General features: G+C 32.0%; 6 protein-coding genes and 1 non-coding gene across 10 annotated transcripts in view; 3 read left to right on the forward strand and 4 right to left on the reverse strand.

Moving 5' to 3' along the window:
* The window catches only part of LOC107019988 (U-box domain-containing protein 35), a 4,088-nt gene extending 1,366 nt beyond the window's left edge, over window positions 1-2,722 (reverse strand). The window contains exons 1-7 of the mRNA XM_027916900.1: window positions 2,688-2,722; window positions 2,236-2,468; window positions 1,891-2,134; window positions 1,596-1,786; window positions 970-1,412; window positions 685-786; window positions 112-540 (exon numbers count right to left, since the gene is read on the reverse strand). Coding sequence (XP_027772701.1) covers window positions 112-540; window positions 685-786; window positions 970-1,412; window positions 1,596-1,786; window positions 1,891-2,134; window positions 2,236-2,468; window positions 2,688-2,722 — 1,677 coding nt within the window. The remainder of the gene's footprint in view (window positions 1-111; window positions 541-684; window positions 787-969; window positions 1,413-1,595; window positions 1,787-1,890; window positions 2,135-2,235; window positions 2,469-2,687) is intronic.
* A 14,476-nt stretch (window positions 2,723-17,198) lies between these two features.
* Window positions 17,199-21,931, forward strand: LOC107018530 (DNA-directed RNA polymerase III subunit RPC4). 2 transcript variants are annotated; one of them, XM_027917326.1, is made up of 9 exons: window positions 17,199-17,400; window positions 17,519-17,580; window positions 17,662-17,728; window positions 18,960-18,999; window positions 19,237-19,478; window positions 19,574-19,637; window positions 20,466-20,557; window positions 20,660-21,028; window positions 21,574-21,931. In XM_027917326.1, the coding sequence occupies exons 1-9, from the start codon at window positions 17,359-17,361 to the stop codon at window positions 21,715-21,717; spliced, it is 1,122 nt and encodes a 373-aa protein (XP_027773127.1). In that variant the 5' UTR covers window positions 17,199-17,358; the 3' UTR covers window positions 21,718-21,931. The 2 variants fall into 2 exon arrangements, with proteins under 2 accessions (XP_027773127.1, XP_015074519.1); XM_015219033.2 differs by having other exon boundaries at window positions 17,200-17,400; window positions 19,243-19,478; window positions 21,574-21,925.
* A 2,526-nt stretch (window positions 21,932-24,457) lies between these two features.
* Window positions 24,458-38,825, forward strand: LOC107018785 (protein RFT1 homolog). Of its 3 annotated transcripts, XM_015219356.2 has the most exons (16): window positions 24,735-24,814; window positions 24,915-24,999; window positions 25,095-25,213; window positions 26,230-26,324; window positions 27,284-27,444; window positions 27,894-28,045; window positions 28,271-28,389; window positions 30,941-31,101; window positions 31,209-31,283; window positions 32,613-32,684; window positions 33,898-34,035; window positions 36,498-36,653; window positions 37,353-37,405; window positions 37,505-37,683; window positions 38,431-38,510; window positions 38,601-38,825. In XM_015219356.2, the coding sequence occupies exons 3-15, from the start codon at window positions 25,148-25,150 to the stop codon at window positions 38,489-38,491; spliced, it is 1,488 nt and encodes a 495-aa protein (XP_015074842.1). In that variant the 5' UTR covers window positions 24,735-24,814; window positions 24,915-24,999; window positions 25,095-25,147; the 3' UTR covers window positions 38,492-38,510; window positions 38,601-38,825. The 3 variants fall into 3 exon arrangements, with proteins under 3 accessions (XP_015074841.1, XP_015074842.1, XP_015074843.1); XM_015219355.2 differs by lacking the exons at window positions 24,915-24,999; window positions 25,095-25,213 and adding an exon at window positions 24,458-24,648; XM_015219357.2 differs by lacking the exons at window positions 24,915-24,999; window positions 25,095-25,213; window positions 26,230-26,324.
* An 8,868-nt stretch (window positions 38,826-47,693) lies between these two features.
* On the reverse strand, window positions 47,694-49,206 carry LOC107020054 (pectinesterase PPME1-like). The gene is made up of 2 exons (XM_015220390.2): window positions 48,965-49,206; window positions 47,694-48,086 (listed from the first exon to the last, which is right to left on the reverse strand). The coding sequence occupies exons 1-2, from the start codon at window positions 49,171-49,173 to the stop codon at window positions 47,927-47,929; spliced, it is 369 nt and encodes a 122-aa protein (XP_015075876.1). The 5' UTR covers window positions 49,174-49,206; the 3' UTR covers window positions 47,694-47,926.
* Window positions 49,207-53,550: 4,344 nt separating this feature from the next.
* LOC107018827 (leucine-rich repeat receptor-like protein kinase TDR) lies at window positions 53,551-59,387 on the forward strand. Its single transcript, XM_015219409.2, has 3 exons — window positions 53,551-55,853; window positions 56,667-57,158; window positions 58,853-59,387. Exons 1-3 carry the CDS (start codon window positions 53,690-53,692, stop codon window positions 59,251-59,253), a joined length of 3,057 nt encoding a protein of 1,018 aa, XP_015074895.1. The 5' UTR covers window positions 53,551-53,689; the 3' UTR covers window positions 59,254-59,387.
* A 100-nt stretch (window positions 59,388-59,487) lies between these two features.
* Window positions 59,488-63,247, reverse strand: LOC107018828 (QWRF motif-containing protein 7). The gene is made up of 5 exons (XM_015219410.2): window positions 62,545-63,247; window positions 61,488-61,724; window positions 61,261-61,350; window positions 60,676-60,783; window positions 59,488-59,622 (listed from the first exon to the last, which is right to left on the reverse strand). The coding sequence occupies exons 1-5, from the start codon at window positions 63,190-63,192 to the stop codon at window positions 59,539-59,541; spliced, it is 1,167 nt and encodes a 388-aa protein (XP_015074896.1). The 5' UTR covers window positions 63,193-63,247; the 3' UTR covers window positions 59,488-59,538.
* Window positions 63,248-65,473: 2,226 nt separating this feature from the next.
* LOC114077391 lies at window positions 65,474-65,667 on the reverse strand. Its single transcript, XR_003578700.1, has one exon. It is a non-coding gene; the product is annotated as a U2 spliceosomal RNA (small nuclear RNA).
* Between the last annotated feature and the right edge of the window lie 6,056 nt (window positions 65,668-71,723).

Below are 71,723 nucleotides of genomic sequence, written 5' to 3' on the forward strand. Positions count from 1 at the left end.
GCAGTGGAATCACAACTAAAGTTGGCTGAAGCTAATGCGCCATGTACATTACTCAAAGCTTATTTTAGTTATTCGTGTTAACTTCTTTCTCTGTTCGGAGATTTTGCGTACCTCTTGTTGAAATTGCTTAGTTATATGAGCCTCAGCTGAATGAAGAACTTTCACTGCTGTAGGTGTATGATGCAAATAGCACTTGTAGACCATTCCATATGATCCCATTCCTATCTTAAGATCCTCGGAGAATGATGAGCTAGCCGTCACAATCTCTTCCCACGTGAATTCCTGGTAGTGATGCAAAGGTAGTGCCAATGATTTCTCTAGCTTTTCTTTCGTTCTAGCTTCCCGGTTGGCAATGCTCTCTGCTGCTCTTCTTTGCTCAGCTTCTCTTTCAACGCATTCCATTGCATAGTCAGCTTCCTTCTTTGCTGCTTCACATTTCAACTTCTCTTGCTCTGCCAATTCTTTCGCTTCCTCCTCTTTAAGGTTTATCTGCTTAAGTTTATTTGCTTCCTCTACTCGAAGCTTCTGAAAGTCATTCAACTGAGAAAAAGCACAGTATAAGCAAATTATCCCATATATACATGAAACAGGCAAAAATGCTTATTGATTTCATCCTTCTAATAAAAAGAGTAATAGTATTTGGGAGTACTACTTGTCACAAATTCAGTTTTAAATGAAAATTACCTTCCGAGAAGCATCTATCGCCTCAGTTTGGGCTATTGCATACATCCCTTGAATATGTCTGAGCTCAATTCTCAGTTTTTCTAGGTCATAATTGATGTTAACCTGCACATATACAAAGTCTTCAGTAGCAATTCATGAAACTATGGCAACAGGAGGTTTGCTGTAGCCTGTAAGATTTCTACTAACTTATAGAACTATGCGTAAAACTGTGGAACCAAGAAGCTTCTCATATAAGCAAAGTGAGCATATGGCACTGCATGTTAAATAAAAGAAAAATATGATCACCTGACTTCCAGATGAAGAATCTGTTGGAACATCTGAGGTAGAATACTGACTTGTTGACCATAATTGGTTGTCGACTTTCGCTTTTTTGAAACTTGAAGCACGATTGTAGAGATCAGTGATTCCCGAGCTACTGAAATAGCAACTTTTTTCATCATCAGCTTCTCCAATAGCAACAGATAGAGCTCTAGGAAGGATGACTTCATCCAAAATTGCTCTTTTATGAAAAGGAGTATTGCTTTTAATTGAAAGAGCTTGAAATGCTTCTCCAATATCGACAGATGAACTTCTAGATTGAATGTTTTCGCTGAAGTTTGTTCTTTTATGGAGAAGTGTCTGGAGAGCCTGGTGCACTGGAGATTTAGATTGATAACGTTGCAGTTGATGAGAAGGAGAGTACATATGAGAGTATGAAGCAGGTGAAGTTGAGCTGTGATCCGTCCTCTCTGAGAATTAAAGAACAAGATATTACAATTGTGGCAATGAAACAAGGAGGATATCCGGTCCTGCATATACTATTTTCAATTGCTTCTTGTTTCATCATGTGATCGCCTTGTTTTACTCTAGTTCATTGTATCCTTCGTTAACGTCTAGGAAAATGAAGAAATATGTGAATAAGAAGTTTATACCTCCTTGTGAGCTAAAGCTGTGGCTTGTAGAATTGTTAGATGAACTACTTGTATCACTATTATCATCTATAAGGAATCTGTTGTTTTCTGTACTCGAGGCCCGCACTGATGACAGTTTTCCCTTTGACACAGCATAAACTGTGCAAAAGGTTGGAGCTGTTTCTGATATACTTGCAGATAAGTTTCTTCCCCTGTGAATCATTCAATAAGTTATCACATCATCGCGTCACATAATAGTATGCTAATCGCAATATAGAAATGTCAATCAAGACATATAGATTTCGATTATTGGTACCTTGAAAATAGGCCAGGGGTTGAGGTTCCGATAACAAGCTTGTTGATAGAACATTTAGATACTACCCCTGCAATTGCATTTATAACATCATTTGATTCAAGTTGAACAACTCCTACTTGTACCTGTCTCCGACTACACATTGTCTTGTACGGAAGAAGTTTTTCACTTGCTTGCAATTCAACTTCCTTCCTAAAAGCATCCGCTACGTCTTCTCTTACTTGTGCAATAGGAATCAAGTTCCCCACTAGAAAGAAAAAAAAGTAACAACTTACGAGTTTAGACTAATTAATAAGGCATGTTGCAGAACTACTTTCAACATAAGATGTACTAGAGTCAAAAACTTACTAGGAGTTGGAACAGCGGTGATCTCAGGGCGGACATGTAGCAACATGAAGCGCGTTTCTCCCTCTGGAATAAATTTCTCCAACGCCCATTTCACCACATATCTGCTATTCTTGTTCCCGGTTATGGCTATTGCAACAACTGAAGAAATCGGAGACTGTACTGTTCCTTGCCCTTCCATTTTCGATATATCACTCTCCTCCAGACTCTGCCACTCCTCTTCAGTAATGTAAGTTCTGCAACAATCACAAAATGTAAGATCAACTCGTGCATTAACGGAGGAGAGTTTTCTGGTTCAAATGAACACATTGCATTCAACTCGAACTATGTATAATCCATATTCCAAAAAGTAAACTGAAAATGTGCATTTTTACATATACATATGAGAAAATCATACTCATTCCGAGCTGATTGACTCTAGATCATGGATTCACATCTATATACATCATACATACTTTAAAATGCCCAAGAACACGGGACGAGTTTTCATGTTTCAATTAAAACTATGTATTCCTATTAAAATAAAACAGTATCGACTCTAGATCATGGATTCACATCTACACACACATCATTCATTCTTGAAAATGCCCAACAACACGGGACGAGTTTTTATGTTTCAACTCATACTATGCAATCCTATTAAAACAAACACTCATTCTGTATTGACCGACTCTAGATCATGGATTCATAATTTCATATCTACACACACATCATATATTCTTGAAAATGCCCAAGAACATGGGCGAGTTTTTATGTTTCAACTCGAACCATGCATTCCTATTTTTTAAAAAAAGCTCATTTTGTACTGATCGACTCTAGATCATGGATTCACGTCTATATGATACATCATATATACATTCTTGAAAATGCCAAAGGTACTAACTCTTTCCAACTTTGTGCTCTCTTGATGTATTTTGGACTTCTTTTGTAGTTAAAAAGAGGCATTAGTTATATATTTTGGATTAGATGAAATCAAATTCCTAAATAAAGAACTAAACATGCTATAGAAGTATCACAAAAACCTTTTATTTGATCACAACATTGACTATCTCTTATCATTTGTTGCAAAATGGAAATTAATTTTTAATTGAAGATTAGCAAACATGCATTAGCACTAACCAAAATTAGAGAATATTAAATTTCTAAAATTACGAAATCTTGGTATATGCTTTATGTGATCATTGCATACGCAAGATAAATTTCATGTATTTGATTTCTGACTTTATAATTTTCAATTGCTTGTTTAATTGAGTCTTAATCAAGAAGCTGATTGGTCTAACACTTATCTTCAATGCACCTTAATTATAAAATTAGTACTAATATTATTTAAGCTTTTGACTAAGCAGAATACAAATAGTTGCAGACACGTCCTATGGGGTAAAGTCTTCTAACTATACTAAAGAATTGTTACTTTATATTTGGCTTAATACATCATCGATTCCTTAGACTTGTCAGAACATTTCATGTAAATATTCGAACTAACTGGTAGTTTCAAGTCAACTATGTCATTTTCTTTAATTATAAGCATTCGCCTCAATAAGATATAAAACTCAAAGGCATTTTTTATGTGAGGTTGATGCTTATAATTAAGGAAAATTTACGCGGATAAGCAAATATATACTAGTTAATTAGCTAATATAGTATTATTTTGAATTAATTATGGCTCGCAGCTTACTTTTAACTGTAATTACGTCACCTATACATATATACACAGAAATAAAATATTCATATGTATATATACAATTATATGACAGATATACAAATACAATTAGTCTATCTCCACTCTCTGTGCTTTCACTCGCTCGCCTCTCTCCTCCTCTCCCAATCCACTCCCATCTCTCCTTCTCTCCCAATTTCGCTCGCTAGTTATACAAATTCATATGTATACTATATACAATTATTATACATGTACAGTTCGGCTCTATCCATTATTTGCGCTCTCTCGCTGGCCTCTCTCCTCCCTCTCCCAATATCCCTCTCCAAATATACTAATACATATGTATACCAGATACATATATACAATTATTTGACAAATATACATATATAGTTCGACATATATACATATACAATTCGCCTTTTTCCATTCTCTGTCCTCTCTTACCTCTCTCCCAATCTCGCTCACTTCTCTCCTTCCTCTAACTTGTAACTACAAATTGTAATTAGTTAACTATAGTTATGGAGTATAATTAAGTTCTTTTGAGTGATTATATGTGAAAATTCCTCAATTTAAAGAAATGACATATTTTATGTGGTTAATTATATGAATGAAAATACGCATAAAAAAATTAAAAATTTAAAAAATTAAAAGTGTCTAATTAACAAATATTTTATTAAGAAGAGTTCAATTAGGACATGACTTAATTCTAAATGTAATTGTAATTTTAATTGGAACATGACTTTATATTTCACCTTGTTTTGTGTGAATTGTAATTGATTGTGACTTGTGAGACATGTAATAATCAATTTAATATTGACAAACATTATAAAAAAATAATTTGATGACACAATCTTTTTTTTTAATAAATACATATTCTAGGAATATCCAGTATCTCCTAGGAATATGGAAGTTGACTCAATACCAGCTCCCAAGTTTTTTTTTCCTCTTGGGATTAAATTATATAGCAAATTTCATACAAAAATGAAAAATAAATATTACATGATTGGCAACTTTACTCGAATCTAGAATTTAAATATGCCACATAAATGTTGAAAAAAGTAATTGAATAATTTTTTGTATATTATTATAGTGTGGGGTCAATTTCATATTTTGACTAATGTTATTAGTATATGTTAATTACTATATACTCATACATTAAAGTAATTTTTAATTTCGATTACTCAAAATGTTTGAGAAATAATACCATACATTTAATTATGTGTAAAACTACATTAATTAAAGTAATATACATCAACTAATATTTAGAAACTAAGGATGTGTTTGATATGAAGGAACATATTTTTATATTTAAATTTTTTTTTCAAAAAAAAATAAACAATTTTCCTATTTATTTTCTTGTATTTTGATAAAATAAATAAGTAGAATATATTATTCTAAAAATATTTATAAATTTAGGCAAACATTACAAGGGTGGGGTGAGTATAGGGGTGGGTGGTAGGAATAAGGGCTATGTGGGTTTTAGAGGCCAGGGAGGAGACAATTAGTCGGAATATCATTTATTGAACTTATTTTACCTATTTTTACTAAGAAATTAATTTAATATTTTAGTTTTACTAGATTTATTTTCCTTTTAAAAAGTAAAAAAAATTATTTAACCAATTTTTTTTTAAAAAAAAATGTACCAAACACAGTATCCTGAATAAAAATGTCAATCTTGAAATAAAATGGTAGACAGTCAATCAATTCATATTCCTCAATTCTTTATATTAAAATTGAGTACCTTGATATATGAAATCTATTATTATTTAGAGAAATCAATATAGTTTTGAATTATTTTTAGGTTGATCGTCAAACTTATCACAACTTTCTTTTTCAGGTAGATTTGGGGTGGCTATACTTTGTATAAATTTCATAGTCAAATTTAAATCTTCAGTACAAATTTCATCTTGTAATATGAATCATAGGAAAAAGTGAGTGATATTTATTTGAAGCGCGCGTGTGGAAGCGTGTGCGTAATGTATTATGATGGTTTTAAGTATATTCAATCATAAACTACATAAACGTTTTTTAATCATACTTTAATATCATATTATAGACTCCCTGCTCAATATTATTTAGGGAAAAAATTGTATATAATAGCAAACTAATAACCTAAAATAAATGGAGTAGCTAGGGTTTGATTTAATTGTGCTTCATAGCAAACGTTTGGAAAAAATTGCCAGGCGCCTCTCTCCCAAATATCTCGCTCGCCACTCTCCTCCAATCTCTCGCTCGCTTCCTCACTTTTTATACAAACACAAGTGTATAAAATTTGTTTCTAATTGTATAAAGCAGAGAAAATTGTATAAATACATATATTTTTGTTCCCCTCTCTCCCCTCTTAAGATCTCGCTCGCCGCTCTCGCAAATCTCGCTAGCAACCCTCGTCTTTCTCACTTATACAAACAGAAGCGAAATGTATAAATTGCGTTTCTGTTTGTATAAAGCGTGAGAAAATTGTATATACACATGCAAGTACATATATTTTCGTCCTATACACTTATAATTATACAATAAAAATACTCCCCTGCTCAGTTTCTTTTGCCTTTCTCTCTTTCTCATTTTATACAATTTTCAAATTGTATCTAATTTCTCTCTTTCTCGTTTTATACAATTCGATTCAATTGTATATTCCTTGTCAAGTCTCTTTTGTCTTTCTCTCTTTCTCATTTTATACAAATTCAAATTGTATATAATCGTTCTATACACTTACAATAATACAATTCGCTTTATACACTTGTTTTTAACAGTTCTCTGCCCAAGTGTCTTTCTCTTTCTTGTTTTATACACTTCGTTTTATACAATTTGCTTTAACTGTATATGTATAGCAAATTATACAGTTTTCATGTTTGCGATGGAGCGCAATTATGCAAACTTTGCTATAGCATACAAATATAAATTTTTTATTTGCTATATATGAAAGTTGCCCTATTATTTATCTTTTTATCATTCTTTTCTTTTTGTTGTTGAAAATTTATTAATCACAAAGATGCTCAAAGAAAGAGAATGAACCAGTAATCCATCACGAGTCATGACTAAAGGTTGTGATAGATGGATATAATCTATCTATCATTAATTATATATAGTTTTTAAATTCGATTTCTGAAAATAAAAAAATAAAAAGTTGTAATAAAGAGTGGTTCCTCTTTAATGGGCTTGACGTGAATATTTCTCATAAAATTTAATAAATTGATATAGTATATGACTATATTATGTAGTGCAATGGTAGTTTTGTTAATCACATAACCTAGCGATCTCTCTTCATATATTTTGGTTGTAGATGACTAGTATCTAATGTACTATTCAAGGCTTAATTGTATGTAAGATTTTGATTGATGTATTATGATAATATAAATTTACATGAGATGTTTTAGTGATACGTGAAAATATTAAGAAAAATTAAATGTATTAAAACAATCAAAAATATGTATCAAAAGAATGATGACACAATTATACATAAGTTACTTATAAATATACATATATATGTACAAGCATTTTTCAAATACAAAAAGTACCATCATTGGAACAAAATCACATACATCAAATATGCACTGATTTAATTAACAATATACTTATTTGATTATGGATCCATATTTAGAAAAAAGAAGAAAATGAAAACTATACTATTACCCACCACCACCGGACCTCCAACCGGTAACTTCGAAAGGGTGTCAAAATTTACCACTTCTTTTCTACACCTTCCTCGAAATGAATATTAAAGTCTTTTTCTATTACGTCTAATCAAAACTTCGTAGATTTAAGAAAAACTGAACAATCACTATCAATTGAAAAAAAATGATCAACAATCACTATCAATCGACCACTTTCAAAGGGTCGCATAATTTCACAATTTTTTCCTCTTACTCTTCTCTAAGTGAATTTATGAATCATTTCTTTCAATATAATACATATTGAAGGAATATTGATTGTATTCAAGTGTTAAGGGAATACATGGGAGATATATATAGGAGATATAGAAAGGAGTACTAATCCTAATAGGACTAGTATGAAGGAGTACTAATCCTAATAGGACTAGGATTAGTACACAGTAAATACTAATATTATTTAATACTATTTATTTAATACTATCTGTTATTATCCCCCCTCAAGCTGAGCTGAGCGGAAGCGAACGGAAGCTTGGAACTGAGGTAATCGTGCTGTCGGCTCGGGAGAGGCTTGGTGAGAATATCAGCCGGTTGTTCTTCAGTGGGTACATACTGCACAGTCATGGTGCCGGCCTGAACTTCATCGCGAACAAAGAGACAATCGGTATCAACATGCTTCATTCTGGTGTGTAGGACGGAATTCTTGGCCACACAGATGGTTGATTTGTTGTCACAATAGAGAGCAGGAACAGTGTGAGTGGCGCGGAGTTCGCGAAGAATATATGTGACCCACATGGTCTCAGCAGCAAGAAGAGCAAGGGCGCGGTATTCAGCTTCAGTCGAGGACCGAGAGACCTTGGGTTGTTTTTTTGTACACCAGGAGATCAGGTTCGGCCCCAAAAAAACGAGAAACCCCGATGTAGATTTTCTGTCATTTTTATCATTCGCCCAATCTGAATCTGAGAAACCCCGAAGCTCCAAGTCCCCGGGTCGAATGAGTAAACCACGACCAAGAGTGCCAAAAATGTACCTGAGAATGCGTTTTAGACAATGGTAATCATGTTCACTTGGTTGATGCATGCGCTGAGCAACTCGGTTGACAGCAAACTGGATGTCAGGACGGGTAATGGCCAGATACTGTAGAGCCCCAATGAGGCTGCGGAAGTGGGTGATATCGGCAAAGGGGGTGTCGGCTCCATTCGTAGACGAAGAGACTGCCATCGGTGTTGGTTGACTGGTGCATTTTTCCAGTCCAGCTTTCTGCAACAGATCTCGAGCATATTTTGACTGATGAAGAAACAAGCCGCTGCCTGTCCGAGAAACCTCCATTCCCAGAAAATAATGTAACGGGCCAAGGTCCTTCATTTTGAAGGTAGTATGCATAGCTCGAGTGACATCCTGAATGAGAGCTGCAGTAGAGCCTGTAATAATGATATCATCTACATAGACAAGAAGAATGACTGTACCGTGTGCTGAATGTCGAGTAAACAGACTCGTGTCGTGTACGCAACACGTGAAGCCGAGTCCCTGGAGGAACGTTTTCAGACGTGTGTACCAAGCACGGGGGGCTTGCTTGAGCCCATACAGAGACTTCTGGAGTTTGCAAACATGTTGAGGGAAGCGGGGATCAACATAGCCCGGTGGTTGCGTCATGTAGATAGTTTCATCAAGCATGCCATGAAGAAAAGCATTGGAAACATCCAACTGATTGATGAGCCAATTGTTGCGCACGGCGAGTGACAGTACCAGGCGAATGGTTTCCTGCCGAATAACAGGACTGAATGTCTCGGAGTAATCAAGCCCATACTCCTGATTGTAGCCTTTAGCAACCAAACGAGCCTTGTACCTGGAAATACTGCCATCCGCATTGTGTTTAATTTTGTACACCCATTTACAGCCCACTGGGTGCCGCCCATGGGGCTTAGGTACAAGAACCCAAGTTTTCTGATCAGTCAAAGCCTTAAACTCGTCATCCATAGCATGACGCCAATAAGCATTTTTTGAGGCAACAGAGTAGGTTGTTGGTTCACTATCGGGAAGGGGTGTATTTGGTAGTATGGTAGCCTGAAAGGTTTTGGGTTTAAAGATACCGGATTTGCCACGGGTTAACATGGGATGAGTATTGGGGGGTGGCACGGGCGGTGGTGATTCGGGGGTGGCCGGGAAGGACCCAAAACGGATTGGGCTGGAGATGTTGTGGGTATGGGGTGGTTCGGGTTGGTTGTGAGTGTGGGTGGTGGTTGCGGGTGTATTGTGGGTGACGGTCGAAGGGGTGATGAGGGGTGGTTGGGTAGTGGGTGGAGGTGTGGGGGAAGGTGGTGAGGGACCCTGTGAGTATGTTGGAAAAAGGGGAAGGACGCCAATGAATGATGTATTTGTGGAGGAGGAAATAGACTCGTAGGGAAACTCATTTTCGACAAATTTGACATGACGAGATATGTAGACTTTATGAGTTTGTGGGTCAAGACAGCGATAACCCTTGGAGGTAGGATGATAGCCCAAAAAAATACAAGGACGGGATCGGGGTTGTAATTTGTGAGTAATATGAGGGCGTAGCCAAGGGTAGGCAAGACACCCAAAGACGCGGAGGTTGGTATAATTGGGAAGTTCTTGGTAAAGGAGTTGATAGGGTGATTTGTTGGAGAGAGTGTGACTGGGCATTCTGTTAATGAGGTAGTTTGCGGTGGCTAGAGCTTCTACCCAAAAGGAGACAGGGAGATGAGATTGATGTAGAAGAGTAACCACCGTTTCAATGAGATGGCGATGCTTACGCTCAGCCACCCCATTCTGTTCGGGAGTGTATGGACAGGAGGTTTGATGTATAATTCCCAGGGATTGCAGAAACTGGCCAAAGATGTTATTGACATATTCCTTTCCATTGTCACTTCGAAAAAGTTTAACATGAGAATTGAATTGTGTTTTGACCATTTTTTCAAAAGTGACAAAGGTGGTGTATGCCTGTGATTTGTGTTTTAGTGGGTACAACCAAGTGTATTTTGTAAAATCATCCACAAAACAAATATAATAGCGAAAACCAGCAAATGAAGGAACAGCAGTAGGACCCCATAGGTCAGAATGAATAAGTTGAAAAGGTGCAGTTGTACGCTTCTCAGATAAAGTAAAAGGTAATTTATGAGATTTAGCAATTGAACAGGAGTCACAATTGTTTACATGAATGGAAGAAAAACCTAATTGAGACATTAAAGAATTTATTATTTGAGTAGACGGGTGACCCAGACGACTGTGCCACAACAGACTGTGGCCATCAGCCGAAAGAGCCACCGGAGCCACAGGAACGCTTTCTGAAACTGGGTGGGCAGACGAACTTGTGCCAGGAAGAACGTACAGACCATGCTCACAGGGGCCCTGAAAAATCACCCTCTTGGTAGTATTGTCTAGGATCTGAAAATCATTAGAGGTGAACAAGAGTGAGCAATTATTGTCTTTTGTGAATTGGTGAACTGAAAGGAGATTGGATTTAATAGAAGTGACGTGGGTAAGGTTACCTAGGTGAAAGATAGCGGTGGGGGTTTTAATGGTACCCGTGCCAGTGTGAGAAATATTAAGGGACTCACCGTTGCCAACAGTAATACCATTGGAGCCATGATATGGATTTGGAGCGTTAAGCTTGGATAGATCAGAAGTAACGTGCATGTTGGCCCCAGTATCCAACAGCCATTCAGAGGAAGGGCCGGCTTGAGATGCATAATTGGCACGGTTATCACTATTTCGGCTCTCCTCATACCGAAACCAGCAACGAGCAGCGGTGTGTCCTGTTTTCTGACAGATTTGACAAGTTGGACGATCCCGCTCGTAAGTGCCCTGCCCGCCGCTGGAAGATGACTGCCCGCCGCTGCCGAAGGAGTGCAGGCTGTTGTTGCTGCCGTGCTGCTGACCGTCGTACGGCGGACGACTGCCCTGCCGACCGCCGCGCCCGCGGCCTCCGCTGTTTCTGCCGTAGCCGCCGCGGCTCCCCTGCCGGCCGCCACCACGCCCCCCGCGATAGTTCTGGCTTGCGGTGAGGGCGGTGGCCGGCTCCATAACAGCGGCTTCTCGGAGAAGAAGTTTGCTCTCCAGATCCACGTTGATTTCTTCACTTTTTAGCCACGAGGAGAGAGTAGCCAGGTCAACGGGCGTTGGACTGATGCGAACCGCCTGTTTAATGGAGGAGTAAGCTGATGGGAGCCCCCGAACGACGCACATGACGAGATCTTTTTCGGGAATGATTTCGTTCACGGTGTCGAGGGCTGTGATGATGGTGGAGACCTCGTCTAAATACTCCGCCATAGTTTTCGTGCCTTTGGTAATTGTGTGGAGACGATCACGCAATTGAAAAATATGAGAGTGGGAAATTGATGCATAGCGTGTTGCGAGGGCCGTCCACAGGGCTGAAGCAGTTGTGTAGGATCGGACGTGTTTCTGAACCGTGGGAGAGATGACCGCAATCAAACATGATCGGATCTGGCCATCCACGGCTTTCCAGGCGGCATGGGCCGGATTGGTTTTTTCTGATTTGTCCGTGGCGGTGATGACTGCCGGCGGCGGTTCTGTGCTTCCATCGACGTATTTGAGAAGGTAATTGGCCTCAAGGGCTGTAAGAACGGTGATTTTCCATGTAGGGTAATTTATGTCTGATAATTTTTCGGGAATCAGGGCATGAAGATGCCTGAGAAGGAGTTTAACGCCAGAAGGAAGTGAATCGAGAGGATCCACCTCGGTTGTCATGGCTGCCGCCGCCCAAGAGAAGAGAGGGAACAATCGGTGCCCTAAAGAGAGAGAAAAAAAACTAGAGAAAAGAAGATCTAGGTTTTCTGGCTCTTGATACCATGAAGGAATATTGATTGTATTCAAGTGTTAAGGGAATACATGGGAGATATATATAGGAGATATAGGAAGGAGTACTAATCCTAATAGGACTAGAATTAAGGAGTACTAATCCTAATAGGACTAGGATTAGTACACAGTAAATACTAATATTATTTTATACTATTTATTTAATACTATCTGTTATTACATATGTACCGAATTGGTATCATTAATATTTCTTGTTCAGAACTTACTTTAGTCAACGATACCACCACAATATAATTATACTCTTAGGGCTCGTTTTGTCCAAGGGATAAGAATAAATAGTTTTGGGATAAAATGATAGTCCTCGGACAAAATTTAGGTGTCTTGTTTGGTTGACATGTTTGGAATAACTTATTTCACTATTTATAGCATAGTGATGAAAAAAGTTATCCCATATACATGGTGGAATAAGTTATCCCAATATAACTAATCCCATGATATTAATCTGAAATAACTATTTTCCAACGAAATGACCCGTTATAGTATTATGATATTTGCAGAGAGATGAGGAATTGAGTCCATTCTTCATGTGTTGGAGCAGCTAATTAGGTGCCATACGTATATTAATAATTTCAAACATTCGTCTTTTATCATAGCTGCCTAGCATATGATATGTATGTGGGCTTTCTTGTGTATATGTTGCACATATATTTTAATTAATACCTTCTATGGTAAAAGCTTTTTTCTTAACCTAATTTTTTTTCCAGGAATTTATGTTTCAATCCAATACATTGATTTTAGATTGCATGTGTATTAGTAGGTAGTCGAGTGTATTCGTTTTCTTTCTCTATGTTTTATTATTGTTCTTGTCTTTCATTATTTTTAGATTTATTTTACTCCGTGTTTCTTTAGCTTGGGTTATCTTATTATCTTGTTGTTTTTACTTGTCTCTATAACCTCATTTTAGTTGTTCTTTCGAGTCGAGGGTATATCTATCAAAAACAATTTCTCTACTTTCTCAAGATAGAGATAAAGTTTGTACACCCTACACTCTCTAGACCCCCTGATTTTTTGTTGTTATTGTTGTAGATATGTGTGTATGCCGTATGTTTGTTTGTTTGTATAGCCTCTTCTTCCTTAACAATAAAAAATAATATTCACTATTATTTCTATTTGATATATGAACATTTTCTTAGTCTATAAAGTACGAAGCTGATGGATAGATTTACCTGGTATGGTGGTATCTGTTATTGGTGACAGGTATCTACAGATTATGATCATAAAAAAAATGAATCAAATTCTAAATAAATAAAATAGTGAAAAGGGTGACATAAATAATTTTATGATGTGGTAAGCCGTTGTTCCGAAAAGCAATTTAATCCTCAAAAACACAAATTCGTGTAGCAGATTGCTCTTCAAAGTTACACAATCACTTTTAAACACCATGGCTAAAAATTTAGAGTTTGCACAAAATTATTGCCGAAAAAACAAAAGGAGAAGAACAACTTCCGAAGAAAAAAAGATGAATTCTCTAACTTGAATGTTAAGTTACTATAATATTCCTATTTAAATTGCCTATCTATTTCTATTTGAATAGCATATGTTCTCTTGAAAGTTGTGTTTTTATGATGAGTTTTGATTTTTATAAATTACTTTAACTTTTAAGATAAGTTGTGACTTTTTTAAAGAATTGTGATTTTTCTGATAAGCTGTGAGGTTTGCAAAGGATTTTCATATTTTTTTATAATATTTATATTCTTAAGTGTGGAATACAAATACAACGCACGATGTTTGAGAACTAGTATATATATTGATTATGTTAAGTAGGAAAAGTTAAAATTGTAAATGTAACGGTTGTAACATTAATTGTATCAATTAACTTTTGGCGTAGAAAATAAATTTGAACATAAATAATAAAATATGCATTTGGACGTACAAAATGCCCCCAAAAAGTTTTCAAGGTCAAATTTAGATTAGGTCTCATGTATATCTAGCGAGTTAGGGTTGGGATTGGGATATATTTTTTTAAAAAAAATTGATATGTGGTTTTGTCAACATCATTTATTATCTGCCTTATAAAATAAATTTTAATGTACAGAAAAATAGTTCTAAAAGATAAAGTATATTGGTTATTTTTTTCACATGTTCATATGACATTTAAATATTAATTAAATACTTTATTATTTATAATATTTATACTCTTAAGTGTAGAATACATGTGCAATGCACGGTGTTCGAGAACTAGTATATATATATTGATAAGGTTGAGTAAGAAAAGTCAAATTTATAAATGTAACAATTATAACGTTAATTGTATCAATTGACTTTTAGAAAAATAAATTTGGACATAAATAATAAGTATGCATTTGGACGTATTTGGATATGCTCAAAATACCTCAAAAAAAGTTTTCAAGGTCAAATTTATATTAAGTCTCATGTGTATCTCGTGAGTTCTGGTTTGGAAATATATATATAAGAAAATTGACATGTCGTTTTGTCAATATCGTCTATTATGTGCCTTACAAAATAAAAATTAATGTACAAAAAAGCAGTTCTAAAAGATAAAATATACTAGTTATTTTCTTCAAATATTCATATGACATTTAAAAAGTTAATTCAATACATTATTTTTTATAATTTATATTCTTAAGTGTGGAATACACGTGTAATGCACGGTGTTCGATAACTAGTATATATTTTGATAATGTTGAGTAGAAAAGTCAAAATTATAAATATAACAGTCGTAACATTAATTGTATCGATTAATTTTTAGCGTAGAAAATAAATTTGGACATAAATAATAAGTATGCATTTGGACGTATTTGGATATGCTCAAAATACCCCGTAAAAAGTTTTCAAGGTCAAATTTAGATTAAGTCTCACGTGTATCTTGTGAGTTGTGGTTTGGATATATATATATATATATATAAATAAGAAAATTGACATGTCGTTTTGTCAATATCGTCTATTATGTGCCTTACAAAATAAAAAATAATGTACATAAAAGTAGTTTTAAAAGATTAAATATACTAGTTGTTTTCTTCAGATGTTCATATGACATCTAAAAAGTTAATTCAATATATTATTATTTATAATTTATACTCTTAAGTGTGGAATACACGTGTAACTCACAGTGTTTGATAACTAGTATATATTTTGATAATGTTGAGTAGAAAAGTCAAAAATATAAGTATAACAATCGTAACATTAATTGTATCAATTAATTTTTAGCGTAGAAAATAAAGTTGAACATAAATAATAAGTATGCATTTGGACGTATTTAGGTATGCTCAAAATACCCCACAAAAAGTTTTTAAGGTCAAATTTACATTAGGTCTCATGTGTGTCTCACGAGTTGAGGTTGGGATATATATACGTGTGTATATATATATCATATACTATGTGCCTTGTAAAATAAAAATTAATGTACGGAAAAATAGTTCTAAAAGATAAAGTATACTACTTGTTTTCTTTACACGTTCATATGACATCTAAAAAATTAATTAAATATTTTATTATTTATAATATTTATACTCTTAAGTGTGCAATACGCGTGCAGTGCACGACATTAATATATATATTGATAATGTTAAGTAGAAAAAGTCAAAATTATAAATGTAACAGTTGTAACATTAATTATATCGATTAAAATTTAGTGTAGAAAATAAATTTGGACATAAATACTAAGTATGCATTTGGACGTATTTAGGTATGCCCAAAATACCCCCCTCCCCCCTCCAAAAAAATTTCAAGATCAAATTTAGATTAGGCCTCATGTGTATCTCGCGAGTTGGGGTTGGGATATATATATATATATATATATATATATATATATATATACTTTATTATTTATAATATTTATACTCTTGAGCGTGGAATACACGTGTAATGCGCAATGTTTGAGAACTAATATATATATTGATAATGTTGAGTAGGAAAAGTCAAAATTATAAATGTAACGATTGTAACATTAATTATATCAATTAACTTTTATAGTAAAAAATAAATTTAGACAAAAATAATAAATATAACTCTCTTTTACTAGATCTATACAATCCTAATAGAATCAATTCAATATATATAAAGAGTTATCTTCCTATTCAATGATAGACTTTATTTCTTTCTTTTTTACATAAGACACAAGAGTGAGAGAGCATAAGAGACTTGGTGATCGTGCTTAAACCTCCTTTCTTATCAATGGTATAAGCACTATTCTATTGTTTCTTGTTCTTTGGGTATCACGTGCGTTTTTTGTTGTAATACTATTCATTCCTTTGTAAGATGTGTAGTGCTCTCATTTTCACATTGTTGTTATTGTTCTTATTTCGATATGACTGTTTTCAAACTATTTGTTTATACTTTATTTTAAGCTGAAGTTGTATCGTTAACAACATTCTATCTTTATAAGGTGGGAGTAAGATTCGTATACACTCTACATTCTTCATATCCAACTAGTAGGATTACAAGCCCTACCCTTAGAGTGAGCCCTACCTAATGCAAATTCAGATTGATCAAATTCCGTTGTGATACCTAACATCAAATTGGAAGAACCCCCATAAAAAAATGATAAATTAACTTAGTTTAGCAAAATTTAGAGAAATGCATACATATATTTTATATTCCACCTTAGGGCTTAAAGCTGCATTTAGCACCTGTGTTTGTATCGCCATTCTGCTTTTGACAACATCTAGGGCTCGAATCTCATATAAGATCCGTATGCACTCTACACTCTTCATATCCAACTTGTAGGATTACAAGCGCTATCCTTAGAATGAGCCCTACCTAATACCAATTTAGATTAATCAAACTCCGATACGATTCCGGACATCGGAGAACCCCCATAGAAAAAATGATAAATTTAACTTAATTTAGAGAAGTGCAACTATATATTTTATATTCCACCTTTGGGCTTAAAGCTGCATTTAGCTAGTGTGGTCGTATCGCCATTCTGCCTGGACAACGTTTGGGGTTCGAATCTCATTTTCTGCTTTTTTTTCTTCTTCTTCTTCTTCACGATCATCTTCTGCAATTCTGCTTTAGATCCGTTAACTCTCGTCCGTATTTTGCCCAACCATGGATCCAGATTTACCTCTTTCTTCTTCAAGCACTAGAAAGGTTTTTTTGTTTATTTTTTTTTAAATTTTTTTTTACAAGTTTCCAAATTTTGTTCCATTATCCTCCAGATCTCTCACTTCTGTTACTAAATTATTCATTTCTAACTCTTATTTTACAGGTGAAATTTGCTCCCAAAGGACCTCCCCGTCGAAAGAAGCAAAATCCTGCACAACCTAAAAAGTATCTCTTTTTTTTTTTTTTGGCATTTACAGTGTATTTTTTTAGTATTGATTTCGTTAGTTTTTTTTTTTTTTTTTGCAGTGAAGCAGATGGAAATGAGGATAGGGATGATAATGAAGCTGCTGAAGCTGTTCTGCGCAAAGTCAATGTAAGTTCATCCTCCATTTTTCACTTTGTAGTTGTTATTGCTTGTTCCTATGTGTTTATATAGTTTTAGCACAATAATCAAGAGATATTAATATAATTTTTTTTAAGAAAAGAGATTTTGTTAACTTTTTGTTTATTTAATTAGCTTCAATTTGTAGTGTATGTCAAAGCCATGTGCTTCATTATGGATTTCAAATATTTTCCTTTTATATATATATATATGAAAATATTTTTTCTGAGAAAACAAGTTATTAAGAGTGGAAAATGACTTTCCTGGTAAAAGAGGGGAAAAAAAGTTTCTCCACATTAGTTGTGAGTTGTGACCTTCCACCCCTCCAACATACCTCGTCTTCGCCCCTATCCCACCTCTCATCATATTTATCTAGATTATATATAAATACTTTTTGGATTAATATCACGAAACATAAGAAAATAAGTAAGAAATCACACCTATTTATTTTTCAAGAGAACGTTTTTCCTTCATAGCAAATGCACCCTGTGTCTCAATCTTAAGACTAATTGGAGTTGGCTATATCAATCCTCATATATCTATTTCGCTCTATAGGGAACACAAACTCTTCCTACCTAAGATTTTGCATAGCTAGTCTTAAGCCCAAATAAGGAGAAAATGTTGTTGTAGGATGATGGTAGTTATAAAGTAGTGTTCTTTTGGGGAAATCCAATGAGATATTATATAGTTGTGTCCAAAATATTAGAGAATTTAAAAGTGGGGTAGAAATTATTTCGGCAGGGTGGTCCTGTGAACATGGAAAGGGGAAGAAGAAGAAGAGGGAAAGGCTATAATGGGGATTCTTATCAAAATGAATGAAGTTTAGAGTAAAACTGCAATCAATAAGTTGACATCATCCCAGAAAAAAATGATATACTGTGAAATACAACTAAGAAATGGGTGATTAAAGTGGAGTTTTACGCGTGTTATATGGCGTCTATTATTTGATTGAGGATATAAGTGAATCAATTTCTTAGTAATTGTGCTCATCCCATCCATAAGGGTCTTTATGGATGACAAAAGATGATTAACTGAAGAACGATGCATACTGAAACATTGTATCATTTAAGTAGTATTTCTGTTACAAGTTTACAACTTTAATCTCCTTATAGTTAGTTGACAAATGACGATAATTATATTTTTACTACAACCATTGACACCCTTTAATGACAATCCTGGGTCCGCTACTGTTGACAATAATTATTCTCTTTTGTCTGATCAGGAGCGCTTGACTAGACAGAAACCTAAAACAGAGAAAAAAGGTAAGCTTTCTCTTCTCCTGGAATCGCTAATGATGCTTCAGTTTAGTGTCACTCTTCAAGTTTTTATATGAGATGCATTGTGATCAATATGCCAAGCGTGCAAGTCTGGCTAGACATATACACCTTGCCAGTTTATTCATCATACTATTAGTTATTGGCAGTTTTCTTGTTCCTTATTGTTTATGGTCATGGATTTTATTTTTTTTAAATGAAAGTGCATTGACATTAAAATGAAAGCTGCAGTTGAGGTTGCATTTGCTCATGGAGTAGCATCACCAACTTCCACAAAGACTTCTGGGAAGTCTAGTGAACTCACTGTCAATCAGGATAGTACTCTGAAAGACAATGAATCTTGTGATAACATGGACATTGATTCTTTACCTACTTTACCTTCAAGCACTGGACCAGATCTTGCTGAAATGTCAGTCAATAATTCAGATTCTTTACTTAAAAGGAAGAAAGAGTATAAAGAACCTTGGGTAATGGTTTTTCCTGCTATCACATCTCTTTAGGCACCACAATGCCCAAACCGACATCCATTAATTGACCCGTTTGCTTCTTGATGCTTTGGCAGGATTACCATCATAGCAACTATCCTGTAACCCTTCCTCTGAGAAGACCATATGCTGGAGATCCAGGTATTTCTGAATAAACAGGAATATTTTAAAGCAAAAACAATCTGACTCCCTTTTCCCCTAACTGACTAGTTTGCTTTCCTGTGTGTTTCCCTAAAAGTATGTCAATCATCCAAGTTAGAGCTTGTCCCTATAATTTCCATTTCATATTACCATAAGAAACTAACTTTTTGTCATTTTACCATAAAGTGTGAATTTATCAAATTGTATATCCACTCCTAGATTTTTTTATAACCGAGAAATTCTCGAGGGCTAATGTCTCACAGTTAAGAACTCGATGAATACTGAGGCTGCCCCTCTACCTTTCTCCACTTAAAAACTAAGCTTTTATCTGCGGCAGGATTCAAACCCGTGATGTGTGCCTTGGAGACATATCATGCATTGTGTTCTTACCACTACACTAAAGCTTTGGGCCTATTCACTTTTAGACCTTTCTCCACTTTGAATACAAGAAACTTCAGTTTTTGCCAATATCAGTGCCTGGTGTAGTACACTTCTCTGTGACGTTGTCAGAAGTGTTTCTCTTTTTAATACTGTGCTAATGTCTTTCTCTATGATCTCCGACCATTTGCTGCAATTCGAAGAGCGCAGCTTAGTCCCTCTTGTCAATTGTCAGTTGCTTTGGGGCATGCGACTTGTTTGAGTCGTTGATTTATGATGAATGATGATAAAGAAAGAAAGTTATTGTGGTTTAAGATGCAGCAACTATTGCCTATTAGTATGAATGATTTAGTCTTAAAGAAGATGATAGAACTGTCGTGTTCGTTTCTCATTTTTCATGCCATGATTTCGCATTATCATTTATTTGTTCCTGTTTTTTCTGGCCTGTAGAAATTTTAAATGAAGCTGAATTTGGAGAGGCTGCAAAAAATGCTGAGTATGATGAAAATAATATAAATCCTGCTTCAGAGCTTGGCTTACTGGTTGGTATCTGCTCTATGCAGTAATTCTGAATAAAAAACATATTCGTAGAAAAACAAAAAAGTTCTTCCCTTAGATTACTAATATGGATATTTGGGTAACAGGAAAAGAAGGACGATGTGCAGCTTCTTTTTCTTCAGCTTCCTGCTAATTTACCGCTAAGCAAGTTGCAAGCTAGCACAGGAGGTAGAGATACTGCTGTCAGCTTGACATTGCCAGGGGATAAAAGTGATAAAGCTGCAACATTATCATCACCTATGCTTAAGGGAAAAGAAGTTGCTGGCAGTGCTCCCAGATTTCTTGCCAGTGCAAAAGGGAAAGAGATAGCTGACAGCTCTACAATCTCCAGACGACATAATAATACTACAAACAAAGCGTGCAGTTTGCAAGAGTTGCCCGCGGGAAGCATGGGGAAAATGCTGGTTTACAAGAGTGGAGCAATTAAATTGAAGCTTGGAGACATTCTATACGATGTGAGTCACATCTTCTCCTTGCTTTCTAGACAAACTAAAATTTTCAGTTTGATAATAAACTCTTCTTCTTAGTTTAAAGATATTACACTTCCGTAAGATGGTTTAACTATTAGGACTCCAGAGTGTTTACTGTGAACTGTCCATGAATGATCCTAACTTTAGCATTTTATCATGCAAAGAATCAATTTATTTAGCAGAACAAGCATCACATCTTTTTCCCTTTTCTTTCTTCCTTATTTCCACTGAGACATATGGTTCAAACAATTCTTAAGCTTCTCCTAGTGGTACAAATACAATTTTAGCCTTTTCTCGATAATGTTTGGTACTTCGGTTAATGAATCCTTTTCATCTACCTCGCGTTTGAAGTATGACCTAGCAAAGTGATCTGTGAAACGGAAGTGGAAAATAAACCTGCAGTTTTTCGCAAATACATTCATCATAATGTTCAATCAGTTTTTAAGTCTCGAGCATATACTTATCCATATGCAGTAGTTTGCAATGTGTCTGTCAACATGAAACTCTTAACATCAAGAAATTACTTGCAGGTTTCTCCTGGTGTAGAATGCTCTTTTTCTCAAGATGTTGTTGCAATCAACACTGCTGAGAAGCAGTGTTGTCAGCTGGGAGAACTCGGAAAACGGGCTGTTGTCACTCCTGATGTTGATTTCCTCCTGAACAATCTGATGTAGTTGAGCTTAAGGTCACCTTAATTTGTCAAGTTAGAGCAGGGTTTCTGTTGTTAGGGAAACATTTACTTCAATTTCTAGATTTAGAAGATCTTCTGATTTCCTGTATGGAGGATTGTCTTTAATATCTTGTGCATATCTAAGAACCTTGTGTTGCTCAAATAGATTTCCTTCAACTCTCAGTTGCTAAATGAAAAATGTGTGAGAGATTTGCTTGTCAACTGTCCAAAACTATCAATAACCTAAAAACCCTTCAAAGTACCATTGCTAGGAGAATATTTTCTCTAGGAAAACAAGTTTATTAAAAACGAGGAATATAAGTTGCCTAGTGAAAGTAAAGATAACAAGTTTTATAAATGGTCTTTCAAGCTCATTGTCTCCTTTCCGCCTCCAACATTAACCCCTTGATCATCTCCAAACTTCCACTTCCCACTCATCTTGTCCCCATAGTGTTTTTCATGATACAACGACAACATATCCTGTAAAATCCACTAAGTCGGGTCTAGGGAGGGTAGAGTGTATGTAGACCTTACTACTAACTCATGGAGATAGAGAGTCTGTTTTCGAAAGACCTGACTCAAGTTTTCATGCCATGATATGTTGCTAAATATATACTTATTTTCAGTGTGTTTCTTCTTACCGGTTGTAAGAGAAGGACCATTTCACATTAGCATCAAGGAAAATGACTCGACACTTGCGAGGATTATGTTATTAGGAGCGGTAAAATTTAACTATGAAATTATAACAAGCGGAGTTTGATTGAATTAATAACTCATTCATTCATTAATCTTATTTTAAGTCATTCAAATTTAATTCAACTCGTCCATTTAACACTCTTGTACATGGTGTATTTGATATATATCATCACTATATTGTTGTTGGAGATTTACTTGTTTTAAGCTTTCCTTGTAGTTTTGGCTTTGATTCAATGATGAGAGATATACAGCAGGGCCTCAAAATATGATTTGCAAACAATTTTAGAAGTCAAATATTTTAGTTGTAAATGAAAAAACTTACTTAAAAATCCCCTATTATTAAATTATCTATTGGAATCTCTAATAATAATTATTTTTTACTTTAAAAATTTAAGACAGAAGTTAATTATTTTTCCTTTGTTCTCAAAGACCATAAACACCTTAATAAAATAAATATTTAATGAAGAGAGATTATACTTAAGATATAAAGGAGTATAAAATAAAATAATTAAAACATTCTCTTAAAAAATATTTTCTTAAAGAATGTGTCAAAGAAAAAAAATGATTATATATATATATATATATATGTATGTATGTATTATAAAGGAGTATAAAATAAAATAATCCAAACATCCTCTTAAAAAATATTTTCTTAAAGAATGTGTCAAAAAAAACAACAACGATTATATATATATATATGAATGTGAAAAGGTGATGTGACACTTCCCAATAACCTCTAGTCGTATTTATCTTTTATTTTGATCATTTTTTGAGCTTTTATCTCATTTTTAATTACAAATTAAATATATATTCATGATTTTATAAGAATAATATTTTGATATATAAGTATATCCTATTTTTCATTTTTTAACATAAAACTAATAAAGTTTTTAATATTTTAAATTATATATTTAAGCTAAGCCAAATGATAAAAGTAGATTGCGCATTATATATAATATATAACATGCTTTCAATGAAATTCTCTATATATCTAAAATTGGCAAAAGTATTCATTACCCCCTGTACTTGAAGCTTTTTATTCAGTGTACACCTAAACTTTATTTTGTTTCAATTACCCCCCTGAACTTGCTTATTCATCGAACACGTACACCTTTATGTCCACTCACTACGATCGTGTCCACACGCGCACGACACCTAGATAAATATTTTTGCCACCTAGTTAAATATTTTGCCACCTAGATAAATATTGTCACCTAGATAATACCAACCTTCACAATTCACAAATCAAACTCTCTCTTAGCAGGTGAAAATCCATGTAGGTATTCACCAAAAACTAAATCTTTCAATGAAATTCTCGATATTCTTGGTCGTATGAGACGTTTGATGAACTCAACCAAGTGCTTGACGAAATGTCTAAGAGAGGAAATTTGGTTAATGAAAAAACTTATGGTATTTGATTAAGAGATATGCTGCAGCTCATAGAGTTGAAGATGCAAAAGAGTTTTTCTATAAGAGGAAAAATTTTGATTTGGAACTTGATGGATTGTGTTTCAAAAAGAGGATTCCCGAAGCCCTTGAGAAAAATCTGAAATTTGAAAAGGGAGAAGAGATAAGAATAAAATGAAAAACATAAAAGATTATTTGGATCATTGTTCCAATGTATCTCAGCCTTTCTGCTGGAACCAGCAACTGGGCAGAAGCAAAGGCCATGCTTTTTGGCCTTAAATGGTGCATTGAATAGCTAGAGAATAGAGAGAGAAAAATTCTTAAAATAAGCCAAATATTAAAGAAAAAATAAATTTTTTACGTATATTACCGTTGTAACTTTATGATGTGGCAAAAAATCGCTGTCTCACGCGCTTTGTAGAGTTTAATTTCAGTTTCTATGCCAGGTGGACAGAAAAGATGTACGTGTTCGATGAATAAGCAAGTTCAGGGGGTAATTGAAACAAAATAAAATTTAGGTGTACATTGAATAAAAAGCTTCAAGTACATGGGGTAATGAATACTTTTGCCTCTAAAATTTGAACCCGGGCTTTAGATTTAAGCAATCCCACCACAACTCCTCCGAATAAACCCGGTTCAAAGTCCACATTATTTAATGTAAGAGCGGGCCGTAAACAACCCAATAAACCCAATTTTATTCATGCTCTTCTTCACTTGTTCGATCAATCGACGCCATAGATAGAGAAGAGAAATATAGTTAAAGCAATGTCGAAATCAAGTGAAGAAGGTGACCGTCCGGCGAATCTATCTCACACATTTAAGTACTTGCTCGGTCAGTGCTTTTCTCTGTTTTTCTTTGTTTAATTTTATACTTTTTCTTCATATAGTTTTTTGTTGAGTAATGTGTTATGCTTGTAGCTACTCAATTTTTATCAAGGGGAATACCGTTCATATTCAACTCTTGGATCGTTCGACATCTAACTGAAGAAGATTATGCGGTAATCTTCTATTTTAATCGTTGTTCTATATTACTAAGTGATTTTTTCTCATTTGTCCCACTCTTAGTGAACAAAGTTAGTTGATAATTGTTGTTGGTAGGTGGTTATAGGTTTGCGAAAGCTTTCCCGGACACTACAGTTATCCTAAAAAAATTACTTCTCAATAGTTATCGTCTTTCTATATGGTACGTGATCCAATCAGAAGTTGTTTCAAAGATTTAAATGACAATTTAGTGAGCATTGGAGTGAAGTGAACACAAGAAAATTTGAATTAATGTAGAGGATTCAGCTCCCGAGGTGTAGCATTAGCAACAACAACAACAACGATAAACCATGTGTAATTGCACAGGCCTACCTTGTGAAGGCAGAGAGGCTTTTTCGAATAGATACTCAGCTCAAGTAAGATATATCAAACTCAAGTATGAAAAGGAAATATAGTAATGAAGAAATTATGCTAAAGATATGAGATAGCATGAATTTGGTGAACCGTGATCCTTGCTAGTTAATTTTGTTCTCATCTACTTAAGCTTTAGTTGACATAGTTACCCGATAACTGTGCTGGTGTGACGTAGAAAGTATACGGTGGAATAGTCGGGCTTCTCAACGCTAATCTTAGCAAATGAATGAATATAAAGGATTCATGTAATTGACCCCAAGTTTGTGATTGAGGCTATGTTGTTCTATTGTTTTATGTATATGCATATAGTATTTTAAGAGCATATTTATCAATAAGTTGGTTTGCAGTTGTTTCGTCTCACTTGTTGCACTCTCCTTGAGGTGAGGATACAACATTTGGAAATATTACTATAGTTAATGATTATCAAAAAAATAATGGAAACTGTTTATGATTTCGTGGTGTTTCATATTAAATTCGAATAGAATTTTGTGGGCTCTAACAGACAGGTGATCAAAGCTGAACAAAACAAAGTATGAATTGGTCATATATTAGAGTTGGTATTTCAGCTATATTCTAAAATAGTATTTAAAGTATGTAATAGTCTGTTAGAGAGATTCCACATTGAGCTTATTTAGGTATTACCTCTACTACTTTGCTGTTAATTTGAATTATAAAAATATAGCAACCTCTACATATCCATGGACAGAAAGAAAATAGGGATCTGTCAACTAAATTAGCTGGATTGAAGAGTGAGAAGAGCTCTCTCACCTTTTCTTCTGGAAGTTTTTGTTGTTTCTTTTCCCTTTGTCTAGTTTAAACTTTTGTGGCTGACTGATTGTAAACTAGACGTCACGACATCTACATGTACCAAATTGATTAGCCATTATTTCTTTAATTTTTGTGTTGATTTGAGTTCGAAGTTGTCTTATCAACTCAGCTGCTTTATTACACTCCCCAACCTGATCTCTTGGTTTTATGTAAAGGAAAATGTCTAACATCTTGTTGGTAAATCATGCAGTTGTATGCTGTACAATTTCACTTGTTCATTACTTGTGTGCTTTTTCTTAGTCGAGAGGGCTTCAGAAGAGCATGCATGAGGGCAGACATTTATAGGTACTATTAGATATTTACTATGATGCTACATTTAGTTTTGTTGTTCGCATCTCATTTCACAACTTCTTTTAGCTTCAATAGATAAAAAATATCAATCAGTGGAAACATGTCGCAACTTTGTCTCATTATTGAGATTAAAGAGTTCACTATTTATCTCATGCAGTAAGGATATATTTTTCTTCAAGTGGTCATGGTCATAGTTAATAAGACAGTTTTTTATACTTTTGTTGTGGCTGTTTTATGTGATTCACATCATACCTAATGATGCTTGTTATTTTTAACTTCTTTTAGAAAGATATATTTATTTGTACTTATTAAAAATAACTAGGCAGGTGTATCATCAAGGATTTTCATTTAATTTACAAAAAGCTCAGAAGGTTTGTAAAATCATCCACTTTTGCATTTTCTCATTTTCCTAAATTCTCCATAAAATCCACTGCTTTTCTCAGCATCGACATAAAAATGTAAAAAGTCCTGTGTGGAGAAAGACTAATATTTTTTTGTGACAACACGGATAAGTATGTGAAAATATTTTTAGACGTCTTTGACACAGACGAGAGCAGATAGGTTGGCTAAGGTTTTGAGTTCTCAGAAAAAATATGCGAGGAAGGGAAAGAGGATACTATATTTTGGGAAACCAAATATCAGTTTTTTGATCGTTTATATGACTCTCCTAATATCACCTCCAAATAGTTCACAGATTCTGAAATTGAGCAAGTAGAGAGTTTATTTCCCTGGTTTGACATGACCAGGGAAATGAAACCAAACCAGGGAAATAAAAAAAAGAATCCCCCCAAAATAACCAGGTTTATTTCCCTAGTTTGACATTGTGATGAGTACAGAAAGGTTATTTTTCCTTCGATTTCTTCCATTTTATATCTGCTTTTGTGAATTTCATTGCAAATATCTTTTTTGATATGAGTTTAATGTTTAAGGTTGTTACTGTGTTTAAATTGCAGTGGTGGATCATCAGGGAGAGGAAATGCAGCAAAACTCTTGAAAGTAGCATGGATGACTCTCCCTTTGGGAATAATTATCACATTTGCAGGATGTATTTTTGTTTTATGGTGGCAAGAACTAAGTTACTTTAGTCAATTTGCACAGGCTATATGGATAAATGGTGAGCTTAAACTTTGATATAATCTTTTAAAGCATTGTGTTTTGCGCTAATTCTACAAGCTGCTTATCAATGTGAGCCCGGAAAACTCAGCTTTCCATGATTACTTATCTCCAAAAAAGAATGACTCTGTTTACTAATTGCATTTTTTTTTTGGGCTTTTAAACCATCACTGTTGAGAGTTCGAATCTAGACCCTTCTAAAATTGTTATTAATTGGACGTGTGCATTTTTTTCTATCAGTTCATTGGCTTTATGTCTTTGGTTTCAATGTGATTTTAATGTCATCCTGACCTGCTTAGAACCGTTTCTTCTGCCTGCATCTGGTTGGAGGTTCGAGACTTGATAGTAGCATGTATCAGACCGATGACCTTCCCCAGAAGTTGATTTTGTGATTTTTGGTTTCTGTTGTTTGACATTTTTATTTTATTTGGAATTTTATTCCCTGAGCAGGTTTTGCATGTATATTGGAGCTACTGGCTGAACCCTTTTACATCTTATCTCAGAATTTGCTTCTCCTCAAGTTGCGTCTGGTAGTTGAAAGTGTAGCTACCCTTTCACGTTGTATAACTACTTACATCCTCATTGTAAATCTACCTGGCATGGTAATCAACATCTGCATTATTTACTCTTTTAGTTGTTTGTTTTGATGTTATCTTTATTTACTAAGTTTAAATAAGTTTACCATTAGCTGCTTTTAATCATGTTCAGTTGTAACATGAATTACTGTCTTAAATTGTTTATGCAAAAGATGGACTATGTTGTTGCTCAATGGCATAGACACCTAGTGTACCTGTTCAGGATTGAAGATTAAAATTTCTTACTTTCAGGAGAAAGCAATCGCATTTGCCTTGTCACAAGTCGCGTTTGGAGCTTGTGTGTTCTTTGGCTATTGGGGCTACTTTCTTCTTTTCCACGTGTATAGCTGTTCTGATCTCTTCCCTTTTAGGTAAGAGTTCTAATATTTCATCATCCTCTATTGCTATCATATATGTTATACATTTCATATTTTCTTGATAAATGATGATTTTTTTCCACACAAAAGTAAGGCACAAGGGTGGTGCTTATAGAAAAATTACAGACAGAGTACAGAATCACCTAGAGAGAGGGAGAGAGAGAGAGGAAGATGTGAGCAGGCAGACATAATGCGTCTATATTGGTCCTAAAGAAAACAATGAAGTTTTTTTTCATGAGAATGAAGCTTTTCCTTCTTTTCTTCTTTCCTCCTTTTCGGAAGTAGGGGTTGTTGGGAATGTCGCTGCAATAAATATGAAGGAATAATTGGAAGCCTGCCATGACCCTATTCCTGATCTAGTTGTAACTGGCACTTGGTGCTTTAACTTGAACTAGCAAACCTTCTAATCTTTTCTTTCTATTCCATCAAGCAGTTCAACACGTAAAACCAAAAGAAAATGTCTTTTTTAAAGTTTAGAGAAACATATTCTGAAAACACGTAGCATAATCCATCTACAAAATCAAATATCTGGAAGAAAACAAGATTACATCTGAACTCTAAATCGTTAACTCAACTACATCTATGAAGTCTCTAAAGAATATGGGTGGATTGCTCAGAACATAGCTCACCAGCTAATCTTAAGTAAAATAAATAAAAGTAAAAGTTGAAGTCAAATGCAATGAACTCCAAAGTCTGGAATGGACCTTACCAAGAATCTGTTGGAATGGGAGGAGCAACTAACTTGTAGCCTGCCCGTCTAAATAACTTGTGCCTATATTGACATAAATCAATGTAGGTTTCCAAGAAAACAAAGGAACATCTGTACACCACAATGGTGCTCGGTGAGTAAAAAAATCTTCCACTATTGCTGGAACAAGACTTGAAATAAGTATGAATGCATGACATGGTATAATTCTAAAAAAAAAGCTTCTCATGAAGAATTGAGATGAACAACTCATATTTTGTTCTTTTGTACTTATTTTCTTTTCATGAAAATCTCTCTTTCTTGCTTTCTGGGGAGTATCATGGATTCTGATATATTTCTTGTTCTGTACAAATCACGGACGATCCTAACTTGATCGTCTAGGCTCTATCCTTGTGGTGACACACAATTCAAAATTCTAACATGCTCACATTGTTATGCTTTACTAGGTGCTATGCTTTGTAGTGTCTGGATCAGATATACACTATTCACCTACTAAGGCACGAGTAGTTCAGAGGTATCATAACCCACCAAAGGCTACTAATCTCTCTCAGAGATCTAGGGACTCTCAAAACTTGTTTTGAACAGTTCTATAATGATGTAATTCAAGTCGACAATATTTGTTCTTAATTCTTATCAAACGAGTTCTATCAAATCATATGAAAGAAAAGCTTCATCATTTCATAATATCTGAGAAGGTATGCAAGTCATGAAATACAATGATGGAACCGTTACTTGGACTAATAAACAGGATAATCATCTAAACACTTTTCTGCAATTCTAATGGATTATGTGAGCCCGCTCCTCCAATCTAAGTCCACATTAGCGTTCTATACAATTTAACAACAATAGGTGACATATTTTTGTCAGACAACTATAGTGAAAGCATTGTCTCAACTCTCAACCCTCCTCACTTCCTTCCATTTTAGGTCAACCATTTACTCCACCCTGAATGGCTCAGTTCACCAAACCAGTTATACACAATCAAAAGAATCAAAACATTTCATGTTTCCAGAATTTAGAAACCCTTGGCTGGATTTTCCAAGTTTTTGGTGTTCATAGTCATTAAAGGTTTTCGTGGTAGTTCCTGCAAACAAATTTTATAAATAGTATTTTTCTAAGAATTAACGTAGAAGTTGGGTTGCAAAGTTCTCAATTGAATCTTAACTTGTTCCTGAATGTTTGTTGGGTATCTTGTTCAAGATGAAGCCCTGTTCGAATCATTGTTTGAGAGTAGTTATTTAATTTTAAGCGATTTAGAAATTTACCTTTGGTAGTAGGAGAAACTTTTGATGACTTGGGGTCGAGAGAAAATGTCTTGTATTTATAAGAATGGAACCAATTTCTTCCCGTTCTTTTTAATACTTAAACCTGCGCCAGCCTGCATCGTGACTCGCAAGCCACACTTCTGCGCTGCAGTGCAAATCTGTACTGAAATTGATAGTGTCTCTGTTTAGCATGTGCTGCAACGGCAAATCGTGCTGCATTTTCTGAAGTATGTTGTTCATTAAATCACACATAACTTTATCTGTATAACTTCAAGTGATGAACAGTTTGAAGCATTGAGACTAAAATTCAAGGACTACTACTTCGCCTTATGAACCATGTTCCTACACCTTTGTGTGGGTTCACGTACCTCTGATTCACTTCAATAACTTCATTCACGTTCCAAATTGGTCCCAAATTAATCTAGAAACTTGTGGGGCTTTACAAAGCCTGCTTTTGGTTTGGAGTTATCAGTTGTCTTTACAAAATTTCTCTGCCCTTTCCTTTTATGTTGACAGTTCTATTGGAATGTTTGTTCTCTACCATTATTTTAGTTGACAGTTAATATCCTTTTAGTGTAGGAAGTGGAGGCATTGATGAACAACTTTCAAAAATGTGTATGTTGTTTACCTTTCAATCTTTCCGCAAGTTGATTCTTCAAGAAGGAGAAAAAATGGTTCTTGTATGGTTGGACACACCATATAATCAAGCAGTATATGGGCTTGTAGATAAACTAGGTATTTTAGTTCGTTATTCTGGCTTCTACTTACCGTGTTTCTTAAGATAGCAGCATATTTTGCTTAAATGTGTCATAATTTAACCAGGTACAAAATTGATTTTTCAGGCAGCTTAGTGGTCAGGCTGGTGTTTCTCCCATTTGAAGAAAGTTCATATGCTACATTTGCAAGGTCTGCATCAGGTTTATCTCGCCTTCCTTTTAGGACTCTGGTTGATCGTAATCATCTTATTTTCTCAATTTCTTTGTTCACCTAAATAGCTGTTACCTTGGTGAGTAATGCTAATTTGGTTTCAAAAGAAGGGAGGGGCAAGGAGCGGGAAGTTCATCAGTTTACTTCCTTAGTAGGATTATTCCTCATAAATTATGACACAATTACAAGGGAAGTAATAGAGATATAATTCCTCCTTCAATCTAGATTTGAGAGGTTAAATAACCCACTTTTACTAACCAAAAGGAAAATGACAAATAATCACCTCCTACCTATCACTTTTTGCCTAGCAGAACCTGTTCTTAACAGGATTGTTGATTGGCTTCTAAGGAAGTTCAAGACGAGACGCGGATAGAATAGTGGTTCCTCAAGTGATGCCATGCCCATTAAAAATACTTCTACTCTGCTAAACCACAATTATACTGGTATTGGCTAGTTTTCAGCATGTCTTACATTCCGATTTTAAACAGCAGCTAATAAATAGAAAATGAGCTTATCTTTTTCTTTAACTTTAACCACCTAAATGAACTATTACTTTGATTATTTTCTGATGCTACTTGGTCTATTTGTTTCTTTGACAGGATTTTGCCTGATCTATTACTTCTTTGAACCCAATGATCTTTTAACATCAATTGTATTCTGCACTTGTCAGACTAACTCTTCCAGTATCTTGATCTATAGGTTGTCAATCTTAATCTCTTAAGTACTACCTAAGTACTGTTTTTGGATATAATACGCAGTTACTTTTCTCAAAAAAGTCTTAATCTATTCAAACAACTGGTATTAGAGAGGACGTGCCTTTGATAGCAAAAGGCAAAATGTCATCTTTTCCCCTTAGTTTTCCCTAAAAAGCTTCTTAAAATTGATGATAGAAAGAACACTGTATTTTCCTGGAGTTCTGATTTAGTGCACCAAGACCCAATGAGTAGTTTCATCCATGACTTACAGCTTGATATCCAAACTTGCAACTGTTGGAGTCTCACATCGGTGGAGAAGGGGGTTCTTGGTCTCCTTATTTAGTCTTGGACAATCCTCCCCTCATGAGCTAGCCTTGGGTTAAGTCATGATCTAGCTTTGGGGTTAAATTAGGTCCAAGGTCCATTTCTTAACATGGTATCAGAGTCAGGCCCATCACAAAATATTTTTTCCAATGTTAGGCATCTCATTTCTGATATTGCATTTTTGGTGTTGGTGACTGCTGCAAAGCTATTAAAAAATAAATAAACTTTATGCCAATTCAGTTCTGTTCATCCAATTTGAAGTGGCAATTTGATAACTAAACTGTTTTACTGTTTTGACAGGTGAACAGACACAGAAGCAAAAGAAACTGGGAAAAAGTTTGACCGAGGCGTTGAAACTTGTTTTACTAATAGGTGACTCTGACATTCTTTCATAACAGATCTTGCTTCAATATTACTTCAAAAGAAATACATCCTTAAAATTTTCTTTCTATGGAGCTAGACTAGTGGTTACCTATTTCTACTAATATCCTACTGGGTCATAAAATTAAGAACTTGTTACTGAATGAGTAAAATAAGAAATGACTGTTCATCTTCTAGTAGTTGAGCCAAGTCCTACTCTTTTCGGACATGTTGTCTTAGCAAACATTGGTTCTCAGATCCAGTTTTATCAATGATGTCGTTTTTTTTGGAACTTATTCTACTGTTAAACATTCCGGGTGCTGATCATTTACCTTCTGACAACTTATACATTATGTTATATATTTTCTTACAGGAATTAACCTTGTTTTTCGAATGAGAGAACTATGTGAAATCACTATTGCGTCCTCTCTGTCTTATTAATTACTGTTCTTTACACAATCCTGTATGATATGGGCAGAAAACTATGGATCATTTCTCCGTTTTGCATAATATGGGCGATCTGGAAAGAGAATATGAGGTGTTCGAAGGACAAGTTATATAGAGTAAAGCATATTACTTGACCACCTTATTTATGCAAACAGAGAGATTTAAATTAATTGACATTTTTTTATGAATTAATTAAATGTGTGCCTTAATTAACGAAGTAACCTTTTGCGCGAGTGGAATGGACTACTAAATCCTGAACCTAATAAAGACCTGAATTAAAATTAGGAGAACTTGTATTTTCGGCACATGTCTACTGTGGTGAGTGGTGACAAATTCACAATCTACCTTTGAAAAAAGTACTTGAAAGCCTTAAAAGATAGAGGCCTATGTACATTGTACTCAGCATTTGGGATTTTATGATCCTTTTATGGGGGGATAAAGAAGGGATGTTATGACTTATCTAAAACTTTAAAAAGGTCTAGCAAACTTTTTTTCTGGATGCCATTGAAATGAGAAGTTTCAATATATGTTCTTTAAACTTGTTTTTCCTTGGGCATTTTGCTTGGGTGTGTCAGCATCATTGCCCTATGCTTCACTTTATTTTCTTCATAAATATGCTTCAAATAATAAACTGACACACAATATAATTCACTCTCTGCTTGTATTCATTACATAGAAAAATGTTGGTGAATTTTTATTTTGTTTTAGCTAGTAGGTGCTTAAAACAAATGAGACTGCAAATAGCTTACTATCATTCTCAAAATTGCTTATCTTGTAGGTTTGGTAGTCATGGCCTTTGGCCCTAGCTATTCGTACTCTCTCATTAGGTTGCTGTATGGTCGCAAGTGGAGTGACGGAGAAGCCTCAACAGCTCTACGATACTATTGCCTCTATGTAATCCTGTTGGCCATGAATGGTAAGATCATGTTTGGTTTTCATAATAATAACCAAATATAATCTCTTAAAAAAGCAATTATTGAATAGTTAGTTTAAAAATAATGGCTTCCATGAAAATCTTATGCTGTTATCACTTAACAATGTTTTCTCATTTAATGACTAAACCCAATTTAGATTAATGAAACAAATATAATTGGAATACTAATTAAATCAGATTAAAAGGTTCCAAATAAACCAAGTCCCTCCTTTTTTAAAGTGATCCATGAAAAATTCTACTTAAGAACTTAGACAAAAAAGGAAAGAATGATTGTTTGAGTAGCCATTTTTTAGTAGCCAATTTTACTGTATGGTTTATTTGTATTATCATGAGATAATCTCACTAGGTCCTGATGGGGCTACTGACCATGATCTAGACTCAAAGGTTCTTTCTTAATTTTATAATTGTGACTTAAAAAGAAAAGCCTTTGATCATGAAATATTGTGGGCTTTGGACTTCTTCTCGATTATGTAGATTTTAGAATCGTGCATCAGCCCGTGCATTGGAGCTGTTTAATAATAATTAATAACCTTGGACCACTTATACTGTCAAATGTGATACTTGGCACCTAATCAACCTGAAACTCTCAGTAAATAAGGCCAGAAAATGTCAAAGCATTGCATAAAAATTAGTTTATTTTTTAATAACTGGATTATCTTATGAAGCAAGAAGCACACATATGATGATAATGCAGGTCCAATGAAAGTTCAAACCTAGTAAATAATGATGTCGAAACAGAGCTGTTTGTATATGGGAAACAAGGTTGTGAAGATTGGAATTCCCAACTTTGTTTTCTATTTTGATGCATTTGAGTTTGTAAGTTAATTGTACCGCAGCAGCCTCCATATCAGAAATTACTTAGAGTTCTGTTCATGTTAGAAATTTCTGTGAGTGATGCAGTTTTTCTCCTTTCAGATAAGTTTCGGAAAAGCATGATGTTAACTGAAAGTTATAAGATAAAAACATGCTCTTAACTGGAATCTGGTGAAGTTCATTCATGAGTCATTTTTGTTGTTCATTATTGTTGAACTGCTGCAACCTTGATGCATGCATTAATTGGTGACTTTAATTGTAGCTTTTGGTAGATGGAACCAATAGCAAGTTTCTTCTGTCTTATTAAATTATGTGAATCTTTTCAGGTAGAAGGCTAGACTGTTAGAGAGTCTACAGCTTTAGTTATTTGATTAATTATGACGTGCTAGCCTGATAATTTTTACAGGACCAAGCATGTGAATATACAGAAGGATATCTTAATTTATTTAGTTATGTCTTAACATGCTTAAAGCCCATTAGATGGACGCCTCTTTTGTATGGTGTATGGAGAATTTGAGAACTTGCTTATTATACGTTTGTTCAGCCTGAATAACTACTTGGTGATTTTCCCTCTGCATGATACTTTAAGTTCGTTTGTATTTTTCGATCCTATATAAATGGTTAGCTTCATGTAGCAATGCCTTACCCAGCCAATCATCTTGTCGGAGATGAATTTGGTATATTTTAGGAATAGGCCATCTTTTGGGCTTTTGTCCCTAAGCATTAGAGGTCATGTACCAATGAGGACAGGGTATGCTTAAGGCCTGAAACGAGGCTCAAAACATATTGAGCGCTTCGCCTCGCTTATTATGCGCTTTAATGTCGTCATAAAGGCTCTAAGGCATACTTTTCCTTGCCAATGAGCCTTTCCTTTTGGGGTTGCACTAAACAATTTGAAATATCAGTTTATCATAATTTTTTCAATTTCGTTGTCCATATATTTGTTGTTCGTGCTTATAATTATTTAACTTGGAGTAAACATATGTTTGTATTTTTTCATTTGCGCCTTTTCTCATTAAAACCCATGTTTTATTTGCGCTTAAAAAGCCCCAATAGACTTTAGAGCTTTTTTGCATTTTTCACTTTTGATAACACTGGCAGTGTTCCTGCATCTTTCAGCTAAAAACAGCATATACCTGTGTGAGAGGAACAAAAGATCCCGATATCTGTGATCTTTTCCGTACTTGTTCTTAAGTTCTTACCAATCCAGAAAAACTCCAGAAGTCGCTGCAGTGCATTGCAGCTTGTACTATGCTAATACGACAGTGTTACCAATTGCCTTTTTGAATTATTGTTGGAGGTTTTAGCTTTTTTTTCCTTACTAATTTTGTTTTATTTATTCGATCATTTACGGATCAGTTTATTCCTTTTACATTTTTCTGATAAGGCTGCTTAAAATAACTTTTAAAAGCTTGTTTATTCTATTTCAAGTAGCTGAAATCTACAATCAATTGTGTTCTCTTCTGCTGTAACCTGCATAATTGATTGGAATGATGTGACCTAAAGATTTTTCCACTTATTTGCTCTGTGTTCGTCTTCAGCTTGTGAAGATGATATGTTGAATTTACCCTGGCGAGTAGTCTACAGATCTATTGTGAATCCTGTTGACTTTTTCTTCGTCTTTGGTGCAGGAACATCAGAAGCATTTTTGCATGCAGTCGCAAATGAGATTCAACTCAAGCGCTCAAATGATTCCTTGCTTGTGTTCTCATTGATTTATTTGGTGTTGAATGTTTCTCTTATACATTCAGCTGGTGCTATTGGGTTGATTTTAGCTAATTCTTTGAGTATCCTTTCATGACATATTAAAGTTCCATATTTTTCTTTTCTAAAACTTTGAAGTGTTTGCTTTTGTTATAAAAAAATTGATTATCATTGTTCTCACTGCATATCTTGGTTCAGAAATAAGGCAAGGTCTTGCAGTTTGGTGCTCTCTTGAATAATCATGCTGCAACCATACTTAGGGTTGCATATTTTATTTTCAGCATCTTTCACGTTACAAGGTCGTAATGAATCATTTTATGAAAGAAATATTTTCAGGAACACTTCTAATATGTAGAAGTAGGGTTAAAAGAAGCATGCTTTTCACTGTGGTAATGTCAGGAAGCTTTATATGCATGAGAAGGTAGGGTTTACCTGATGATTGCTATTGTGTTTTGGAGTTAGTAACAAAGGTGCAGCAGTAGTAGTATTGCAAACTTTCTTAATAGTATCATTCTGGCTGACTGCTTAAACCGAAATAGCTATCTGCCAAGTTTGTCAAGGTAACAAGCACGTGTAGGCTCCCTTTTCACAAGTACAGGAACTTGCTAATAGTGAAATAGTTTATATGTGATTTCTGCTTACTCTCCTATTGCAGTTGCATCTGTTTACAGAACTGGAAGCCCATGAGTGGCTAGCTAATTGGTCGGAAGTGTGAAACCGGTTGTCGGTTGTCCTTAAGGACATCTAAAATTTGTAGCCACTAGTTCCTTGACTTTTAAAAGATATGGCTCTTAGGATCACTTACTCAGCAGTATTCATCAGGAACTATTTCCAGGTATTTTTCCGGATGCTTGTGATTTTTGGATGTGTAAGGATTTCAGAAGTTGGTATTTCCTTTGATACTGACGATGATATATTCTTTGGATTTTTTCAGGATTCATCCTCATTTTCCTTTCGCAGATGTCTGCCTTCCGGTTGGACCTTTCTACTTTTTTCTGGAATAGTCACTCTAGTTTCAGAAAAGATATTTCTGGATCCGGATGACTTCTGGAGAACATTTAGCATTCACTTCTTAGTGGGCATAACCAGTTTCATGCTAGCAGCCTTTATCATGTAAGTAGAGGATTTGAATCTCTGTTTACCCATGAAGTATTTGAAACTTGTCTAGTTTATTTGTATAGCACTCTCGACTCCCTCCCAGGTGACCTTTCAGCCTTTCATTTCTGGACTTCCTCTCTCTCTCTCGCGCTCTCTTATACACTCATGAAAACGTGCGCACTCACATGCATATATATTTTTCTTTTCAGAAGGGATTGTTGGGATCTTATGAATATCGTTAAGTTGTCCTACATTGGTTTGACAAATGAGTTGTTTGTCTCCTTATATAGTTTGGGATAATCCTAACTTCATGAGTTAGGATTTAGGTCCATTTCTTAACATGGTATCAGAACCAAAACCGTTCCTATTATTATGTTGTTGGCCCCCATATTATGTTTGACCACGCACCAGTTGGCAGGTCTGACCATGCGTCGGGAGGGTGTGTGTGTATTAAATCGTCTTGTGGTTGTGGGATGGATTGTTTTTTATCTCGTATGGTCTTGGACAGTTCTCATCTTTTAAACTAGTTTTTGTTTTTGAGTTAAAGCCAAAGGTTCGTTTCTTTGCAAAAATTACTGTTAGATGACTTTGGCGGAGCTAACATTTTGTGGTTTAATGCACTGTGGAAAGTGTGGTAAAGTGTAAACTAGTTTTAAAGACGACATCAAAACTTAACTTTCATAATTTGAAAGTTATTAACTAAATTGTATTCTGATAGTATTTATATGTATATTCGTGAGTCTTATCTATCTTAATCTTCAGCTATCGTCGCGAGAGGACCTTTATCAATAATATCATTCGTTTCCGGGAGCATGCTGACTGAAGAAGAAAGTCCCACTCCAGTGAGAATTTATTTCCCAAATCTTTAATAATCAAAAATTCTGTTATGTTTTAAGTTTGACGTTCACCTAAACAGATGTATCTCGATGCAGGTCAAAGCAACAACTTATCAGGGGTGCTCGATGCTTTAAAAATGAGGTATACGCCTTAGGCCCGAGAAAAACTTACTTGCACCAGGTGTTTACACCAAGTCAATACATGCATGTCATATGTTTAAATCGAAGGGCTATTTGTTTCAGTAATAATAAAATTATTGTAGGCATTATTTAACAAGATGAAACATATTATATTTTTAAATTATTTGTCTTTTTTTTTTAGCTTGTTTCCAAACATTAAAGAATGTTTCTCTTTTATGGATATATTTATAAATTTAACTTTCATAATATGTTTAAGGTTACAAGATAGTCTCTAATTTATTTTTGACTTTAGATCACTAATTAGTTTGGGACGTGAATTATTCAATCAATTTACAAGACAAGCGTAGTGATCAGTTGGACCTTTGATTAATTAGCCTGAGTCGTCACTCCTTTCATCTTTATGCCTTTCTTTCAAACTTCTGATTAAATTGGAGAACTGATGCGCAGAGGCAGTAAGATTAATATCATTACTATGCTGTGCATATGTAGCATTTATTGCCATTTCTTTCCTTTGGTTTCTTTTTTCTACTTTTTACGAGGTAAAAATTATGTTGGTTAGTGAAATGAGTCGAGAACAATAAGGGTTTCAAGTTCAAATTTCTACGGCGATAAAAATACTTGGTGAGTGTTTTTCATTTATCCTAGTTTTTCTGGATATAGTTACTTGGTATCTCGTAGAATTAGTCTAGGTGCACGCAAGCTGGCCCGACAATACGGTTAAAAAAAAATTGTTTAGAAGCTTTACTATTAAATGACCTTGAACCCTCTTTTCAGCATGCTGGATACTTTATATACATTTAAGTGCATCTTGATTGATAGAGAAACTCATGTATTTATCCTATCAATTCTCTTATCCGGTCCTTGGATTCCTCCAGCTGGAATAAAACTTATAAAAACATTTTTCTTATTTTGGTTCCACTTTTAGGATAAATCTGAATCCTGCCTTTTGCAAATCCATAAGTGATCTTCATATAGCAATCATGAATAGCCAAATAGGTAAGAGATTTTTTCATGTGTCCTCAAAAAGAAGCATAGTGATGGATCGCACCAGAGAATGTGGCTTAGTGGTTAATGAAGTAGTATATATACTAGGTGATTTCTTCTCATCGTCCAAGTCTTGGTAAATAGAGGTATCCGATATTTGTGTTGGTGGGAGGTAGCAGATAGCTTGTGAAATTAATCGAACTGTGTGTAAGCTGGCGAACATACCACTATTATCAAAAAGAGAGAATACACAAAGTGATGGATGACTAGGCCAAGGAAAACGAAGTGATCATAGAAGACTTTTAGGGGTGTATGGGTTGTCTTCCAGTTTCCATACAAGTGACCAGTAATATTAGAGCTTGGTAATTATAGGCATTGAGAGTTTGGGTAAAAAGGTTGCCAAATTGGGGATATGAAGCCTATGATGATTAAGAGGGTGATCGAATTGGCTTAAAAGTTGATCAAACTAACTTTTAAGTTTTTAACTTCTGAAAGTGTTTGTCAAATATTAAAATAAGTAAAGAAAATGACTTCAAATAAGTTGGGAAGTGTCCATTAATATTAAAAGTAACTTAAAATAAGTTTAAAATGACTTAAAATAAGTTTAAAATAAAAATAGGTCTCCCTTGCTTATTATTTTTTGACTTACAAAGTCATTTAAATTTGACGGGCTTGTAGTGTACTAGACATTATAATAAATAGAATTCATATTTTATATTTTTTTTGGGAGAGTGGGTGGGTGGTGGGGGGTAAGACAAAGTTAAAACATTCTTATGTATCATGATTGTCTTTTTTGATTTTTGCTTGAAAGGTTTGACTCTTTAATGGAATTAGTACCTTTGCCCTTTGCTTCAAATTGTAGAAATTAGATGGACAGATATCTAGGGACTAGGGTATGATTGTATCTTATAATTTGTAAATTCTGATTAGAGAAATGTCTAGAAATGACTTTTTTAACCTAAAAACCCTGTTACTAGTAGTATTGATAGTGTAGAAAAAATAATCCAATTTGGGATATCCTTATATTTGATTTAAAATAGAGAAGATGAAAGGTGTAGAGAAGCAAAAGTGGAAAAGGAGTAAAGTTTCTTTTTTGAGTACTATCTAACAATAAGTGCATTTAGCCAAAATTTGATCATCTGCTAAGTGCAAGTTTTAGAATATGTCTTTTGGTAAAACTTATTCGTGTCTGGTGTTGATACCAAATCATACTAATTTATCAATAAATAAAGGTGAAAATGCACATTAATCAACCGTAGTTTAGTGACGAGAGGGTACGTGAAAATATGTGTCATGTATTCATTGATTCAGGGTAAATATCACACTCGGTAAGATTTTACCTTCTTTTTGATCTTCACCAATAAGGTTGAGTTTTAATCTATTGTTTCACTCTATTTTAACCTAGGTTAAAATAAGTTTCTTTAATTATCTATTTTCACCTATTGTATTCATGTTGTTATAAGTAGATGTAAAAGAAAAGTTGTTACAAATAGTAATCTTACATGAGCGATTTAAGAAAGATAGAGTCTATGTAGACCTCGACCTAGAGAGGTAGAGAAGCTATTACAAATAATAGGAAGACAAAATGGACCTCTTAAGTCTCTTGGACAAGGTACTGTATATCTTGTAAAGAAGAAAATAATAAGAGCATAGTGATAGTAATCCTACAGCTTTTTTTTTAAATTTCCGACTAAATCCGAATTTATATCGAGATGTTTCACATTGGGTAAATCGCTTCCTAAGACAGTTTTAGTAATTCCTAAATCTTAACAACATTTTCAATGTAGTTTCTATTCCTTTTTAACTAATTATACACGAATGGTGAATAGGGGTGGCAAAATTTGTTAATGAAATATGTTCTATCAAACTTGATAAACCATTTATTGATTCAGTTTATTTTGACATGTCTAATTTAGCGTATTCAAAAGATTAACCCATTCATTTACCAACTCAACCTATTTTATCCCCATCCAAACTCTAATTTAGTATATCGAAAAGTTGAATGGATATGTTATATATAGTCATAATTAAAATAAAGTTTCTTAGGTACTTAAAAAACAATTAATGAAGTTAAAACTTAGTAAGAATCGACTAGTTTGGTTACGATCTAAACCTATTTTGACTCAATTTATCTTAACTCAACCGACCCTTTGGACGAATTAATGACTCAATCATTTATTAGCTCAATCTATTTTGATTCGTTCAAATTCAACCCAATTTGTTTAATAGACACTCTTATGTACATCCTTTAGAAGGCATAAATCATTTTGTTGTTTTTTTATTCTTTGGAATTGATTGTAGGTGGGACATAATACTAGTATATCTTCACTTTAAATCAACCTCATTTATGAATTGCAATGATATAATATATGGGGCCTTCTTTGAAATAAAATTCTTTTGTTGACAATTTTGTAGTTCTTACATCACTTCAAATATTTCAAATGTTTCCAAAGGAGTGATTATGGGAATAGTTAAAATATCACATGTATGCCTTAGTTACCATCTAATCACCAAAAAGCTAAGCTTATTTTCAAATGGTTCATTATGAAACAAAGATTTGATTGCTCTTGCAAATTAGTAACCTATTTAGAGCCTGTTTGGCTCAGCTTAAAAGCTGGTCAAACTGAATTAAAAGCTAATTTTTGACTTATTTAACTGTTTGGCAATACTCAAAATAACTTATTTTAAGTTAAAAAAAACTTATTTTAAGCCAAAAGTTAAAAGCTGGGGTAGGGGTGCTTTTTTTTTTTAGCTTATAAGCTGTTTTAAGTTGACCACATTTTTATCTTTTTGCTCTTAATATTTTTATACAATCTCCAAATTACCCATATAACCCTAACATTTCTTTCTTCCATTTTTCCCTTTTCACGTTTGACATAACAACTTCAGCACTTTTATCCAAACGCTCAACTGCTTATTTTAAAAATAAGTTTCAGCACTTTTAAAAGTACTTTTTTAAAGCTGCTTTTATTAAGTCCATCCAAACGGGCCCTTAGTCAAGCCCTAAAAAATCAACTTTTTTATAAGAAGTGTTTTTTTCATAAGTACACTTTTGTGACAACTAGTTTTTGTTTTTTACCACCATTAATAATTTGCAAGTGTTTTTAAGTGTATTTTTTTTTTTCGAAAGTGCTTATTAAAAAGTATTTTTAGGAAAAAATTAATTTATTTTTAACTTTTAAAAAATTGTTCTTAGAAAAATACTTATTTTCTCTTAGAAAGCTTAATTAAACACCTCACATTTTTTAAAATTTTGCATTTTTAACCTTTCAAAAGCTCGATTGTGCATTAATTGCTCTAGCAAATTAAGTCATGTTTGCAACCACCCTTGATTTCTAAACCTAAAAAAATTAGGTGGATAACCAATTTTAAGTATATGAAAAATATGGTATTAGCCATAAAAAGGCTTTTAATATATGTATTGACATGATAAAAGATACAATTGTCTTTAGCACTTCTTTTATGAAAATTTTGTTCGATATTATTTTTATACATCCTATCAAACAACAGCATAACGAATAAACAGACTATACTTTGGAAAAGCCTTTATTTTTTCTTCAGGCAAGGGTAGGGTAAAGGAATGTTTTGTTGACCAGAGATGGGGCTTTGACATGCCATTTCAATCTCCTCCAAAGCCTAATGATTTTGTCCTCCACTAAGGCAAAGAAAAGAAAAGGTCATTGATGTGGTAAATGATATTACCAAATTTTAGTTATGAAAAAATTATAATTATTAAGTGTTTTTTTTATATAATCACTTGAAATATTTGAATGTTAAGACTTAGAAGAGTCTGTTTGACATGGCTATTGAGAGGTTAAGAGTGTATTATTACTTTTTTGAAAAATTAAGTGCTTGGCAAATTCTTAAAAATATTTTTAAATGGAAGCAGAAGTAGTTTTTATAGTTGTTAAAAAGAGATAAAAATTTATGCTTCTTAAAAGAAGTATAAGCATAAGAAGAAATTTTTTTTTTGAAGACTAAAATATTTCTTCTGTATATATATTTATCAGTATATCGTTTACTGATTAATTAGTATATCTCATAAGTTTGATTAAGTTTCATTTAAGAATTTTATGTTATATATTATTTTACGTATTATTTTACAGAACTAAAATAAAGGTAATAACAATATTTTTGCACGATTTAAAAATAAAAAGAAAATTTATGTAGAGTCGTTTTAAAAACAATATTATTTTTTATATGTACGTGACTTAACTTGTGAAATGGTTTTAAGATTTATCTTGCTTGGTATTTCTAATTATATCTAAATCATTGTGTTAATATTTAATTAATTTATTTATCTATGTATAATATTGACTGAAAGTTTAACCATGTACTTTTTAATTTAATTAAAATAAATTTTTAATTAAATCTTTTGTAATAGTTATTCAAAATATTTTCTCTCTATAATGTAATTTTAAGATTTAAAGTACATTGATACTCGCCATTTTTCGTAATTGAATTTTTTAGAAGAACTTTTTAGAATAAATTACTCAAACACAATTTATTTATCAAAAATACTTTTCAAATTAATTACCTAAATCATTTTAAAAATATATATTTTTCTGAAAAGCTATTTTTAAAAAATCTTTCTAAAAAAAACTTTTAGCAGCAATATTGAATAGACTCTAAGATTTGAAATAAAATTTTAATACATTTCTTTCGCGAATAATATCCGCCACCATCAACTATCACCATTAATTATCGTTATTAATTACTACCGTTAGCCACCATCGTTATCATCATCGAACACAATCTATAATCGTCACCTACAAACATCACACCATTGTCATATGATCATTATCATAAATCTCCTGATAATTGTTTTATATCTTTTATTAATATAATATAATATAATATAATATTAATTTAAATTTTATTTTTCATTAAATTTTAAATCACACAAGTTTCATACATTTAGATTTCAAAAAAATATTCACTCTTAATTATTTAGCAATCAAATCTTAATCTAATATCTTATAATTGAGATGTGTTTTATATACAAACGCCTAAATTTAATGTACATCTTAATACTCTAATATATATTATCAAACTCAGACATCTTAAATTTTAACAAAAATAAATAAAATCATTACAGGGTAATCTAGATCATTTATATAATAAAAAAAATTAAAATATTTGGCCAAAAAAAAAAGGTAATCAATGAAAATTATTATTATTTGTCTTTAAACAATAATAGAGACATATAATGAGCAAGCGTGTCCTTTTTTCACCATCCAATAATATTTCCAGTCTGGAACCCAAAAGACAGGAAAAAACTCAAATGAACCGGTAAAATCGAGAGGTTTATTAGAGTTTATTTTGATTGTAAATTAAATTGTATAATTTCTAGATATATATATATATAATTGATGTTAAACTCTTTCTGTTTTTTCTGTATGCTTACTTCTTCGTATTTAAAATTATATAATGAAAATTTTGACTCTGCTATTATTTATGATTTTTTTTGGCTAGTTCAATGTAGCGCGAAAGTTGTGATATATATATATATATATATAAATTCGAAAAAAGAAAAATATATTATGATATTTTAAAATATTTAGTTTTAGACTTTTTATTTTATCTTATCTTCGAGATGAGATATAGATTTCAAAATTATAATTTTGAAATATTATAAATTTAGTCTAGGAATCAAACGAACATATTAGGAGGATTTATTGTTTAGTCATATTCAATTGTCCTTTTTCTACTTCTCTTTTTTATTCTTTTATGGCTACAATTTGATATTTATAAAACTTTTTTATAAATTTGAAATTGATTCATTATCATGAAAAGAAACAAACGACACCCTTATATGCTAATGATCCCGACGGCTCATGGGGTTCAGCTTCCATGGAAATTGACTCATTTAGGAGTTTGAGCTTATTTCTTTTTCTTTATAGAATTTTCATTTGATTTTCGATATTCGTAAATATTAAATTTAAATTTATCGTAATGAAAGATTTTTTTGTGTGCTTCTAATAAAAGTATCTCCTTCATTTTTATTTATATATCGTTCTTATTAACAATAAATATTTCTTAACTAATATTTGTCATTTTACAAAATCAGTGCATAAATAAAATTATTTTTTTATCCTCGAAAGTAATTAGACTTGAAAGTATACATTTGATCAACACAAGAAAATTAAGTAACTAGTAAGATTTTCTTTTTATCATGTGTTGAATGAGCTAAAGAATAAAATATTTTCTGATAGATTTTACAGAAATCACATAGTTTTAATATGAAATTGCAATTTATCCCTCTTTAGTTTGTAATTACTTTAATCTCTTAAAAAGTAACACTAACCAATACATTAATATGTAGCTTGGATACATTAAAGAGAATCTCGAATACGTTATAACATAAATGAGATACATAATATGTAGCTCAGATACGTTAAAAACTAGTTTCGATACATTATAGGGATGATGCCCAAGTACCCCCTCAACCTATACCGAAATCCAGAGAGACATTTATACTATACTAAAGTCCTTAAGACCGACCTGAACCTAAGACATGAGTCTATCTTGGGACTCGATACCCAACCCTAACATTAATCAAGGACCCAAGATTCCACCCCAATTAGGGACCTGAGACCTAATAGGACTTGATACTCAAGACATGACCCCTACCCGTACCTTGATCTAAGACTAGGGACCTGATATCGACCCCAATAATTTGAAACTCGAGATTTGACCCCGAATTGGAACTTGGGATCCAACCCCAGGAGACTTAACACTAACCCCAACTTGAAATTCGACCCCAACACATGATCCAACTTGGGACTCAGTACATGGCATTGACCATCCGATTCTTAGATTAGACCACACATTCTAAGACTCAGCATCTAACCCCGACACAAGATCAAAGATTGACCTAAGATTCGACCCCAACCCGAGACCCAAGCTTCATTCCCAACTTGAGACCCAAGCCCTAGCCTAAGCAGAGACCTAACCCAAGACTAAGACTTGACCCTGACCCAGGACTTAAAGTGGACCCTAACTCGAGACTTGAATTGGACCCTAACTAAGGACCTAAATAAGATTGAGAATCAATACCTAGGTACTGGGCTTTGACTTTGATCTCGATACTGACCCGAGACCCAAAATTTAACCCTAATCTAATTTAAACCCGATTAAGACCCAACCCTGACTTTAACTCAGCCCTTATCCTAAACTTGAGACCCAACCTCGACTTGAGATATGAAACCTCATGGGACTCTGTACATGAGACATGACCCTCACCCTAGTCAAAGACCTGAGGCTCAATCCCGACCTAAGACCCTAAACCTAACTTGGGACTTGGAATCAAGACTTGACCCTGATATGAGACTCAAGATCCAATATTGACCCTAATTTGAAACTCGAGATTTGACCCTAATTTTGAACTTGTGATCTAGTATTGAATCGAGACTCAACCCAATCTCGAGCTGAGACCCCAACCTTGACATGTGATCAAAGAACTGACCTGATATGTGACTCGAGATTTAATCCCACTAGATATGATGAAAAATATTTAACCAAAATCTTTGATTAATGAAGATAGAAAATGGGTTGAAACTGGAAAATAAACTGGGCTTAGTTGACAATCATTTTAAACTGGATAATGCTTGAATGGATTAAAATTTGTCCAGTTTTAATTTGTCATAAGGATTTGTTAAGTTATTTAGACTATTTGTTCCATGACTAGCTCTTCATTTTTGTTATTTCTTTTTTGTATCTTTGGACTAATATTTTTTTGTGTCGGGGTTTACGCGCTACCCTCTCCAAATCCCACTTGGTGAAATTACACTGGTATGCTCTAACGTGAAGAGCAATCAGAGAATATTATCCTACGAATTACATACCAATTACATTCTTTGCTATTCAACAAGGAGAAAAACAACAACTATATTGCATACGTGACAGTCAAAAAGAATTTACATTAAAAAGTGGAAATAATATATAACTAAATTTTAATTTCAAATTAATTGAAATTGACTATGTCAATAATCGAAAATCATAACTACGCCTCAGTTTCATATTAATTGTTATTTTATTATTTTTCATTATAAAAGCCTTCTGAACGATTGCAAATGGGGTTTGACTTGACCCCTATCGATTTATTGATACGAAAAGAAGTACAACATATATGTAAATTAAATAGTTCCCTAGATATTAAGGAATGACATTTCATTCCTTTACAAAATAAGAAGAAGACACATGAAAAACTGAGAAATTATTCAGCAAAAAAATAAATAAAATTCAAAATTTTATAAGCGTTTTAAAATAGCACCACAACATAATACTTCGAATATTTAAAGTGTCACAGGAGGAAGTAGCCACTTAGGGCCTTCAATATAAGCCAGGGAAATAAAAGGTTTTGCCTCTTCATCAGTTAATTTCTTTGTAAATGGAACTCTTTTATCCAAAGTTGCTCCTGCTCCTTTGCACTTGTATTCTCCATAGTATACCGTGCTGAAAATAATAACGAGTTTAAGTTATATATATTGATCTAATATATTATTTTTGTTTAATTATATAAACCACTAATATAATGACATGCATTGGTACTAGAACTGTCAAACTGGATTGGTCCAACCCAACACAATCCAATATTAATGAGTTGGGACGAGCTGAACCTTTTAATTAAAGGGCCTATAAAAAGCAGCCCAACCCAGTCCTAAATGGGCCACGGATTGGGACGGATTAACCCTTCAACCAAAAAATAAATAATACTATATCGAACGCTGACGTCTATGACCACGACAATACATACAAATTTTCATTTATGAATCACACATTTCGATGAATCTTACAAAACTGCATTTATGAATCACACATTTTGATGAATATTTACAAAAATACATAATAGTCAACATAAGATTTAGCAAAAAAATATTGATCATGTCATCATTCCTCCCACACAAAAAAATTAGCTAATGTAAAAGATTTGATTTTTTATTTTTAAAAATATTTATTGATAAAAACTTTACAAAGAAAGCACTACTAATATATATATATATATATATATATATATAAACAATTTTTTTGACTATTCATAGCCTACGAGTTGGCTCTGAGGCTTGCGGGTTGAGCCTACAAGGCTAGCGGACTAAATGAGACTGAGCTAAAAAGTCTCGTTTCCAAATAGGTCAAAAAAAAATTTAAGTCCAACTCCACTTAATTCAAAGGTTGGATTTGTTGGGCTAGACTAGCAAACAAACCCATTTTGACAGCTCTAATTGATATCATAGTCATTAATATTCGTTCCTACCAACATATATGTCATCTCTTTTTAACTCGATTATAAAAATAAATAAATAAAGAGTTTTAACTTTTATATACAAACATACCTGCCAAATTCTTTTTTGCCAAAATCAGACCATCCTTCAGGGTGAATAACATCAGTCATATCAGTATATGAGAAAACAACTTTAGAGTATTGTTTCCATGCCCTTCCTAGATATGCTGTATTTCCAGTACCAGTAATCATACAATGTACAAAAGAAAATCCACTATCAAAATTTTCTACTGCCCTTGCTTGTGCTGTCACCATTGCCATTGGATCCCCTGGAATTACATGTGTCTCTGTGTTCTACATTTTCCAAAATAAAATAAAATAATAATAATATTATTCGCCATTTTTTTAATATGTCATCAAATTATCAGAAATAACTTATCTATGCTACTATTTAATAATTGAGCATATAGATATACTATCGCTATGACGTATATGAACACATAGATAGGTAAGGTCAATAATGGTATAATCAAAATTTTTACTCATGAAATTTAGAATATTATAAAGCAATAAAATAAAAAGTCGAAGGAGTTCACTATATACTATATAGACATAAAAAATAATTTTAACTGAGTCTATATTAGTATAGTTTGTAAACAAACCCCCCTTCTGGTACCCTAACTCCGCCCCTAGGGAGGGATCCACCTATGTTCCTATGTATTTATAAGTCATATCAAGAGTATTTAACAATTTATATATATACGCAAGAAAATAGTACTTGATATTTTTACTTAGTGTAAAAGATAATTTTAACTGAGTCTATATTAGTATAGTTTGTAAACAAACCCCCTTCTGGTATCCTAACTCCGCCCCTAGGGAGGGATCCACCTATGTTTTTATGTATTTATAAATTATTCTTTATCCACCTATTAGTTTTAAAATATCTTTTTATCCATCTATTGGCTCCAAAATATTTTTGTCATTCATCTTTGGGTTCAAAATTGATCTCTTCTTTAATTGTTTCACTTTTGAAATATTTTTTAAAATACTTGGCGTTCAACTATTGATTGTAATTTAATTTATTAATATAATTTATAAGTCAACCCACTACCCACTCATTACTAACTAAACCCCACCCAATTAATAATCCAATTATAATATCAAAATCGCCATAAAAACTACTAAAACACGATGAAATTATATATTCCTGAAAATGACATTTAAAATTATTCGAATCCGAATTGAAGCCCCAACTAAATTTAGGTTAAACCGCTTATTTAGGAGGACACTTTCAATAGGATTATCTTTCAAGATTGAATTAGAAATTTATGATTAAAGGTAAAGAAGTAATACATCCCGAATTAATTCATGTATTTTTTTTAAATATAATTTTATAAATATTTATGATTTTTTTTAAAAACCTTTAATATATTATTTTGAAAAAAGTTACCTGTGAAGTAACATCACATAATTGAGACGTAAGAATAAATTAAGATTAACATAGTCAGACCTTTAAGTTTATCGGTAAATTTTATTTAGACACTTGAATGTATAATAATTTACTTCTATAGATATTTTCACCTCAAATTTTTAAAAACACTCAATTGGCAGTAGCTTTTCTGTTGTTGCATTAATAATGTGATGGGTTTATTAATTTGAAGGGGTTTAATTAGTAATGGTTGGGTAATAGATTGATTTATAAATTATATTAATAAGTTAAATTATAACAAATAGTTGAAAGTCACGTATTTAAAAAAATATATAAATAGTTTAAATATAAAACCGTTAAATAAGTGGTCAATCTTGAACGAAAAGGTGGATGACAAGGGTATTTTGGACCCAATAGGTGAGTGGGAAGGATATTTTGGAGCCAATAGGTGGATGGAGGGTAATTTTGTACCATTTCTAATACTTTGAGGATACTTTAGGCCCTTTTCCGAAAAATAAATAAATTGTATCAGTCAGTAATTCTGGTGTAGCATTCAGAAATATTTTGGATAATATTGTGAACTACAATAAATGTGTTTTTTCCGTGTATAAAGAAAATTAGAGGAGTATTGAAAACACTTCTCAATTTGATGTAAATTATTAGTGTTGTTTTTTGAATTATTGATAACTTAAAAAATATTTTTTTTATTTACTCCCTCCGTCCGGTATTGTTTGTCATGGTTTCTATTTTTAGAGTCAAACTATAAAAACTTTGACTAACATTTTAAGATGATTTTTTTCATCATATTAATATGCAAAAAATGTAATTTATAGTACTTTTCATATAGTTTTAGAATATTTATTTTTTTTGTTTAAAATATCGAATTAATGTGATCTAATTTACCTTTAAAATTTAGTCAAATTGACTGTTGATAAGCGCAACATGACAAACAGTTTCGGACGGAGAGAGTAACTAACTAAAGTTAGATTTTGTCCCATGACATAATAAATGGTCTCGAACTCTTGTAAGAATATATAATTCTTAATAATAACCCGAGAGAACCCCTAACTTAGCGAGAATTTAGGAGTGTATTTCATTTATCATGTTACAAGATCAGGGATGTATTTAAGTTCAATTAGTTGAGTAAATAAGTATTTTTAAAACTGTCAATTATTTAATGATAAAATTAATAATTCACACTAAATTTAAAAACGTTATCACAATGAAGTTCTTGAACATAATGGATTATAAACGTTCTTATAAGCATATAGTTTATCATTCATGAAATGGAAGGACAATTGATGGTTACTAATCATCTTCACTCTTTTTATAGACGTTGTATTCGTGTCAATCGTACATATATTTTAATTAATTTTGTACAATATTATTCACCTCTCATCAGTAATATATACTAGATAATTAATTATATTCATTAAAACTAAAATAGATGGAAAAAATTACTAGCATTTCCGACTTTCCTCCAATTTAAATCAGACACTTCATGATTCTTGACTAACCTTAATGATTTGATACTACTAGCCATTAATTAATAAAGTGAAAAAAATCTATTGAATTAAACATTTTGGTGGATATTTTTTTCCATTTAAATTTGGGAGAAAAACGCAAACACCATTTTTTTGAAAAACTCCAAAAAAAAATTCTCTCTTTTTTGAACATAAATAATAATCAGTATTCAGTAGGGTAACCACAACAAATTAATGCTAATCTATCACTAATTAGGTGAAAATTAGTATCATTACTTATTGGTGGGGGATTAATTAGATTTCATATCATACATTATTTATTTTTTCATTGAATTTGAATTCCCTAAAAACTTAAACATATATTAGAGATGCTCTTTTAGTAAAATTCAAATTTATTATATTATGATTCAAATTACAAACATATTAATCCCCACTAAAGTATTCCTTTGGAATCAATATTTGTTTTTAGTAGTTCAAAGAAGAAAACATACTGAAAAGAGGAGAATCAATGTAATTAAACAAACGTAATATATAAATGTGTTTTTTTAACTTGATTATATCTTCAATTTTGAGTGTATGCAAATAGATATTTAAATTTATAAAAAATTGAATAAATAGACACACACTTTCTAAGTCACATATTACACATAGAACATCATGTAAAATATGAATTATTAATAAAATATCATGTATAACACATATTTTCATATAAACTTAAAATTCTACTCGTATACGTCCAAAATTAAAAAAAATAACATTAAGTGGGAAATGAAAAATCACTTTCTTGGATCCTGAGACTACTGTTGCCAAAAAAAAATCACTATCAATCTGTTGGGATTATTAAAGAAAAAGTAAATAAGGAATGATGAAAAAGTAGTGCTTTGGATAAAAACAAAATTAAATTAAAAAAAACTGAGGGAAATATAAATAAATAAAAGAGAGACACAGAGAAAGCTAAAGAAGACAAAAAAGAAAAAAACAGACTTATTGTCTTTTATCAAATGGAGTGATGAATTGTGTGAGTAGAAGCATGGAAGTTATACATAAAGAAGTAACAACAAAAAAAAACTAAGAGCAAGATGAAAAATTGGTATTGTAGATGTATTGGGATTTGAGCTTAATATCTCAAATATAATTTTCTCCGTGCACTTTTACTTGTCATATTTAGATTTGATAATATTCATTAAGAAAATATAATGATTAATATGACTATTTCACTACATTATTCCTTGACATTTAGGGAGTATCAACTTTTGAAAAATGATTTGAAATAAGTAATTAATTCTAAAAATAAAATAAAACTCATAATATGTTAAAAATGACAAATAAAAATAAAAACGTATTTTGAAAATAATTAACGAATAAAAATGAACAGAAAAAATAAATAGTTGTTTAGCTGACCAGTTGATATATAATATAGATAGAATTCATGTATAATATATGTATATGAATGAACTAGGAAAATTAAATCATAAATACAAAATAGGACCTTCAAATATTTTGTTTGATTATAAAATTTGATCAGAGTTTGAAAATATGATCTTCAAATATTTTCAAATTCCCAATTTTTTGAACTCTCCTCTCACAAAACTTTAAATTTTTTTCAAGTATAATGCATATCCAGACACAATTTTATATTATCAAAATTTTACTGTTTTTGACTCTCGAAAAGTAAAACTTGACAAATATTTTAATACGGAGGGATTATAAGTTAAATCCTTTCTTGAGGGATTATACATGTGAATCTTTTTTCTTTTTCCATTTTCTCTATCTCTTCACACCAAAGAAAAAACAAGAAATGTAATCATCATGAACAAAAAGCTAATTCTAACACTCAAAAAACATTACTTCCCTTAAATTTACCACTCATCTTTACATACCTTATTTTCCTCTAACCAAATTATTTTCTTACAATCTCATAACCATGAACCATTTCTTTCTCACTACAATTTTCTTCTTTCTCATACAAATTTCACTTGTTTTCTCTACTTCAAATTTTCCTCTTCAACTCATTTCACTTTTATCCTTAAAATCTTCATTTCAAGATCCAAACAATACATTTCAAGATTGGAATCCTACATCAATTTTCTCAAATTATGGTTCACAACCCTTATGGTGTTCATGGTCAGGCATCAAATGTGACACAAAAACAAGTCACATTACATCACTTAATCTCTCAAAGAGAAATCTTTCTGGTAAAATACCTCAAAACATTATATCCTTAATACACTTACATCATTTGAATTTAAGTGGTAATTCATTTGATGGACCTTTACCATCCTTCCTATTCGAATTTCCATTTCTTAGATCACTTGACATTAGTCACAACTATTTCAATTCAACATTCCCTCTTGACGGACTAACAAATCTCAAGTCTTTAGCACACTTGAATGCTTATAGCAACAGCTTTACAGGCGCGTTGCCTGTAAAGCTTGTTGAGGTTCAAAATCTTGAGTATTTGAATCTTGGTGGTAGTTACTTCACTGGTGAAATTCCGAAAAGTTATGGGAAATTCAACAAGTTGAAATTCCTACATTTAGCCGGAAATTCACTGAGTGGGAAAATACCAGAGGAGTTGAGATTGTTGAACTCATTAGAACATCTTGAAATTGGATACAACAATTATACTGGAAATATTCCTCCTGGATTTTCATCGTTATCGAATTTGACATATCTTGATATCTCACAAGCTAATCTTTCAGGTGAAATTCCAATTCAGCTTGGAAATTTAACAAAGATGGAATCACTATTTCTTTTCAAGAACCATTTCATCGGTACAATTCCATCGAGTTTTTCCAAACTCACATTGTTGAAATCATTGGATTTATCGGATAATCATCTCTCCGGCAACATTCCTTCAGGATTTTCCGAATTGAAAGAGCTAGTCATGTTGTATTTAATGAACAATAACTTATCAGGTGAAATCCCTGAAGGGATTGGTGAGTTACCAAATCTCGAATTGTTAGCTCTTTGGAACAATTCACTCACTGGAATTTTACCGCGAATGTTAGGATCAAATGCTAAGTTACAAAAGCTTGATGTTTCATCAAACAATTTATCTGGTACAATTCCCCAAAAACTCTGCCTCAGCAACAATTTAGTTAAACTCATTCTGTTTTCGAATGAGTTTACTGGCGAGATTCCTTCATCCTTAACTAACTGTAACGGTTTATCCAGGTTGAGAGTCCAAGACAATAAACTCAATGGCTCCATTCCATCAGGATTCGGGTTTTTGCCTAATTTCACTTACATTGACATCAGCAAGAACAAATTTTCGGGGCAAATTCCAAAAGATTTTGGAAATGCCCCGAAAATGATGTACTTAAACATTTCTGAGAATATTTTCGATAGTAACTTGCCTGATAATATCTGGAATGCCCCGAATTTACAGATTTTCTCAGCAAGTTACTCTGGACTTGTTGGAAATCTCCCTGATTTCAAAAGATGTCAAAGTCTTTACAAAATCGAACTCGAAGGGAACAATCTCAATGGTAGTATTCCATGGGATATAGAACATTGTGAAAAGCTAATTTCTCTAAATCTTCGACGAAATTCATTTACAGGAATCATTCCTTGGGAAATATCTGGTATTCCTTCGATAACAGATGTTGATTTGTCACATAATTTTCTCACTGGAACAATCCCTTCCAATTTCGAAAAGTCTAGCACGTTGGAACATTTCAACGTGTCGTATAATCAGCTCACTGGTCCATTGCCTTCTTCAGGGTCTATGTTCTCAACGTTCCATCCATCGTCTTTCGTTGGAAACCAAGGTCTTTGTGGTACTATCATACATAATCCATGCAGGACAGATGAATTCAAAGATGGAAAAACAGATTTTTCGAACCATTCAAAGAAAACAGATGGTGCATTGATAGTATGGATCGCGTCTGCAGCGTTTGGAGTAGTAATTGTCGTTCTTATTGTGGTGATTCGATGTTTTCATTCAAATTACAATCGAAGATTTCCATGTGACAAGGAAATCGGACCGTGGAAGTTAACAGCATTCAAGAGGTTGAATTTCACAGCTGATGATGTACTCGAAAGCATAGCAATCACAGATAAGATCATCGGTATGGGGTCTGCAGGTACTTAACGATCTATATTGTTAGTAATGAGTTCAGTTGAACCCGCAGTATTTCATTTAAGTATATGTGGTGGAAAAATTATACAATATTGGTGTAGATATTTTTAAAAAAAAAAAAATGCTAACATCACCTAGACAAGTTGGCAATGTGATAGATTAGATCTTACCTTAAAAAATTATTATAAATATTAAGTTTTGAGTGCATTTTCAAATAACTCAGATTCTTAAATCCATTAAGATTATATTCTGGATCTGCCTCTATCTATAGATATAATGTAGAATTTCTACCTTGAACTTAGAATGGGGTCCGCGCGTAGTTAGTGGATGATCTATAGTATAAGTGAGGTCGAAGTGTGTGCAAAATCATTTGAAGATTAGTAGAACAAATATTACATTTCAAAATCACGTTTTCAAAGAAGTCGGAATCTTGAATATCAAGATTCTATTCTAGATTCGTCTCTGTCTATAGGTACTAAGTGAAACTCAGAATGGGGTCCGCAACTAGTGGATGATCTATAGTGTTACTGAAATTAAACATATATAGAGAAATGTGCAAAATCTCTTTGACATTAGTATTTTTAAAATAAGCCTGAATCTTGAATACTAAGATTATATTCTAGATTTGTCTATGTCTATAGATATAATGTACAATTTCAGGTGAAACTCAAAATGGGGTCCGCAACTAGTAGATGATCTATAGTGTTAGTGAAGTCGAACATGGAGAAATCATGTGCAAAATCTTAAAGTACGTGAAAGTTTGAAAGCTTGAGATTAAATTCTGAATCCACCTTTGTGTGTGCATGTCTATACATAGGTACAGTGTACAAGGCGGAAATGCCAAGTGGCGATATCATAGCGGTGAAGAAGCTATGGGCGGGGAAGCAACATAAGGAGACGACGAGGAAATGTCGTGGCGTGTTGGCGGAGGTGGATGTGTTAGGCAATGTAAGACATAGGAACATTGTGAGACTACTAGGTTGTTGTAGTAACAATGAATGTACTATGTTGTTGTATGAGTACATGCCTAATGGTAGCCTTGATGACTTGTTACATGACAAGAACAAAGATGCAAATTTGGTTGGTGATTGGTTTACTAGGTACAAAATTGCACTTGGTGTTGCACAAGGGATTTGTTATCTTCATCATGATTGTGACCCTGTCATTGTTCATCGTGACCTAAAACCTAGCAACATTCTTCTTGATGGTGAAATGGAAGCTAGGGTTGCTGATTTTGGGGTTGCTAAATTGATTGAATGCGACGAATCGATGTCCGTCATTGCTGGATCTTATGGCTACATTGCACCCGGTAAGTAATTTCGAATCTCACTTAATTTTTTTCAACGGTAGTCAAGAAACTACACCATGCATGGATTTGATACTATCATGTTGTGCTATATATATGTTTGTAGTCTTTATAGGCGTCCATACTCCGTATTAGTGGCGTTTCTATAAAGTCTGTCACAAATTATATAAATCATGGTGACTGAATTAGCTATTGATAGAACCCCCTAAAATGTTACTTTTAGTGACAATTTTTGAGGTGGCCATGAAAATCACATTTCTTATAGTCGAAATCCTTTTTTTTTAGTTATCTTAATTTTAAAAATATTTTCCCACAAAAGACCAAGTGAACAAAAAAAAGTTGGATTTATTCATGCTTATTATTTTAATAATAATTAAGGTTTAATTTGTGCTTCTTTTTTTTTTTTTTTATGTTGTGTTATTGTTTATCCAAAAATGTTTCGTCATCGATTGTATTGGTTTAGTCTGTTGTGTTAGGGTGACGAAAAGGGTCACTTGCGTGCTTAACGTGGTATCATGTCATATTATTGTATTTTTGGTGAACTTCATCATTTTGTTTGGTCCTTTTCAATGTGTCCACTTTCTTTAAGAATCTTCATGCTTGGGCGGATTTAGGGTATTGGATGGAGTTTTTCGGAAATTCAGTAATTTTTGTATAATTATATATTTGTATTGAGAAATTCAGTACAAAGTGTGTTGTTGGCTCAGTGACGATAGAAAAGGCCTAATTCTCGCCTCGGGGGTATATTTCTGTTGATCTTGTATTTATATATTGTCAGCTTTGGTCGTATATCGTATCCTTAGCTAAATTAACGTAAAAGAGTAAGACTACCATGACACCCAGAGGCGAACCCGTATGTATAGGTGGGGTTGCATGTGCACCCGTTAACTTCAGAAAAAAACATGTGTATATATGTATATCTATCTTAAAAAACTGGTAGAAACTAGATATAATTAACAATGACCTATGAAAAGTATCATGACAATTGGTACTGGTTAATGCATTTGCCCTCACGACCTAGGTTGGAGCCGAACCAGAAACACATTTTATAGTTTTTATTATAAGTGAGACTTATTTATAATATTAACATTGCTAGATAAGGTATTCGGACTCATGATCATTCAATAATATAAATTCATGTTATACTCGAAGTCTTTAAACTCAGGGTTCGCCTATAGTGGCACCACCATTACCATTTTCTTTTTTTTTCTTTTTTTATTTTTTTTTTTTTGCTCTTTTTCTCCGTGATTTACTACATATAATTATTTTAACCTTTTAGGGACCATTTCCACTATTGCGCGTGAATTAGTCCCTTGGCTCTTAAGGCTTTTGATTTCACTTTATGTTATTTCTTTGGACCCACAAAGATTTTCCCAAAGTATTATATATGAATCTTCATGATTATTAAACCCTTTAATTTATTAGTCCTACTACTATATTCTTTATTAGACATATAAATTCAAAAGTCAAATACTTTGGGCTATAAAAGCCAAAATGTTATGATAACTCAAATTCTTGTGCAAAAATATATTGTTGTGATCTCACTTAATTATCTTACTTGCTAGTGTTAGTCGTAAAATCAAATCGAATCAAATGTGTTTAAAATTTATTTTTTATATATTATGTATAATTATAGATACTATAAGATTCAGATTACTGATCTAACTTTATATGTGTATATATTTTTTATGGTGTAGAATATGCGTATACATTGCAAGTGGACGAAAAGAGTGACATTTATAGCTATGGAGTGGTGTTAATGGAAATTTTATCGGGAAAAAGATCGGTAGATTCGGAATTTGGCGATGGAAATAGCATTGTGGATTGGGTGAGGTCCAAGATGAAAATTAAAAACGGTGTAAATGATGTTTTAGATAAAAATATTGGTGCTTCGTGTCCTCGAGTGAGGGAGGAAATGATGTTGATGCTTAGGGTGGCGTTGCTATGTACTAGCCGGAACCCGGCTGACCGGCCTTCCATGAGGGATGTTGTGTCCATGTTACAAGAGGCCAAGCCCAAGAGGAAGTTGCCCGGAAGTGGTGGTGACAATTCAAGTGGTCTTGTTTGTTTGGCCCAAAAGGCCAATGTGGAGTGTTAATATAATTGGAGATTCGGGTTTTTTTTTTTCTTTTCAATTGTGGGGGATTGGTATAATCGTATAGGATAAGTACGCGATGTTTTCTTTTAAAACTTTTAACTAGTGAAATTTCAGGTATTTTGATTTCTGAGTGATTATTTGTGAAATTTTCTCGTGATTGTTATAAACTCTGTGAACTAACAAATAGGTATTGATAATAATTAAGGATTACAAAATACATCAAAAATATAATGAACTTAAGTAGATCTCAAAAATGTGTGTTTTTGCTAAGAAAACAAAATATCTTTAGGATTGATCTTCTCCTTCCCATCTTGTCATCCTCTCCTTAGCCAATTGGATACAATGTACTCTCAAGGTTTCCTCTTCTACCTACACATACAAAGAGATTATTGGTTTTGGAGTAACATGTATCTTTTATAGATGTACTAAATCGAACACCAAAATATTTATAAATAAATTACTTTTGAAAAAAAAAACACTTTTCTTGACGATTAAAAAATCATAAAAAAAAAAGGGTAATCGATGAAACTTAATATGGCAACATTTTGTTGTCACAAAAAAGTCACATTTTAGCGACTCTTGCCCCCACAACAACAAATCGAATAAGGTCACCACAAATAAATTATCGAAGCCACATTGTTAGCTCGAAAGGCTATGGATATATAGTGGATATCGACTATTAAGTCTCTAATTCAAAATCAAATATGAAACTTTGGTTTCATTCAACTTCGATCCTTTAAGAAGATGCATGAATCAAATTACAGATTTAGGATGTGAAAATAACTCAGAAAAAAAACTCATATATATCACATACACTAGATAGATATCACATATATATTTATGGAATACGATTCAATTTTAAATTGTAAATGTGTAAGACTTATAATCTTGTACTAAAAAGCACAAATCAAAAGTTCGATCTCAAAGGCATGATGTTAATAATGCTCATTGACCATACATTGTTATAATGAAAATCTTGATCTCATATCTTATGCTTCATGAAAATCTTGACCTCTCTTAATAAAATATATATTCGATATATGATTTTCCCCTAAATTCTGCATTGAACGCAACTGAAATACTTGGTATGCTCATATTAAGAAAAATGTGTTCTTATTATAAGATGTATTTGAACTATAAGAAAATTATGAATTATATGGAGATTTTTCTGGGGATTAATATAAAAATTCGCAGGAATTTTATTTTCCCGCAAATCTTTACACTATTTCCCAGAAAAATTCCTATATAGTTCACAGTTTTCTTGTAATGTTGATAGGACGAAAATTAATTTTCATGACAAACAAGTGTGCATGTTTAATTTATGGTCAACAAAGAAGTTAATAATAACAATAATAATAATAATAATAATAATAATAATAATAATAAATAAATTTATAGTAATAATAAAAAAAAAAATCTTACCTCTAAAGAATTAACTGTTTTTAAATGACTCTCTAGCTCCTCCAAGAACTCTTCCTCCTGCTTTAAAATTACTATAAGTTGTGTGAGCAAATAGCATGACTGCTCAACCTGGAAAACCAATTTAAAAACAAAAAAATATTATTAATTTTCTTCATTATTTTAAAAAAAACAAATAATTTCGACAGAAATTGGCTCATCGAAAATACCTTAACGATGAGCCAATTTCCTATGAACATCTTTTTAAGAGTTAATTATCGAAATAAAATCTAAATTGACATTTCTTAACGAGTTGCATATCTTAATTATATATTATTATTTTTATATTATTAAACACATATCGATACTGAGCTTGTCAAATATTTACTTCAATCAAGAACAGACATGATAGGCACGAAGTATGTTTAATACAATTACAAAGGAAATGGTAGTTTAAGTAGATAAATGAAATAATAAATAGTTATTAAGATATGAAACTCACGAAAAGATTATTATTATTATTATTATTATTATTATTATTATTATTATTATTATTACTATTATTATTATATGTTTTTGCAATGGATAATTTTATTTTATATTAATTACCTGCCATTGCATATTCATAATAAAATCCTGGATACCGTCCATTACTTCCTCTGCTGAGATCATAGCATCGTAAATTGACATAACTTTTGCCTGTCCAAATAATTGAAAATTATTTGTATTAATTTCTAAAAATAATTATTTAAAATATAAAGAATAAAATAATTTTAAAAAAAACTTTTTTAATTATATTTTTTAAGAAACGTATAAAAGAAAAATACGATGAATACCTCAGCTCCATCAACAAGTGGAAGACAAAGAGAAATTGCTGATAATTTTCTTGCTACCCTTCCAACAGCTTCAGAATTTTTCAATTCTAATCTTTGCCACTCTCTAAGTAAACAATTTTGAGAGTTCATTATCTTATTTATTTTTATATCATGCTTCATTTTTTGGACTTCAATTTTCTTCTCAGCTGTGAAATTTCTCATAATTGAAATTCTTAACCATACATTGAACATCTTCTTCTGTTTTCATCACCAACAAAAAAATAAATGAGAATATAAGAAGGAAAAAAACTATATAAGAAAACATATATACTTCACTACAATATATACTGTTAATTATCTATATTTTCATAATATTACGTTATACGTATATCTTATCACTAATTAAGAGTTTTCTATCATACAATGAAGAAAATATATATAGATACATGTATATTTGCTATCTTATACACAAAAATAGGGAGAGAGACGAGAGATTGGGGAACAATGAAGAAAATATATATAGATACATGTATATTTGCTATCTTATACACAAAAATAAGGAGAGAGGCGAGAGATTGGGGAGGTAGGCGAGCAAGATTCGTATGTATACCAGATACATACAATTGACACTAATGTATCTATATGTATCTGTAATTCTCATATATCTGGAATACCTATCACATGGGAAAGTGGCAAGTGAAATGGGAGAGAATCGAGTCGGGCGAGCGAGATATGTTATGTATCCCAGATGACAGATACATGCGAGCCACTTGGATATAATCTATCCAGAAGAAATTACACCTAATTTTGACCTCATGTATTCAAGATACATGTATCTGAACGTATGATGAAGGACATTGAATTTTAATTTGTAAATATCGCGTGAATATTATAAGGTGAGTTAATGATCCATGGATATATATATATATATATATATATATATATATATATNATATATATATATATATTGTTTTTTTAGTTATTATTTAATTTTGTGACTTTAGTACAATAATTAAAATAATAAATTATCATACTTAAAATTACTCTACCAATGGAAGAATAATTAATTCATATTTACCTGTGCAACCCTCTTGATTGCAGCCATAGAAGCCTCAACACGAGCATTGACAAATCTCCATTGTACTAATCTATTACTCATAAGACGATATTGATGAAAATCTTCTTCTAGTATCGGCGAAACTTTTTTCTGTTTAAAATACTTTAAAACGCCAGTAACACCACCACGACCACCACCACTATCACTGACGTCCTTAGACGTGTCCATTTTCAACTTTCTCGAGCTAGGTGACTTAGGAACTATAGGTAAAGGACGTCCCGGTGACAATGCCCATGCAGATCGCGAATTATTATTTGTACTAACACACGTTGTTGTTGCTGTTGTTGTTGTTGTTGATGATGATTTTGATCCATTATCGCGTTTTTGTAAGAATTTAGCAAAAGTACTATGATTATGATGATCTTCCTTTTCTTGAAATTTTTTGTTATTCTTGATCATCTTCAATGGGCTAACATTTTCTTCTCCTCTACTATTAGATCGCAATTTTGTGGTCGATTTTGATCGATTGACTAGCTTTGGTGGAACAGAGTCGATTGTGTGAATTTCTGGGAGTGACATTCCACTTTTACTTCTAAGTAAACGCGGAGAATTAGCTGATGATCGAGGAATAATATTGTTGCGATGATCGCGATTTTTCTCCTTCTCCATTGATAAAATTGATGGAATTAATGTTTTAGGAGTATATTTGTATTTTTGAAGAAGATTTTAGAGTATGAAACAACTAGTCGAGAAATTAAGAAATGAGGTGGGGAGAAACTATATACTATAATTAATCAAGAGATGGCTAGCTAGTAGTTGAGGGCACGTTAATTTATATAATATACATATATATTTGTTAAAACCAAATTGAAGTTCGAGGCTAACACGAAAATTAGTCAACCCAATTATGAGCTAAGATGACTTTTTGGAGGTCAATGGTTTAAGTTTGTATTCAAAATTAATAGTTGATTATTTTGAATTCGTGTCACAGCTTTTAACTTATTATGAATTTGCACCACATAGAGTTTTAGCTCACTAAATGAAGAAATTTTGCTTATTAGGATGTTCTTCGTTTTGATGACTTGAATATAATTTTTTTATACATATTTGTTAAAGTTTCGTTGTTTTGAAGTATGGCAAAGTCAAAGAGTTGTAACAGTAACATGGCAAAAGGGGGAAGATGTGTGTCTTATTTGCTGTGTTCGTAATGTATGTTTATCATCGTCAAAAGGGGGGAATTATTAGAATGAGAAAGATTTTGATAATTGACAAATATAGGAACAGATAAAAGAAACAGGTTGTTCGACGTGTTTCTTACTGACCGAATCCGACTTAGATAAGGAGAACGTCGACCTCACGAATTAGAAGATATAAAGATGTGGAAGTATTGCTTTTTCGACAAGCAACCAGTACAGAAAGTTTTCTTTCATAAAAGAGTTCGCAGGCAAGATAGTTTTCTTAATCAAATAGGAAAACTAGACAAACTAGAAAGCCGAAGCAAAGAAGGATTTATAATGACGTGAATGTGATTTCAAATCTGGAATGAAATATGTTTTGGATTCAAGTCCAAATCTATAAATAGGGCGATAGATTCGCTTGAAGAAAATTGTGCACTTACATAGAGAGAAGATTAAAACACGATCAAGAGGTTTGAGAGAGTTTTGAGATTTATTAGGAGTGTTGCAATTTGTGAGGAAAAATTGTAAGATTGTAATCAAGAGTTTTGATTACAATCTGAGTTTTGTGAGTAAGAGTTGTTCGACAAGTTGTAGAATTTGAAGAACATTAAAAGATATAAAATCGAGGGGTTTTGTGTCTTTGGGTAGCTAGAAATTAGAGTTTATAATTTCTTAGCTAGGAATTAGATTTTATAATTCCTTAGGTTACATAGCTTTGTAATCTTTTGTTGAGACTTGAAATTTAATAAAGTGGAGTTAAATCCTACAGAGGTGTAGATCGTGATTTTTACCCTTAAAAATTGAAGTTTTCTGCGATAAAATATTGTATTATTATTTTATCTGTTTCACAAAACGTAACTATTATAATCTACAAATGAACATATAAAATAAACCTGTTTCTTAGACAATTTGAAAGTCAGAAATCCAACAATTGTCTCTTATATTAAATCACGCAAAGTTTAACTTCTACGTATTAATTGTTCTTTATAATATTAGGTTGCACAAAAATATCTACAAATATTCCTTTGTTAAGGGATTTTGTAATTTGAAAATAAGTTAACATTTAAAGGCAAGGCGGTTGTAACATTTGAGCAATGGCTCAATATATTTTATTTGCACCACAAATCTATATACATATCTATAAAGTTCACTAAATCATCAACACATGTTAGATATGGACCCATATTTTTATAATCATACAATGAGTTTAACTGATCAATACCTTTATCAAAACGTTTGGATACCCTTGATAGCTCAATATATTCACTCATTGCACTAGTTCACATTATTATTTTTTGAATTCCATTTCCTGTTCGGTCTTTCAATAAGTAGTCAGCTGCTGGCGTAGTCAGACTTAACATTGATTGAAGCAGTGGAGAGAAGGCAAATTCCTTCGTTATAATTCATGACTTCATTAGTGAACTCATCAATTTTAAATTTTGAATCCACGTCTTATTTATTATAATTCATAACTTAATTCATTACTGAACTCATCAATGTTAGATTCTGAATTCAGATCTTATATAATGTAAACTAATATAGATCTTATTGGTCATGTATATAAACTAAATTCATATATTTGTTCATCTATTTACTATTGTCTGCCTCTCTACCTACCTCTTCCATATAAATGGGTTGGTTCAGTACAGACCAATATTAGGATCTTGTTTATTCGTATAACTTAGATGTCTTGTATGTGTCGAAAAAATAATTTTAGTGGATGACCTTACAACAAACGCCTCTATTTTAAAAAGCAATTGTTTTTTTCTTGGTGGCGGTGCACCAGGCCAAGGTTATAGTATGCAACACCAAGGCGATGTTGAAGGTCCTGATAGCAAGCTACCTTGGTAGACCTTTCCCCTCAGAAAATAGAGTTATTGTGTGAGTCGATAACTCATATATCAAATTTTTGTACTGATAAATACAGATACTATACTTGATTTAAGTCAAAAGGGCAAAAAGGTGTAAAAACCGTTGTTTGACTATGAGAATTATTCATTTTTTTATATAAAAAAAATATAAATATATTTTATGTCAAATTTGATATTTGATTGTAAAATATCTAAATCCAACTTCAGAGTTGGATATCGAAGTGTTCTAAATCTGTTTCCCAATTTCATTATCATAAATTTCAAATAAAATGCTCTTTTTTTTCTCTCTGCAAATAATATCGATATTCAATTTTAATTTCACGAACCTAAAAAAAATAAAAGAAAATATGTGGGAACGTTAACTATGAAATATTGAATGCAAGTGGACAGTACACGTAGCTATCACAAATTGAAAAACTTGCAAAATTGAAAACACACTTTGAATTAAATAATAAAAGATTTTTGTTCATATTTATATTATCAATCAAAAAACTTGGACGATCTAGAACTATCTAACTCAATAATTATAATAAATGGTCTAAATTCTAGAAAGGTACACTTTCTAAGTTTCGTGACTCATAAGTGTTTTTTTGACTTTTTAAACTTAACGAGAGAAAAATCTTAATAACTAAGAAAAGATAGAATTTATTTCCATAGTACCTTAACCAAAATGAACTCCTCTCTTCATCATCTTTTTCAAAATTTATATTCTAATATCTTCTTATCATTTCTTCTCACAACACAATAACAAAAACAATTTTTAGCGGCATTAAATATTGATATTAATAAAAAATATTAAAATCTTTATCGGCACGCTAAAGGCTTTAGGACATATACAAATAGTGTCAATTTCTGCTAAAAATACATATTTAACGACAAGTAAAAATTAATTGTCGCTAATAATCATTTTTGTTTTAGTGCAACCTTTTCCTTTTTCTTAACATTTATAAAATAAAATATAAAGAGACGAATTTTGAGCTGAAATATATCATTTTCTTTAATAAGCACAATGGCAAACCATTTCGAGGAATTCCTTAGCACAAGTAAATACGAGTTAAGATGTTTAAATGTGTATATTTAAATTTGAAAAGGAAAACAATTTTCTAATTGTATATTTAAAAGATTATATTTCTTTTGTCCAAATTATGTGACACTTATTTGTAAATTTCGTAAAAAGCAATATAAGTTTCAATAATTGAAAATACAAAATATTAAAAAATCTATGAAAAAACAAAGTTATTTGAATTTTAAAATTGAAAAGTAACATATAAAATAAGACGGATGGGGGAGTATACCTTTTGGAGGAGCTGTTTTTTTTTACACATAAAGACACGGGCGGATCTATGGGTATCCGTGGGATGCCACGACACCCACTGATCTCAAAAAAAACTTTGTATATATATGTATATATGTATAAGAAAGTTAATATAGAATTTCTTTGCCACTTTCTAAACAAGAGAATAGTCCAATTGGCAAAGCAGGCCATTTGCCACATGTGCAGTCCGGGATTAAACCTCATCTGCAGTATCTTTTATTTATTCGAATCGACTCTTATTCACATAATTAATTTTTAAGTTTCTTTACTTTCTCTTTTATTAATTATTATTAATCTTTTGATATGAGTGTCGCTTGTTTATTCTTTTATCAGTTAATGAGTATTGAATTATGAATGTGACAAAAATATTATTAAGAATATATTTAAATAGTGGTTCTAAAAAAATATGTAAGTTTTAAAAAATGGTGAATATTATTATTAGAGTTCTTTTAATTTGAAGATTCTTTCGATCTTCACCAACGTTCTTGGTAAGTAGGATGACTAAATTGAACTATATCTTGTATTCTCTTTGTTATATTTTGTAACAATATATTAAGTTAACACTATTAGATAGTGTATAAAAGCTCAAATTTTAGTATGACATTTTTTTTCCTCAAAGTTTCAGCGAATAAAGCCACAAATTTCTAAAAGAAATAAACATTGAATTTTAGTGAGTATCTAAAAGAAAATATTACTAACATGCATATTAATCGATTTATTTATAAAAATCAAAAAAAGATAACTAACTCGATTGTAACCTAAAACTAAAAAACAACTGACTCACTTTATTTGAATAATATGACACCCAAGACCTCCAAATTCTAGATCCGTCTCTGCATAAAGAGACAACTTTAATCTTTTATCTACTATATTAGAAGAATGGGTTGACAAATTGTATCAACCTATCAGTATTTTGTCTTTAAAATTTGAATCTACAATAATTTAGTCATTTTATATTTAATTTGTTCAAGGTGGTCTATATTTCTAGAAGACAAATTATCACATTAGAGTTTTCGAATTTTGTTTGCTTTTAGATTAAATGATCTTTTTCTTCTTTACAAATTGATCTTGCAATTCTTTAGGTGAAAACTATATAATTTTACTTTAAAAATTAACTTCTTCTATTTTTTTTTTTAAAAAAAAAGACCTGCTCCTTTCATTTTCATATATGTAATATTTTTTATACTCTCTCTCTTTCTATATATATATATATATATATATATATATATAAAATATTTTTTTCTTAATTTAAGTATTTCTATATTTTTATTTAAGTTCATTAATTAAAGTTAAGTAATTTTGTCTTTAAGTGTTCTTAGTTGTAATTTACATGACAAGTAATGGCAATTAACAGTTGCTAACTTTTGTCTTTGCAATATTTTTGACCTTCAGGTAGTTTGGTACAAAGATCAATAATGCAGAGATTAGTAATGTATGGATTAGTAATGCAGGGATTAGCAATGCAATGATCATTTTTATCAAGTGTTTTGTTCATTGTTTCTTACCTAATTTTGTGTGTGTTTTAAAAGTTTACAAAAAAAATCCTTCCCAATTATACCCTAGAGTTATTATGAAATTTTCTATTTAATGTAATTGAGTCAAGATAGATAATTAACGAAGAATATTATTTTTTATAACATTTTTAACTTGCTAGGAGAATAGAAATTTTATTGTCATGTTCACTATTTTTTCACTTAAATTATTTGAGAATAAATAATTGTCATCTTAATAAATCAGAGTTAATATCTCAAAAGATCACACAACGATAATGATTTATAAAGAAAATTTATTGAACTTTGTTTTGTATAAATAAATTTTAAAAAGACTCTTTATCATAAAATAAAATTAAAAAAAAAGTAAACATAGTAAAATAATTTAAACTATTTTTATACTCGAGATGTCTATGTATATATATATATATACACACACACTTGTTTTAGACTACTTGTTTAATTTTAATGGACTTTCATTAAGAGACAATATTTTATTTATGAATTGTTCTTAAACTCATACATCAACATTATCATATTAGTCGGATTATAATATTTTATATTAATAATTAATAGATTAAATAACTCATATTTTAGAAACAAAAAATTATATCTAAAAAAAATAAATTTTTGTGAGCTAATTTATTTAAATAAATTTATTAGTATAAATATAAAATATAAAATAAAAAAAAATAAACAAAATGATTAAAAGAATTTGAGGGGGTATTTTTGTTTTTATCCAGATTAGTCTCATGGTATTAGAGCTAATATCACCAATTGGAAGGTATCAGTTATACACCCTCTAATACCATGTAGGGTATATAACTAATTCATAAATTGATTCAAAATTTCTACCAAACATAATATTAAATAATACCACACATAATACTTAGACTATTTCTCCTAAAATTCCTTACAAATGACCTCTTAGTGTCTTCTATACTATTACATTTTCGAACCACTAATTTTAATTTAAACTATGAAATTAAATACATCTATCTATTACATTTTCAGTTGATTAGTTTTCACCTAGCAAAAAAAAAAGTTCTGTATTTAGCTAATACGTTTTGTATTTAGCTAATACTCCCTCAATCCCTAATTAATTATTTATTTTATTTTTATCCTTTTTATTTGTTTATTTTGAAAAATAAAGAAAGAACAATTATTATTTTTATATATTATGCCTTCAATTAATTAATTTTTTAAAAATTGAACTTTTTGAAAATTTTAATTTTTTAAATTTATTCACTTTACCAATAAATTATTATAAGTGTGTCAATTCAAAAATAAACAAATAATTAGAAAAAAAAGAGAGTATTAGAAGATGTAATATAAGTTAGTTCTAAAAAATAAAAAAGATGAAACATCAAATGAAGGAGTTGGAGGGGAAAAAAAGCAATACTTTAAAAAGAGTTTAAAAAAAACATAATAACTTAAATTCTTAAATTTTAATATTTCTAGCCTAAATCTTAAATTTCAAAATTTTCTAATCCTGGGCTCTAATTTTCTACTACATAAAAAAAAAAAAAAGATTTTCATGTGTGAACTGAGATCATGTGATAAAAAATTTTAGAAATATGAACATGAGACTTCTTCCTTCCTGGATGTTTCCCCAAAATATAATGATGAACTTTTCATTAAATTAAATGACGTTAATTCGATATTTTAAATAACAAATTTCGATATTTAAAAACTATCTGAAAAGTTTTATTCAATTTTTTACATGTCAATATATATGATGGAAGATACATTGTAAATGTTAATTAAAGTTCTTATTATTTTATTCTCAAAAAGAAAATCATCATGACAATTAAAAGTGGATAGAGAGAGTAACTTTTTACAGATGAATAAAATATATCAAGTTTTTTTGGTATGATTTTATCGAAATAATTTGTTATGCATTAAAGAATGTAGTGTATGGAAAAGGTTGTTTTTTTCTAATTAGAGGTTTCGAATTTAAATTTTGAATATAAAAAAATTCTTCATATATTAATTGATCTTTAATGAGGATATCAAACACCACCTGACTCTTCCAACAAATAAAATTAAAATATATTCTGATCATTATTTGGTGTTTGCCCCGTGCTTTCACGGGCTAATTAAATCTAGTCATTTTTACAAATAAGATATTTAAAAGAGTCTTTCTCTTCTTGGACAAATCACGAGATTTCATTTCTTTCTTTTAAAAAAAAGCACCGGCTAATTAAATCTAGTCATTTTTACAATAAGATATTTGAAAAAGTCTTTTTCATTGGTAAGAGGCGATCTCCTTGGGAGGGATGTAAAGGAGCCATAGGTCACGGGTTCGATTCTCCCTTGAGGCTGCGAGTCAATAAGAGGGGATTAAAAGAGCGAATGGCCGCCCATGGCAGAGACAATACCTGAGTATGTGGATCCCGAAGGGGTTGTCACAAATCTGGACAAATTATAAGATGTCGTGAGATTTCATTTCTTTTTTTAAAAAAGTAAATAATATTCTTGTCGATTAAAGTCAAATTTCAGTGTCTATTTAATTTTTTTATATATTATGATGTCTTTTAATTAATTAGAAGCGGACAGCTTTTACAATTGATGCGCATACACATTAGACAAATTGCACAAAAAGATAATAATTGCTCGAGTTGGTGAAAGTATGAGAATATTTTTGAACTTTTTCTGATTTTTAAAATAGGTTTAGACACTTTAATACTTGTAAAGTTAGTGAAACAACAATTCACAGCTAATAGCATCTTATTTTATTTAAATAAAAAAAAAGTTATCTAATATATTTTTGTTTTGTAATTCAAAAACTGTTAAAAAATTACATTTCACTATGATAAAAATAATTATTAGCGGTAACTAAAATTGCCGTTAAATATATATTTTTAGCGGTAATTGTCACTTTTTGTATATGTCCCTAAAGCCTTTAGCGACATTGGTTCTAATGACACTTAATTAATGCTGATAAAGAATTTAGCATTTTTTATTAATGTCAATATTTAATGCCGCTAAAAATTATTTTTGTTATAGTGTTTGCAATCGTATCGGGTGTTTATATCAATTTGATACATGCATCACATGTGCAAATTTATAATTTATTTTATATAATCTTAATTAATTAACATATATTTTACTTTATTAAATTATATAATAATAATAATAATAATTACATTAATTAAATATAAACACCTAATGCGAATAAATTTTTTCCAGGTTAAAAGCTCAGGTTTGAATCACCAACCTTAAAAAGCATCATATATGTAGTATTCAGAGAAAAGAAAAAAATATGGTATAGAATATTATTAATTTATTAACATAATAAAATAGTGAAACGTGTACAATTAATATCATTTTTCTTTTACTTTTC

This window comes from Solanum pennellii, chromosome 5, assembly GCF_001406875.1.
Source record: "Solanum pennellii chromosome 5, SPENNV200".
NCBI classification, from domain to species: Eukaryota; Viridiplantae; Streptophyta; class Magnoliopsida; order Solanales; family Solanaceae; genus Solanum; species Solanum pennellii.

Coding starts and splice junctions, on each gene's coding strand:
- LOC107018530 (XM_027917326.1), top strand. CDS start 17,359: ATGGATCCAGATTTACCTCTTTCTTCTTCAAGCACTAGAAAG. Junction 19,479..19,573: donor AAGAGTATAAAGAACCTTGG/GTAATGGTTTTT, acceptor ATGCTTTGGCAG/GATTACCATCATAGCAACTA. Junction 19,638..20,465: donor ACCATATGCTGGAGATCCAG/GTATTTCTGAAT, acceptor TCTGGCCTGTAG/AAATTTTAAATGAAGCTGAA.
- LOC107018785 (XM_015219355.2), top strand. CDS start 24,582: ATGTCGAAATCAAGTGAAGAAGGTGACCGTCCGGCGAATCTATCTCAC. Junction 28,046..28,270: donor TTGTAAATCTACCTGGCATG/GTAATCAACATC, acceptor TCTTACTTTCAG/GAGAAAGCAATCGCATTTGC. Junction 31,102..31,208: donor TGGGCTTGTAGATAAACTAG/GTATTTTAGTTC, acceptor TTGATTTTTCAG/GCAGCTTAGTGGTCAGGCTG.
- LOC107020054 (XM_015220390.2), bottom strand. CDS start 49,173: ATGGCAATGGTGACAGCACAAGCAAGGGCAGTAGAAAATTTTGATAGT. Junction 48,087..48,964: donor GGCAAAAAAGAATTTGGCAG/GTATGTTTGTAT, acceptor TATTATTTTCAG/CACGGTATACTATGGAGAAT.
- LOC107018827 (XM_015219409.2), top strand. CDS start 53,690: ATGAACCATTTCTTTCTCACTACAATTTTCTTCTTTCTCATACAAATT. Junction 55,854..56,666: donor CATCGGTATGGGGTCTGCAG/GTACTTAACGAT, acceptor GTCTATACATAG/GTACAGTGTACAAGGCGGAA. Junction 57,159..58,852: donor TTATGGCTACATTGCACCCG/GTAAGTAATTTC, acceptor TTTATGGTGTAG/AATATGCGTATACATTGCAA.
- LOC107018828 (XM_015219410.2), bottom strand. CDS start 63,192: ATGGAGAAGGAGAAAAATCGCGATCATCGCAACAATATTATTCCTCGA. Junction 61,725..62,544: donor CAATCAAGAGGGTTGCACAG/GTAAATATGAAT, acceptor TGATGAAAACAG/AAGAAGATGTTCAATGTATG. Junction 60,784..61,260: donor TTATGAATATGCAATGGCAG/GTAATTAATATA, acceptor TTGGTTTTCCAG/GTTGAGCAGTCATGCTATTT.